The 72,089-nt window shown below is 35.0% G+C and overlaps 2 protein-coding genes across 2 annotated transcripts in view; one reads left to right on the top strand and one right to left on the bottom strand.

Annotated features, from left to right (window-relative positions):
• Nucleotides 1-11,642, bottom strand: part of LOC129234267 (catalase-like) — a 123,409-nt gene extending 111,767 nt beyond the window's left edge. The window contains 1 exon segment of the mRNA XM_054868262.1: nt 11,543-11,642. Coding sequence (XP_054724237.1) covers nt 11,543-11,594 — 52 coding nt within the window. The 5' untranslated portion in view covers nt 11,595-11,642.
• Nucleotides 11,643-40,121: 28,479 nt separating this feature from the next.
• LOC129227543 (protein phosphatase 1 regulatory subunit 14B-like) lies at nt 40,122-58,719 on the top strand. Its single transcript, XM_054862126.1, has 4 exons — nt 40,122-40,370; nt 47,264-47,353; nt 50,948-50,989; nt 58,678-58,719. Exons 1-4 carry the CDS (start codon nt 40,122-40,124, stop codon nt 58,717-58,719), a joined length of 423 nt encoding a protein of 140 aa, XP_054718101.1.
• The last annotated feature ends 13,370 nt before the right edge of the window (nt 58,720-72,089 follow it).

The raw sequence follows: 72,089 nt of genomic DNA, 5'->3' as shown, positions 1-72,089 counted from the left end.
TGCAATTCCACTTTGGATGCCGGCCCCCAGACGGGTGACACCCGGGGCGGGACCCCTTCCCCGTAGTGACGCCACTGTTTAAATCTCACAAAATGTTAATCAGAATTACTGAGCCTGGTCGACCCGCTCGTGACGATGGAATGACAGACGAGAGTTCTGTTTCGACCATGGAGCTATGAGTAATAAGGAGAAGACATCACCACTGAAACTCCGCAGTGGAAGTGAAGCAACCGCGAAGATTCGCGGTCATCTTGTGGCTTTCATCGTACGCTTTCGACTCGATGCGCTGGTTGACTCAATGCCTTTGCTTTTGAATAATAATAGATAATTTATGGTTTTCTGAAGAGCAATAATCCAGGGTTTTTTCTCGTCAGTTTAATGAAAAGAAATGGTGGAAAATCGTTGCTCTAAGAATAAGAGCTCTTCAATTAATTCAAGAATTAAAATGCTGTTACTGTGCATATATTCTGTTTTGGTATAGGGTGTGTGTGTGTTTTTTTTTTTCAGAGCGAAGGAGGTTTTATCAAAAATAATGCTAAAAGCAGGGTATAAAATTTATTTCCAACCGTCTAGTAATAATTTCAAGGCTCTTATATAAAGAACGGTGACTTTTTTTCGAACAAATCCTTTACGTATCGTGTTTGAAATAAATTTAAACCACTGGATATTTGAATACTTCATTCATCAAGTATTATGTAAAGTAAAATTAACTAAAACCAACGAAATAATTTGCATTAAGTAAATGTTCTCAAAAAGAGCTTTAAACATAATTGAAAGATGGGAATAAGAAAATGAATAGAGCCTTTTCCACTTGATTTGAATTACTTATTCCCAATTTATTTTTTGAAAAGGGAAGATGCAAATCAAAATGAATATTACAAATATTTATTTACTGAATACTTTAGGATTACATAACAAAAATACTACCTGAGTGTCAATGATTTAAATCATTTTTTAACTTAAACCCTGGAAATCTCCCTGAATTTTTTTAATTTTATTAGTTCTGAATTTTTTTAGTCTAACCCTCTTTCATTATATTGATTTTGTCCTAGGTGTTTTTCCTCACTTGACCATTTTTATTTAAATTATCTCTCTTTTACCACATTTTTTTTTTCTTTTTTTTTGTGTCTGCACAATATTTTTTTCAATAAGTAGTCACTGGATTAAGGAACTTTTTTATGAAAACACTGAGGGATTTTGTTGCACATAGATATAAAATGGGTGTGCAGAAAAATTCCATACTTTGTTGCTATATTGTGTGCATTTTTGTACACATTGGAAAAGATAAACTTATTAATACTGCTCCAAGCATAAATTGTTGTTAAAAAATTTAGAGTATGCTCATAAATTTATTTTTGAGAAATCATCAATCGAAGAGATTGAAGTTTATACATTTTTTGTTAACTATAATTGTAGATGGTCTCGGGACCAGTTTTCGAAATACTTTACCAGAAAGTGGGCAAATAAAATTGCCAGCTCTTTCCTATTGTAAAATATAATTTTTATACAAAAAAAAAAATAACAAAGCTAGTGAAGATTAGAAAAAGGCATATGCTATAAGGCCAATTTGTTTATTTTCCTCTTTTTTTACCAATTTAAAGTGCACTAATATGTCATTTAAATTAAATTTGACAAGAATCATATGCTTTGTATTAAACAGATTTTTCATCATGTCATGAAAGCTTTTTACTGAAATACTCAAAATATAATAGTGGTAAATTTAGAAAAATATCAATATTAAATTTAATTATATTTTACAAATGTTCTAATTTTTTTTCTATCGAATCAAAAAAATCGGATTTAAATCAAATAAATCCGAATTTTTTTTATTATTTTCCAAAAAAAAAACAGGAATTTTTACTCTGGATATTACTTGTATCAATATAAAATATATTTTTCAGTTTTGAAAAGCACATTCCAGAGCAACAAAATGTGTTTTTGAATATTTATTCCAAAAAATAAAGGGAGTACAATATTTTACAATGTTTGAATCAAGGACAACATTACTTTTTGAAAACGTACAGGAAATAAAACCCTTATATTATTCCACTTCGACATAAAAAGGACTTGCGTAAAAGCATTGTACCACAGAAGTATAAATAAAAGGATTCAGAACAATAACAAAAACTGAACAATTGCTGTGAAATGAGTTTAAATATATTATAAACAAAAATAGTTTTATTTACACTTTTCACACAAAAACAGTAAGGTCAGATACTTCTTGGACAGCACTTGTACTTTAGGATTAAAGAAAATACTGTCAGCCTGCTTAATTAGGTAAAGGATAAACGAATGCTCCGCTTATACGAACAAAAAATCCTAGAACCAAATTTTTACCCATAGATAACGTTAAGAAGCCCTCGGATAATAGAATAATATTGATCAGCTTTCAGAAGTATTTTTGCTGAGAAAAATTTTAAATATACAAAAAATAAATTAAGGGCAATTACATTGACATAAAATAAAAAATGATAGATTGCGCCTACAACGGGTGAGAAAAACATTCATTCCATCAAAACATTTTTATCATTCTAATTTCTACTGTCACTGTTGCTGCCATTACAAAAAAAATAATAATTGAATAAATGTCGGTTAATTATAAATTAAATAACGCAAAAGAATATAAACATTACAGACGAGAAGGTTAAAAAAATGGTAATAAAAGAGCTCCCAAAAGACCTTGAGCAAGTAATCCACTACCGTATATACTCGCGAATACGTCGAGAAATTTATTACAAAAAATGATGTTTAAAGTTGGAAGTCGACTTATACGCGGGTCAGAATTTCCGAAAAATTTTACCGATTTTTTTCTTTGAAAAAAACACTCAAAAACGTGATCATTTTCCAGATTTTGGTCCATCCCTTTTAAGCAGATGCTAAAGAAGTGAATACTTAAACATTCTGCTATGATTTTACATGGTCTGACTGGGAATAAAGAATAAATAATTACCGTAACTACGCAAAAAGTGCGGGGATCGCTGTTTTCGCGAATTTTCCCAATAGTCGCGAATTATTGCTCATTTTTTTTTAAAAAATAATATATAATATGGCTACAGCATAAAATTTTGTCGATATAAAATCAAAATAAAAGCATCAAGTAAAAAAATCGTAACAGCTGAACAACTTGTCATGTTCAACTCCTGAACATCAGAAACACACCATGTTATGAAATGCAGTCTTTCAATGTTTTGAACACCACAAGATGGCTGCCAGTCAAAAGAACAGTTAACTAAGCTTCCGAAACGGCTTCAGCGTATCTCGCTCATGTCGTCTCCTTATTACTCATAGCTCCATGGTTTCGACCCCCCGATAATAAACGCCACGAAACAAACCGGCAGCCTTTTCCCGCCACTTACTGGTGATCGAGAATCGAGTGACGACCCGACTCCTCTTCCCGATCCCGTCGAAGACCTTGGCCTTGCTGAATCGGGTGATGTCGTCGGTGACCTCGAAGTAGCCGTAAGCCCCGTTTCCTTTGGCGTGCACGACTCGCTCTGGAATCCTCTCCCTGTTGGCAAGAAAATACAGAGAAAACGAGCTGATGTGTGCATCACATGACTTCCTTTTACTCCAATTTAATGTCATTTTCTCATTATTGGCAGTTTTAATGTGATTCCATAGTTTACTCTCTAAATATAACCAACAGTGGTCAAATTGGAGTCAGATTTAAAAATTAAAAAAAATCGCCACATTTGTCGCCAAGTTGCCGACCAAAAGACTGGCAATATATCGCCAAGTTTCCGCCAAATTATAACAGCTTGAGTTTAAGTGGAAATTAACAATGATTCCCCCCTCCCCCCCCAAGGGGCAAAAGATCCCCTTTGGAGCATCCGAATGCAACCAAAAAGGGAGGTGCAAAACTAGACCACGCTAGGAGTCTAAGTACCAAATTTCAACTTTCTAGGACTTCCCGTTCTTGAGTTATGCGATATAAATACACACATACGTATATACAAACTTCATGAGAAAACTCGTTGTAATTAAATCGGGGATCGTGAAAATGGATATTTCGTGTGTCTGTACGTTCCTAGGCATATATCCACGTGTGGTCGGGTTGAAAAATAAATTCAACATTCATTCACCGGTGAGCAAAGTGGAAATTAAGGCCGATTTTTGAGTGAAATTTTTTTCGCGAATACAATACTTCCTTTTTTGTAAAAGGAAGTATAAAGACGAGGCCTTCATTTTTTCCCACTACAGGCGTCCCTCGGATAACACGGTGTCGATATAACACGGTACGGAACTTGAATTTAATACTTCATTGTTTTGATATAACTCGAATGTTATATTTTAAAAAATAATAGTTTAAAACACTAAAAAAACACGCTTTCGTAGCAAAATGAACTAAAAAGTGGAAAATAATGTTTGGATGATAGTAGTTGACCAATCACTTAATTTTAATATAATACAAAAAAAAGCGTTGGGGTGCTGTCTATTTACATTTTTGTATGGACAACAAATGGAAGAAATTCAAGACAACTGATAAGAACCCCCCCCCCCCCACGCTTTTTTGTATTACATTAAAATTAAGTGATTGGTCAACTACTATCATCCAAACATTATTTTCCAATTTTTAGTTCATTTTGCTACGAAAGCGTGTTTTTCGAGTCTTTTAAACTATTATTTTATTTTCTTCTTTTTAGTTTAACTTGTTTTACGAAAAAAAACATTCATTTCAACATTGTTCAAAATATTTTATATTCATGAAATTTGGCCAAAAAAAGCTAATCCATCTCAGTCATCGATGTATATGTGCGGAAATACACTTACATTACTTTGAAAATTTGGATGCATTTGAATAAAAGTTTTGTTCAACAATGGTCTAATCAGCAATGAATTTCCAATTGAAGGCTCACCTAAATTTTGGCATGAAATTAGTTAAAAACGATTATATTTTATATTCTAATTACCTTGGAACATTGGAACAAATTTTGTCTGATGCAGAAAAATTAAAAGTTTTTGTAGATATTTTTAAATAATTTTTGCGAGCATTTTTGAATGTATTTTTTAAAATTTTTCCTTTTTCACATTGTTGGATTTATACTAAAATATTGATTAAAATTGAAAGAAACTAACAATTAAAAGAGTTAATTAATTAATTTGATTACAGAATATTGCATTGTCATCGGGTCTGAGGTCGCGTGCCAAATTTCAAAAGAATCCGATCGCAGGAAGAGGACGAAATTTGAGATGCAAGATTCCGTTACAAGATACATACATACATACATACAGGTGAAGATAATAAAAGCATGTTAATAAAAAGATGGAATTTCACTTTTGTTTACCTTGATTTACATTATTTCTATGTCTCGTTTAACACGGTTTCGATATAACACGATACATCTTATAACATGATTTTTCTCATACACATAAATAATTAGTATTAAAAATAAGTAAAAATGTTATTTTAAATAAAAGTCTCGTATAACAGGGTTTCGATACTACACGGAGCGAAATAACCGAGTTATACGAGAGACACCTGTACTGTAAACTCTCGATAACTCGAAGCTTTAATAACCGGAAAATAACTTTTTCTTCAAGTTTTCATTGGGTCATAAACTCTTGAGAAAACAGAGTTTCCCAAAATTCGAGCCCCCTTTGACACCATTGAGAAGAGACAAAATGGAGGCAGTGAAGACTTTCATTCATGAAACCAAGACCCCAAGTCACGTGAAAGATTTTAAAGCGAAGCATTGGAAGAAGTCAGGTTTCTTTCGCTTGTTTCACGCAAAACGTGTCAACCATTCGTCGTTGTTGAGTCACGTGATTTGGGGGTCTTTGACCAAGCTTTTTCTTAGACAATGAGTGGACTTGCTCCTTCCATTTACTAATTTCTGCTCTAAGATTGACACCGGTTACCGAGAGTTTACTAACCAGCTACCAACATACACAAGATTCGCTCCCCAGTTCTATTTTTCTTCTTTTTTACTTTGTATTCGCGAAAAAGTTTTCACTTAAAAATCGACCTTAATTTCCATTTTGCTCACCCAAGAATGAATGTTGGGTGTTTTTTTCGACTCGACCACACGTAGATAAGGGCCTAAGAACGTAACGACACGGGAACTATCCATTTTGACGATTCCCGAGTTAATTACAACGAGTTTTCTCGTGACGTCTGTATGTCGCATAATTCAAGAACGGTATGTCCTAGAAAGTTGAAATTTAGTAGGTGATATATCGCCGGTCCTTCGGTCGCCAAGTTTTGGCGAGAAATTTGATTTTTTTTTTAAATCTGGTTTCAATCTGGCCACTGTTGGTGATATTTAGAGAGTAAACAATTGAATCAGACTAAAATTGCCAATAATTGGAAAATGACATTAAATTGGAGCAAAAGGAAATCATGTGATGCACACACACATCAGCTCGTTTTTCAAATTAATTACTTTTACATGACTCGATGCGGAATAGATTTCTACATACAATGCTTGTTGTACACCGCTTACATGGAGTCTGAGAAGTTATAAACATCTGCAGAACACCATCCATGTCCTAAAATGACTGAATTCTCCGTCATGTTCTCGCAGATGTATTGCGGCAAAATGCTAGAAAAATATCGGCTAGATCATGACGCTGATTTCAGAAGTCATACGACATGAATGGTGCTCTACCGAATTTGATTATTTTAAGACTTCAAGGTATATAACAAATATCCACACTAACTAACGTTATGTCGGAAGTAGAATGAGCTTACTTTCGGGTCACTCAGTATTAAATATTAAAAGCAAAAACAGTCACCTAGTAAAGTGGGATATTTCTTCCAAGAACACTATATCTTGCAACAGCTGTGGACCCCTTGGCCCTGCAGTAATAATGTTCCATTTATCTCCGATAGGTCTACCAGATTCAGTCGTCAGAATCCCGGAATCGGCCTTAAAGAAAAAGTCAAGTTCATGATATTTGTTTCATACCATCGCCTCATTTTCTTACGCACATCTTTGGTTCCATACCAGCTAATTATCAAGCCTTCGAATTTGCCCATTGGCTTTCATTTATTCCATTTCTGGTTGTATTTTTTGACTTAACCCCTTCAGACCTGGTGTCCGGTATACCGGACACACACTTTAAACAGCTGCTAATCATTTAATAATTGATTTAATTAGTTGATTTTTTTTTTTTTGCAATTGACTCTTTACATTCTACTTATTATAATCTGTGAAATAATTTTTCGTTTTGGGACTGACAACACTGACATATAAGGATCGAGAGACAGAGTGGCTCATTTTTCCAACCATGGATTTTCACCTGAAAAGCGAAGTTTTTTTCCTGATTTTTAAAAAAATATATATATTTTAATTAATCGTTTTAAACGCTTATATTATGTTTTATAATTGTTTGCAGAACATTTTATAATGAAGTTTGTCTCATATTTTATCTTTTTTTATATGAAATATGTATTTCAAAAATATAAGTTTGGAATATTGGACGTGCCATAACTCTTTTAATTTTTCTCCTACAAACTCAAAATTTTGTCTATAAGATACCAATACCATAGTACACTGTGTACCAAATATCAGCATTTTTGGTCCAATATTTCATGATTCCGACTGAAGGGATTAAAGAGATCAATAAATCGATTGAAAAAAAATTAATAAAACCAGAAAAAGTGCAAAAAAAGTTTTAAAATGAAAAGCCGTAAAGTGAAGTTGTACATTGAAAGAAGATACTTACGGCATATTCTTCATATTTAATATTGTCTGTGTATTGACCTAGAAGAGCAACAAAAAAAAGTCATAAGCAATTGAAATAATAAAAGCAATAATTAAAATAATTCACGTAGCATAAAACAAATTTATCACTATCATCATTATTTTTCATTTTACTTCCCTTCATTAGGTGCTGCATTTAAGATTGCTTGAAAGAATATAAATTTTTTGAAGCAGAATTCACAGAACAATCGACAATTGTTAATTGTAGTAAACTACAATTAACAATTAATTAATTGTTAACTGTGGTAAACTACAACTAGCAATTAATTCATTGTTCACTGTAGTAAACTATAATTAACAATCAATTGTTAATTGCAATTTTCCACAATTACAATTGATCAATTGTTAGTTGTTGTGGTTAAGTTTACCAATTAATCAATTGTTAATCTTTAATTGTCAATGCAATTAAAATTTGCCCAACTCTCCTTATATCGACTGTCATGCATAACAAGCATAAAAAAACGTAAATTAATTTCGTGTTCTGTTTATGAAGAGGAGCTGGCTATGATTAAGTCATTAAGAATTTTTCTCCGTGATTCTTTGCAGAGCATTAACGCATTCATGATCACTTGCGCCATTTCCATGATAAAATCTTCCTTCACTAAACAAATCAGGAAGATCATTTCTATTGTCTAGGAATGGCTCAAAATTTTGAATGTGAACGTTTTTGGTTGTGTGTGAAAAATATAAATTTTTTGAAGCAGACATAATAGTTAAGAAGTTTCGGTTGGGTAAAAACTGTCAGTTTGGCCTGCTTGAGTGGGGTTGTTAACCTTCAGTCAAAAGTACTACTTTTAGTCACTGTAATAGATAGAATTAAAATAAAAAATAAAAAAACTACAACATGAAATCGGAAAAAACTTTTATTTTTCCAATAGTTATTTTCATTTTTTTATCATGTCCGATTTTGGAAATAAGCGAGGTTTTAATGACGTCACAAGTGATGTACTTTGACGCTCTACTTCATTGAAACGCTGAATGTTTACGCATTATTAAAATAAAAGGTTGCCATTAGACAGTATTAAACGGTGTGCTGGTGACTATATATCATATACAGGCGTCCCTCGGAAATCACGGTAACTCGTACAACACGGTTTCGATATGACACGGTACAAAACTTTAACTGATAACTACACGGCTTCCATGTAACACGAATTTTAAAAGAAAGAATTGAATTTTTCTTCAATTAACTGTTAAAAAATTTTAACTTTTAAATACATACTTGATTTTTCTCATCAGAGTTCTAAAAGGGAAAAGGTGAATAGAAACTATTTCATCCAAAAAAAATAGTTTATATTTCACTATGCCTCCCCCCCCCCCAAAAAAAAATGAAAATTTCCCACCTTTTTAAGGTACAAATTTGCTGCCAAGGAGAAAAAAAATAATGTTTCAAAGCCAGTTTTATTTCAAAATACAAGTTTTATTCTTTACTAGTGGCACCCGCACGGCTCCGCCCGTAGTAGAAAATTACAAGGTTTTTTGTTTCGCCTGTATATTTGCAAATAATGTATGATGAATTTCTCGCCAATTGGCTTGCCCATGTTACTGTTGCATATTATGATAACTTGGTCATTTACTCGTCCATCTTAAGATAATTTTGCTCGGGAAAATGTTCTTAAAATTGGAATATAAAAAAAACAAAATCAAATTTTCGAAAAATCGCTTCAAGGGGCTTCCACCAATGCTAAGAACTAACTTTGTGCCAAATTTCATGAAAATCGGCCGAACCGTCTAGGCGCTATGCGCGTCACAAAGATCCGGACAGATATCCAGACAGAGAGACTTTCAGCTTTATTATTAGTAAAGAAGATGTACTGCTATTTTTAAAGCTAATTTCCGATTGGTTTATTGTGAAAAAGTTAAATAAAGTTAACTCTATTTCACTTCACCCTACATTCCTCTACTATAGTGATGCTATGGTTTAACAGTTCGGCAAATCAAGGTGATATTGATAAATTATGCTGGACCCATGGGGGCGCTAAAAGGCTACGACTGAGTTAGTGAGGTATCGTCTCGTATCGTCTTGGCCATTTCCTAAAATAATCCAAAGCAATTTTAGACGCCTGTAACAATTTACAACTAAAATATACAGTGTGTTCCGTTTTAACCTGCAAGACCTTTATTTTCGCAACCGTTAGGCCTAGATGAATACTTCCAGTTGCAAAAATGTTCAAAATCAGATGCAGAGTTAAGATATTAAAAGTTTGAAGCAAAAATGAAAATGAGCCAAAAAATACAAATTTTAATTTTTTATACTAGACCCAGGTCCCCTAACTAATATTTAGAGAAATAATCTCCATTGAAAACTATTACTGACACAAAAAACTTGACATTTGTGCGACCAAAACTCATGGAGATATTCGAGTTTAAAGTTTTAAGGGACCATGTAGAAGAAGAGAATGGAACTTATCGCCCTTTCAGAGAAATGTCAGGTCGTCAAAGTAAATAAAATAAGTATTTATATTTTTCATTGTTATTCCAAAATAAATGCAAATGTTATGCCATGATACGCAAAAGCACAGTACAAAACCTCGAACAATTTGAAAAATCACACTATATATGCACACATATAATTTTAAACTCTTGTTAACAGCTATATTTCCCCCCGAAAGGTGTTATTGATGGAGAGTGTAAAGTGGTGTAAGTCACAAAACGCTGCGTTTCATAGCTCGGTGAATATGGGTCGTACTGATGTCAAACTTTTTCTGTTGGAATGATTTTTCAATGGTAAAAATTTCCCCTAAATATAAGTAAGGGGACCTGGGGCCCGTATAGAAAGTAAAATTTTGTATTTTTGACTAATTTTTAAATTTACTTCAAACTTTTAATATTTTAAGGGATCACAGTACCTTTCAAGCAATTTCTCTTAATTTATATAAATTTTATATTTTTTTGAAACCATAACATGCATACTTATTTCGTAATCAATTTATTTTCAAAATTTGAAAATATTGCCTACTTTTTTTGAAAATTAAAAAAAAAATGAGGAAAATTTCAACTTTTTAAAATCCCTAAGGCTTTTTTATTTTTGCCCTAATTTAAAAAACGTTTTTTGCAAAACGATCACTATAATCATCTCTAAAAATCTGTGCATTCATTTGCTTATGAGTTCATTAGAAAATTTTCTGTGATTAATTATGTAAAAAATCAAAGTTTTTTTTAAAACAATTTGGTTTTTAAAGGTTTAACATGCTCTAAACATTTGAGTAATTTATAAAATGCTTATCCAATGCACAGTTTTGTCAAATCTCTTATCCTAATTGCAAACAGTATTACTTTAAAGCTGTATCTTTAATAGAAAAAAATCCTTAGGGATTCTAATGAAATGAAAACACAAAAAAAATCATCATCAAAAGAGAGCAGAGAAAAAGCAATTTGAAGTTTTTCTTTTGAATAAGAACACATAGGGAGCAAGGCCTAAAACCACTCATAATTTTTTAAATATTTGAACTAAAGCATTGAAATTTTTCCCCTGTGTTCAGAATAGGTTTTTGTTTTGAAAAAAGCAATAAAATTTTTTTTGATCGTTTCATCATTTTTGAGGTAATGTAACCCCTTCTCTGCATCCGGTTTTGAACATTTTTGCAATTGGAAGTATGCATCTAGGACCAAAACTCAAGGAGATATTCGATTTTAAAGTTTCAAGGGACCATATAGAAAATGAGAAAATATCTAATGAATTGTAATAATCGAATGAATGGTTGCGAAAATAGAAGTTTTGCAGGTTAAAACGGATAATTTACTCAAAAACAGCAAAATTTCTCCCTGGTACCAGAACAGTTTTCAATAAAATTAATTATTTGTTATGGGAAAAAGAATTCATTATTTGCACTTGCCTGTTGTAATCAATAAGAGACCACAGGAGAAGAGCAGGTCAAAGAAGAACATATCGCGATGGATTTTGTAACACGAATTATGAAATACATTTCTAGCATTCGAAAGCTCTCCGTTTCTGTATCTGGATCAATATTTAAATTTTTTAACGGCATTTTCTTCGCTTATACACCTGCTCATAACGCCGTAAAAGTCTTTTTTATTGCCAAATCAACAGACTTTATTTATTCTTAAACATTTAACAGTAAAGTAGAAAGTTATAAAACGACAAGGTGGTCTTTATTTTCGTAATCAAAATTGTGCTAAAGATCACAGAAGCAAACAAAAAAAAGGCTCTTTTGAGGTTCGCGATTGAATGATTTTAACTTTCCTTTTTTCGAGGAACTTATTACAAGACTTACGCAACAGGCCTATTAACCAGCAAAACCAACATTATAAACCCGAACGTTTAATAGCGCATTGAGCAACATAAAATTGACACCATAACTACGAGACCTTAAGTAAACATAAGGAGCAAATATAAAACTGAAGCACAAATCAAATCAACAAGCGTAAGAGAATTCGCGCAGAACATCTGCTCAGTAGTGATTGAACTTCGGGATTGAACATTTTTTTTTTTGCTGCAGAACAAGCAACTATTTTAAGTACAGTCGAGTCCCGACTTACGCGAGGGATACGTTCCAAGACCCCTCGCGTAAGTCGAAATTTCGCGTTGTAGAAAAGGGTATGGTGTAAAAACTTTTATAAACATGACCAATTATTTTATACACTCGTAAATGCCACCTCAAACTATTAAAAACTATGTCTTAACTACACATTACTGTTTCTTACATAAAAAAACTGAATTTTTATTCATATTTTAAATTAAAAAAAACTGTTTTATTCAACATAAAATACTGCTACGATGCAAAAAAAAAAAAAAAAAATAAGATCAATGGGAAAGAAAGACATAAAATAAACCAGTACAGTACGTACGGTATGTGGTAAGAAAACCAAATACTCGATGGTTTTACTGTATAGAAGATCCAGTAATGATATTTGTAACTTAAAAAGATGATGATGATGATTTATGCTTCGTTATCTAGAACCGTGTCCTGTTTATGAAGAGGAGCTGGCTATGATAGTCCTTTGGTAGTCATGAAGACTTTTTCACTGTAATTCTTTGCAGAGCATTAACGCATCCATGATTACTTGCGTCATTTCCATGATAGAATCTTCCTTTACTAACAAATCAGAAAGATCATTTCCATTGTCTAGGAATGGCTCAAATTTTTCAATGTGAACGCTTTTGGTTGTGCGTCACCGACGTCGGTATCCTCGTTTGTTTTGGCCTTTTTTGTCACTCTTAAAAGTTCTAATGAGTTCTCAACTGTATCAGTTGAATAACTTTACTTCTAGAAAAAGCTCTGGAACCAATCGTAAAAATGTCTCCAGTGACCCAAGCTCGATTATTAGAACGCCAAAATGCAGTTGATTACGCGTCATCTGCAATCTTTAGGAGTTCGGATTTTGAGAGAGGGAAAAATTTCATCTGTTTGCATTGTCGCATCCGCGTAAAACCGAAACATTCGCCTAAAATAAAATAAAGGTGTCAAATCTTAAACCGCGTATGATCGAAACCGCGTAAAATAAACCCGCGTAAAACGAGTGTCTACTGTAGTTGACAATTTTCTACCAGTTAACTTGTAATTGACGCTTACAAGACTTTTGAAGGATTATCAATTTTGCCACTTAATTAATTTTTTATCCTGTATATTTTTTGATTTGGATAAAATATTTTACATTCTGTTTTTGGCGACCAGCAAAACTAAGTAGTTGTGATTATCTTCCCTTTTTTCTGCGGTTTCCCGTTCAGTCTAAAAACAAAAATACTAATGTGTATTTAAACTTCATATGATTTGACTCCACGAGATTCTGCTTAATATGAGGTCGGCCGTCACTAGTGATTGCAATACCGGTATACCGAATGCCGGTATTTCGAGCAATTTTTCAATTTCAAAACATCGGTATTTGCCGAGGTAAAATACCGGTATTTTCGGCATTAGCTGAAGATAATAGTTTTAATTAGTTTTCAATTTAACTTACTAAAAATCTACTTTCATTCAAAATGTACTTTTCTTTTCTATGATACAGAACGAAAATCAATCTATTCATGTAGAAATTTCCAGAAGTACGAACTAACACAATTAAATTAAATAAAATTTTCGGATAGATTGCAAAATGACATTTTCGTTACTAGATAGTGAGACGAAATCGCATTTTTGTGCGCCTATGTGTACAAAGTTTTAATTTTTTTTTCACTCCCCTGACCACTTACTATCTCTTTTGTGGAAGTTAATTTCAAGTGCCAATTTAATGTCATTTTCCCATCATTGGTAATTTTAATGTGATTCAATAGTTTGCTCTCTAAATATCACCAACAGTGGCCAAATTGAAACCAAATTTAAAAAAAAAATTGCCAAATTTGTCGCCAAGTTGGCGACCAAAAGACTGGCGATATGTCGCCAAGTTACCGCCAAATTGTAACACCACTAGAGTTTACACTGAAATTAACAATCATTTCCCCCAAAAAAGAGGCAAAAGACCCCCCTTAGGAACATCCGAATGGAACCAAAAGGGAAGGTGCACAACTAGACGCCACTACGAGTCTACGTACCAAATTTCAACTTTTTAGGACTTACCGTTCTTGAGTTATGCGACATACATACGCACATCCACAGATACGCACATACATACATACGTGCGTACATACAGACGTCACAAGAAAACGCGTTGTAACTAAGTCGAGAATCGTCAAAATGGATATTTCGCGTGTCTATACGTTCTTAGGCACTTATCCACGTGTGGTCGAGTCGAAAAAAAAACTCAACATTCATTCGGGGGTGAGCAAAATGGAAAATGAAGGTCGATTTTTGAGTGAAAATTTTTTCGCGAATACAATACTTCCTTTTTACTTTCTTCTATATCTAATATATAGAAGAAAGTATTGGATTCGTGCAAATTTTCGAATTTCGAATTTTGACGGATTCGAACGTTTTGAGGTGTGCTGAGTCCATTTCGACCATTTTTGGAACATGTCTGTCTGTCTGTGTGTGTGTGTGTGTGTGTGTATGTATGTATGTGTGTGTGTATGTATGTGTGTCACGTCTGTGTGTGACCAGTTTTTTGTGGCCGCTCTACAACAAAAACTACCGCATGAAATCGAACGAAATTTAGTACACATATGTGCCGCTATGTGAACTTGTGCCCATTAGTTTTTGGCGCGAATTCCTCCAAGGGGGGTGGAGCAATGGGACGTTTTTCGAGTTACGCGTGCTTGCTATTCCTCAGGAAGTTACTGGCGGAATCAAACAAAATTCGGTCCATATGTTGGTATTAACAGGAACAGGTGCTGATTCAATTTTGGTGTCAATAACTCAAACGGGGGTTGAGCTATAGAACGTTTTTTGTCGTCAATTGTGACTGCTGTATCTCAAGAAATAATGAACGGAATGAAAGAAAAATTTATCGGCAAGTAGCCCTTAGTGGGTATAAGAACTGATTTTATTTTTGTGTCAACAGCTAAAAAGGGGGTAGCGCAATCACCCGTTCTTTTTTTCCATTTTGAGTGCCCTATCTCAAGAAGTAATGCTACGTTCTGGTTGAAATTTGGAATATATGTGAATCCATATGTAAACAGGCTTTGGTTCTATTTTGACGCCGATCGCTCCAAGAGGTGTTGATTTTTTTTTTTTTTTTTTTTTTTTTTGCGAATAAAAAATATTTTTATTAATGCAACAATAAGAAAGATAAATCGTAATAGATTGTCGTCTGCGTATTTCTCGTGATTTTAATTGTATGGAAATGATAGGAAATATTATCTCAATGATTTAAAATTTTGAACTGTTGCCATCTTATGTTTGTTAACAAATAAAATATTTGTAATTAATTCAAGCAAGGCTTTTAAAATAACTTTCAATTTTCGCTCTTTGCTTTGCTTTTGCAATAATTCAGACATTGGGATAGTCGTCAAGTTTTTGCATGTGTCATTTTGTTTTTGTTGGGAATATTGCTTCCTCGTCAAGCATGGGGAGGGATCAGAAAAAAAAAAAAAAAAGAAAAATATAGAAGAAAGTTTCGTGATGGCCACAACATACTAGTTTCTAAAAGGAAGTAAAAAAATGTCTCAACTACTGAATTTTGGCAAAAATTTTCGTGTTAGTGTGGGAAAGTTTAATTGCTAGTCACCGGGGTATTGGTTTGTTGTCTTGTCGTGCTATTTAGCTTTATAGTTGGAAAGGTAATGTATATAAATTAGATAGTGCCTTAAAAATTTGCTAAGAGGTAGTACGGCATAATCAACTGGAACTTATTTTCAAATATTTGCATACTTATATTTGTAAAGAATTATGAAAAAGACAACGAAACCGAATTAAAGAAACCAAGAAGATCAAATTTAGTTCAGTTCATTGCAAATTTCTAACCAAAGGGCTATTAACAACTGTATACTGATCAGTTGAGGATGTTAATATTTGAAAATTATCGTCTCTCGATGAGAAAATACAACTGACTATACATTTCAAAAAATGAATAAATAATAATTTCACAGAGTACAAAAAGGAAAAAAAACACACACACACAAACACACAAAAAAGGATTTATCTATAAGTAACATGCAAGAGAACAAATTATTTGAAGATGAAGGACTTCGAGGAAAGAAGAGGAGGTGCATCGCACGTGGTTAACAGTACCACCGACCGGCGTGAATTCAGAAAGAGTAATTTCAACTGCAGGAAAGTGCACTAGCATGAGTTTCATATTTGACGATAATTCAATAGATGCATTATGTTTCTCACCATTTTTGATTTTTTATTATGCAATTTGTTCCATCATTTTATATTTATTCACAATATGTTGTCACACAAGATTATGAAATATGGCAACGAAACAATATGTTTTCGACAATTTTTTGAGGAATAGCTGATACCGGTATTCCGGTATCACCTTTTAAAAATACCGAATACCGGTTTTGAATTTTTGGTCCGATATTGCAATCCCTAGCCGCCACCAACCTGTGATTTATTACGACAGTGCTCGTTTTTGTTTCTTTTTTAAAAAAAGCAAAAGCAGATGAAAATTTGTTGTTTACCTCCAAAATGGTTTTTTACTTTCTTTTACAAAAAAGGAAGTATTGTATTAGCGAAAATATTTTCACTCCAAAATCATCCTTAATTTCCATTTTGCTTACCCCCGAATGAATGTGGAGTTTTTTTCGACGGGACCACACGTGGATATATGCCTAGGAACGTACAGATACCCGAAATACCCATTTTGACTATCCCCGAGTTAATTAAAACGAGTTTTCTCGTGACGTCCGTATGTACGTGTGTATGTGTGTATGTACCTCGCATAACTCACAAGAACGGTATGCCCTAGAAAGTTGAAATTTGGTACGTAGGTTACTGCAGTTTCGTTCTTCTTGTGAATTCATCAATCTAGAATAGACAATAACCAAGATGGAGGTAGATGTCATCACAATGAAGCCTAAAATGTAAAATCATATTCCGTCCCAGGGGCAGAAGCGGTTTTTGAAACATTTCAAAGTTTTGTCTATCGCTACGTATTGGTCCTAAATTAAAAAAATATGTAAATAAACAAAGACCGTTAGAAGGTTTTGACAAGAAAGGAAAATTAAATGCAGAAAAAGATGTTGGAAAATTGTGATCGCAGAAAAGAAATCTATTTGGTAGTGCTGCCATCTGCCATCATAAAAAAAAAACTACAAACTAATAAACTATTAATTTTCTCAAAAACTGCGATGGACACAAAGAAAGAAAAAAAGTTTATGATACAGTACTTAAAAGTTTACTCTGTACATAAAAGTTTACTCTGAATGATTCAGAAAAAGAAAAGAAAAGTAGAAAATGGATAAGAAAAATAGGATCTCTCCAGCGAAAGAACTATAATTGCAATGCTGCCTCTCTAACTTTTAAACTAACTAGAAAATCAATGGCAACAACTTTTCCTTTTTTGAATTTGTGAGCCTTATTTATTTATGTGGTTATTTTATGCGGAGACAAAAGTTAAGAAAAAAACTATATGGGTCATTCTCCACAAAATGTAACTTTTGAACGCAAATATTTTTCAATTTCGAAACCTTTTGTGTCCTTTTTTTCATTCTTACATGAAAGTGTTACCTACTAGAAGTAACCATAAACCATGGCCCAGCTAAGTTCCAATTATTTTGCTCATAAATAGAAAAAATTAAATATTAAAAAAATGCTGTTTTACAGAAAAAAAACTTTTAATGTTTAAAAATCGAGGCCAATTTAATATCAGAGTAGTAATTTGATAAATATGCAATCAATGCGCTATTTATACAAATACAAATACAAAAGTGACGACCAGCAACGGGCTCTGGGCCCAGCTAGACTGGTCCAAGTCCATTTACAATCCCCAGTGAAGATCAATGGCCCTCTTAAAACTGTCTACTCCCTTGCTCATGACCACCTCTTCCGGTAAGCTGTTCCAAGGTTCCACTACCCTGCTCTAATAATGATTTTTCCTAACATCCATGTTAGCCTGAGATTTAAATAGCTTAAAACAATGACCCCTTGTCCTGTTTTCAGTGCTAAACTTCAGCCTCATAACATCTTTCATTTTAATGATTAGTGGGAATCTAATATTAAGCTCTCTTAATTAAAGTACGGCTTAATGTTTAGTTATTCTTTTAGTTCAAATGTGTGTTTAAAAATAGTTTTTGGTACATTTGAGAATATACTGGCAATATATAATTTTGATAGAATGCCTATTATTGATTTATTTCCCCTCCATCGTTTATTTTCACCTCAGAAATAATGACATAGATAAGGTCTGTCACGGAGGTGAGATTCACGGAAGTGAGGAATTTTGCATTAATATAGACACTAACAGATACATTTTTCAGGGAAATATTTTTTTTTTCATCGTTGCTATAATCTGCAAATGTTTTAAACATATGAAAACATGTCCACTTCTTCTTTTACATTAATTTACATCCCTGAAATTGAAGTTGACTTAGGTGAGAGTTCACAATAACCACAGTTAGTTTTTCAAACAAAATCTATCTTCTTGTTTTTCGACAAAAATATCACAACTTCTTTATGGCTGAAAATAAACAAGGGGGCTCCATTGCATCATGGAAAATGAAATTTGATGTCATTACTGCCACGTGTTAATGAGAAATGGCGTTTTGTGTTTAGGTAACGGAGGTGAGCATTTATTGTGTGACATGATTCCTTGTTCCTCTATAACGAACTAAAACACAATATTAAAATATTAAATGCAGTATACTCCCAATTATCCGTGAGCGGATTCTCCGATTTCCGGATTATCCGTGCATCATTTCGGAATCACACTTTTCTAAAGCTTCGATGATGTTATCGATAACATCATTGAGGAAGTTAAAGAAATCGAAGGTTTCGAATCAGTTGACGCTGAAAATGTCGAAGAGTGGTTTAATAGCGACGAATGTGAATCAGGATTTCATTGTCTAACTGACGAAAATATCATTGAACTTGTTACTGAGTCAAACGCAAGTGATGATACCGAAAATGAAGATGAAGAACATGAAAAAAATACAATTTCACATTCTACTGCTCTACAATCTGCGGAACATTTACTGGATTACATGAGTGAAAGAGATTACGATTACGGAGGAATAATTGCAGTAAGAAAAATGCGTACGGACATACGCAACAATTTAAACAAACAAAGAAAACAAAAATGTATCACCGATTTTTTTTAAGCAATAAATTTCGAAGAAAAGTTCCTGGTTTGTGTGAGCATTTAGTTTTTTCTAATTTCCCCTTAAAGAGTTACAGTGCATATTCCTTAAATGATTTTTCGGATTATCCGTGCTACGCCACCCGGTGATTAGCACGGATAATCGGGAGTATACTGTATACTTAAACAATTAGTATTTGAGACACTTGTGAAAGGAATAATAAATAAATAAGTATAAACTTTTAATAAACAAGTTATTAAGCAACATAAACAGTCAAACCAGGTGTGTGGTAGCGGGAGGGACTTTTGAGATAATATCCCTCTCATTTAGCGCTAATTACGGAGGAAAAATCAACAGTCCTTAATTTTTTACGACAGAAACCTTTCATTGATTGGTGTAAGAAGAAAGTTTCTAGAACATTAGCAAGTTGGTGCTCGCCGTCTTGTCGCGCGTTCTATACGCAGAATCCCAAACTGCTACGAAAAAATCATAGTTTCTACGAATTACAGCTTTAAACTACGACGCTACGAAAGTGGTTCCAAAAATTACGATTTTCTGGGGGTTTTTTTGAGCAATCACGATTGCTTATTGCTTTCATTTGATTGTTTTTATGTGCTATCATTTTATTTTCCTGCCAGCACCCTCTGCACCATCACTGTCGACCAGCTTCTCTCGATGCTGCTCCTCTAGCGAAAGCCGTCTCCAGGCTGCATCCATATGCTAAACACACGCGCATACATACACAACTACACACACACGCGCGCACACACACACAAATATATACACCTACACACATACACAAACACATACACACACTCAAACACATACATACACGCATGCATACATACAGACACCTACACGTACACACACACAACTACCCACACACGCGCGCGCACACACACAAATATATACAACTACACACATACACAAACACATACACACACTTAAACACATACATACACGCATGCATACATACAGACACCTACACATACATACACAACTACCCACACACTCATCACACTCATGCCTGCACACAGACACAAACACATATGCCTACACACACAGACACATTACCCACCACACACAAACACTCATACACACATACCACCCCACACACATAAACACACATGCCAACATACACACATACACTCGTGATTGCAAAAAACATAATTTAAATTCAAGAGGTCAAAATTCAAATTTATATATATATATATATATATATATATATATATATATATATATATATATATATATATATATATATATATTAAATTTTAAATTTATAAACCCAAAAACACAAAAAGAAAAAACAGCATGAAAACTAAACCGGTCTCTCCGCAACAAGCATCGCTCTTCGAAAGTTGCATGGTGTAAAGATGGATCGGTTTTTAGATCGCGAAGCTGATCCAATCATTGAATCTTCGGCAAAACTGCCAAAAACTCCGTGAAGAATAATATTTTTTTAAATTTCGTATTAATATTTTCTGTATCATATTTGAAATTTATTAAGTATTATTGTTTTAGTTCTTTATTCTGTTGACAATTCATCACTGTGTTTAAATCTAAGGTAGCTGCCACGCCCCCTCTCCCCGCACTGCAAAATGCTGCTACGATTTTGGATTTTCAAAAGTTGGCAGCTCTGTCTACAGTCGAGTCCCGACTTAAGCGAGGGATGCGTTCCAAGACCTCTCGCGTAAGTTGAAATTTCGCGTTGTGGAAAAGGGTATGTGTAAAAACTTTTATAAACATACCCAATCATTTTAGAGACTTGTAAACACCACTTCAAATTGTTGAAAACCATTTCTGAACTACACATTACTGTTTCTTACATAAAAAACTGAATTTTTATTTGTATTTAAAAAATGTTTTATTACACAGGAAATACTGCTACGATGCACAAAATCAGTGATCAGTGGGAAAGAAAGATATTAAACAAACCAGTACGGTAAGTACAGTGAGTAGTAAAGAAAAATAAATGCACTACAGTTATGTACAGCAGCTTCAGTAATGATATTTGTAACTTAAAAAAGTGCAGATTTATGGGGCGAGGGATTTAAGGATGATTTATGCGGCGTGATCAAACCGTTATTCTTATATATTGTTAAACACACAATACAGTTGCTTCATCCTTTCTTTTATAACGTTTCCATCTACAGAAACACTCCCCTTCCTAGTTTCTTAAATTCACAATACAAGAGCAGCATCTATTTTCATAATTTTTGCATTTTGCTTAGATAGTACTCTGCGAACTTTTACGGATTTCCTTTTTTTTTTTAAATTTTAATAGTACATATGGAAGATTCACTCATACCTAATTGTCATGCTATCTTTTAAGCATTTTATAGTTGTTCAAGCACATTATCTTTAGCTTTTCTTTAATTGCCGGAATTTTTCTCTTTTTCATTCTATGTTCACAAACTTTAGATGAAACAGCGCTCTTAGGTGTCATTATCTATCACGAATTCTCTTATTTAGACTGAAAAAAATAAATAGAAAATGAGGAGTAGTTATTTGTATAAGCGATGTTCACACTAGAACGGTATGGGAACTACCGCTCTCAGTGATGATAAAGGAATGAAGGTCCGTTCACGAAAAAAAAAAAAAGTAGCCAATAACAAAGCCGATATTTACACACGAAAAAAAAAGTAGCCAATAACAAAGCCGATATTTACACAACACGATTCCCTTTCGAAAATTTTCGTGTTGAGGGCGAGGAATTCGCGTTAGGTCTAAAATTTTTACTGGGGAAAAAATCGCGTTATAGCCATTTCGCGTAAGTCGGATTGCGTTGTAGCGGGAGTCGATTGTATACGTAAAGTTGACTGTATAATTTTATATATCGCTCGTTTGGAAGAAGAGTGTCACAATGCAAAATTTTTAATTTTCTTTTTTTTTTTTTTTTTTTTTTTCGCTTAAAGGCCTTCAAATGACGTTATCTTCTTTGGAAAATAATAACAGATTTTTTGTTCGAATATCAACCACTGGAGAGCACAGAAAACTTGCTTTTCTTAATGCCAATTGCCTGAAGAGTTCAACTTCAAGCGCTTCTCCTGTAAAATTTCATTCATTCGTATTGTGGTACTTTTCTTCCAAATGAGCGATTTGCAGGACCGTAACCAGAAAATAATTTCGGGGAGGGTTAAAAAACTTTCATGCGGAGCTTACGAACTATAAAGAAAGTTGTGATAATGTTCAAGTCGTCGGGTTGTCTTTTATGAAAGTGCTTTATGCAATTAATATACATATGAAAGAATTAGAGTTTTGGAACAATATTTTTTGGAAATTTTTAAATATAAATGAACATTAAAATGTCAAACCGAACTTTTCTGGAGGGGGCGGGGGGATCGAGGATTTTTGAACCCTAAGAACCCCCCCCCCCCCCCCCTTGTATACGGCCCTGGCAATTTGTATATATCTTTGGAAAGCTTAGAATCTGCTCTGAAGACTATGCTGCAAACTTTTTTCAAACATTGAGTATTGAACGTGAGAAGCCTTCAAGATTGCATCAATGAAAACGAAAAATGAAGAAAAAGGACGTAATTGCTCGAATTACCAAAAAATTTTTCATTGCATGGAAAATTTAAATTTAATTTCTCATTTATTATCATGATAAAGATTAAAAACATATCAAGTTTAAAATATTTGAATAATATTTAACGGATATATGAGCGTTTGTTTAAAAACCTCTAATTTTATACTTAAGGGGGGCTAGGGGGAAAGCTCAAGGGGGAAGGGAGCCGACTTTTGGGAAAATGCTCCCCTCCTAAGGTGCTAACAACTGGAAAAAATTCAGCTTGTCCTTAATTTGTTCCGACATATATCCTATATTGACTGGGGTATCATTGACGCTGCGAAATGTGGGGGGGGAGGGGGGTTTTAAACATTCCATAGAGTTCTTGGTTTTAATGCTGTTGCCAATCATAAGCGAGTAGTTAACACACGTGTAAGATCTGTTGTGACAAAAAAAAAAAAAAAAAAAACCTTCCAGAAGGAATTTTCGGCTGCGGTAGTGCGGAACGTGTAGGGTGTCCCAAAATTAACGCAAGATTTGAATTTGCCACCATTTTTTCCATAAATTGTTGGCAGCCATGAAAAAAGAACAATTTGACAGTTGAGAGTTTAGGGTTAGTAAAAATGGGGTGTTATTGTACCATACAGCTAGAGAGAGTGAAACATTTCAATGACTGCATAAGGCATTTCCTAGTCGCGTACTCTCTCATTTCGGTACTCAGAATTGGCACCCTAGATCGCGTGGTTTAACATTTTTAAATTTCTTCTTATGGGGTTATTTGAATTCAAAGGTCTATGTCAACAAGCCCACAACCACCCGTGCATTACCGTGTTGCGATACCGAGCGCCAATAACAGTAACTGCTTGACCAGCCTCAAATTTCATTATTTTTGAAACAATGGTTTAATAATGAAAGCGCGTTATTGTATCGTATAACGCTCCATTTTTGATTACCCTAAACTCTCAGCTGTCAAATTGTTCTTTTTTCAGGGTTGCCAACCATTTATTGCAAAAATGGCGGCAAATTCAAATCTTGCATTAATTTTGGGACACCCTTTATTAATACGTTAAAAAAACTTGGACAGTTTATCTTTATTTTTATGTATCATTTACAGTTAAAAGTGTATTAGTTTATGAAATATTAATTTTTAAAAACCAGTCAGTTATTTTATGCTAACCCAGTATGTTTATACTTTTACGATAGAAACTAGAAATTTATCTTAATTATCCATAAACAAAATCGAGTTAATTATGTAGCGGGTCAAATGAGTGTCTGACGTATTTGCTACTTCCGAAGTAGAATAATGTAAATTAGTATTGACACGAACAGACGAATATTATGTAACAATTATTAATAACTTTTCGAGAAATATTGAAAAAAAGAAATTCATTCAATATTCTCATTTGTTTCATCGCGAACATACGTCCAGAGAAAAAATACTGCCTCCCATGGGCGCCCATATGCAACATTGTAAGGGGGGGGGGGGCTCAGATATTTTAACCATGGTTTAGCAGGATATTTTCCCCATGAAAACCAATTTCAGAACAGATTAGAGTCATTAAAACTGGACATTTTTAATTACTTATTCATTAATGGCTGGAGAAGAAATATTTTTACATTTTTGCAAAGAAAATAGTACTAAAAGCAAGGAAGTTCTAATTTCTAAGGGGGGGGAGGCTTGAGCCCCCCTTGCCCCTCTATATAGGCGCCCTTGCTGCCTCCATCTGCGTCTCACAAACGGATCACAATTTACCTCGACAGTCTTCAACTTAACCTAGAAGACTGGTGCGTTACTATTGGAGAAGAAATAAAATGGAGGGAGTGAAGATTTTCTTACGTGAACCGAAGACCCCCAAGCCACGTGATAGATTTTAAAGCAATACATTGGAAGAAATCAGGTTTCTTTCGCTAGTTTCATGCCAAACGTGTCAACCATTCGTCGTTCTTGAGTCACGTGACTTAGAGTCATAGCCTCAGTTTTTGCTAAGCCAATGATTGGACTAGCTCCCTCCAATTATATTCCTGCTCTAAGTGCGTTACTTACCTTTTACGTTTCAGAGGGTGAGAGAAAGCGACGGTAATTTCACTCGCCCCAATGCTTAAGCTCCGCTTAATTTTATTTCAAAAGAAAATACATATTTAGCACATATTCAAGTAGAATACGATTATGCAATAATTTCCCTCGATCTTGGACACAATTTTAAGTAATACAATTTTTGATTTCTTGGCAGTCAATACCAAACAGCAGTTCGTGTTCACGCAGAGTAAATTTTGCACTCTTTCTAACATGGAGACGGCACGACCGTGGGGTCGGAGATTTGCGTTAATTTTGTTTTTTGGTGAAAGATGAACTCCTAGTACTTTACGTGGTTAAAGTAATACGACGCAATACTCAGAAAATTATGAGAACAATCGATTTAAAGTCGCCTTATGGAGTCTCTCAAGCGCCTTATGAAATTAAAATGTCAGTCTTAGGACGAGGGAGATTTTTCGTTTCTCTTCTTTTACTTCCTTTTACAAAAAAGGAAGTATTGTATTCGCGAAAAAATTTTCACTCAAAAATTGACCTTATAATTTCCATTTTACTCACTCCCGAATTAATGTTGAGTTTTTTTTCGACTCGGCCCACCATGGATAAGTGCCTAAGAACGTATAAAAACCCGAAGTATCCATTTTGACATTCCCCGAGTTAATACAACGACTTTTCTCGTGATATCCGTATGTACGTATGTGCGTATGTATGTCGCATAACTCAAGAACGGTAAGTCCTAGAAAGTTGAAATTTGCTACGTAGACTCCTAGTGGGGTCTCGTTGTGCACCTCCTCTTTTCGTTGCATTCGTGTGTTTCTAAAGGGGTCTTTTGCCCTTTTTGGAGGGAAAGCATTGCTAATTTCGATGTAAACTCAAGTGGTGTTACAATTTGGCGGACACTTGGCGATACATCGCCAGTCTTTTGGTCGCCAAGTTTTGTCGCCAACTTGGCTACAAATTTGGCGATTTTTTTTTCTTTCTTTTTTTACAATCTGGTTTCAATTTGGCCACTGTTGGTGATCTTTAGAGACTAAACTATTGAATCACATTAAAAATGCCAATAATGGGGAAATGACATTAAATATGAGTAAATGGAAATCATGTGATGCACACATCAGTTTTTTTTTTTTTTTTTTGAAAAAAGAGAAAAACTAATCTTGAAAAAGAAACAAACAATCAACACTTCCAGCCAAGTCCTTTCGGGTAAAAATTGCTCCTTGGAGGTACAGTGAACAGGCAAGTATTGTTCTTCGCAAAAGTAGCGAAGGACGTGCCATCGCGAAGGAAAAAAAACCTCTCTTTCGCTGAATGGGACGTGCCCACAGACCCAGAGAGCGCCTGTTTTCTTCCCGTTGTTTTCTTCTGACCACCTTCCGCACGAGGCCCGAGTTCACGTCGTCACGAGGTCAGGTTGTCCGAGAGGAACTCCCGCCGGAAGGTCGTTCAACCCGACCAGAGCGATCCGCTCCTCATTCGAACGGCGTAAGGCTCCGCGAAGAGGTGAGACTCCTTCCTTCCTTTTTTTTAATCCTCTTTTTATCAATCACACTGCTTCTTCCAATCCCTTCTTTGGGATTTTTGTAACATTTCTGCACGTCAGTAAATTGATCAAATTCTCTCTCTCTTTTTTTTTAGTAAAAAAAATACTTTAAATTTCAGATTAAATCACAGATTAACGTAAAAATCTTATATGATTAAAAACTGAGGGTATGTACCTATGTATGTAACTATGTATCTTCCTATGTATGCAACTATGCTGCCATGCTAAGTGCAAAAGTGGTATCTGCAGCTGAGTTCAGAAGGAGAAATTCCCGTTCAAGGTTGTGTACCTCCATGTAACTGATTGAGATGAAATTTTTTCATAATTTTTTAAAACATATTTTACACTAGCGGTACCCGTAATAGAAAAATTAAAAGGTCTTTTGGTTCGCCTGTATATTTACAAATGCATGGTGAATTTTCTCGCCAATTGGCTTGTGCCCATGTTACGGTTCCACGTTATGATAATTTCGTAAATTACTCGTCCATTTTATAATATTTTTGTTCTTAAAATTGGAATAAAAAAAGAACCACATCGAATTTTCGAAAAATCGCTTCGAGGTGCACACCCCCATGCTACAAACTAACTTTGTGCCAAATAGCATGAAAATCGGCCGAACGGTCTAGGCGCTATGCGCGTCACAGATATCCTACATACATCCTACAGACATCCTCCGGACAGAGACTTTCAGCTTTATTATTAGTAAAGATTGACAAATGACCATAAAACATTGTATTTAGGTGAAATGTGTGACAAAGAACAACCTGGTGACAATAACTCAATTTTGATAAAAAGTTTAGATACGACTTTTGTGCTTAGCACAGCAGTATGTATGTATGTATGTCCAAGTTACTTCTCCCGAACGCCAATTAACTGACCATCGAACCAGGAATCGATAGATTTCTAATTTTCCCGTCCTCATGTTTGGCTGTTTAACATATTCGTCTGATAATAATTAGTGGAGATATCAATTAAAAACTATTAATTAGGACACTTAGATTTCGACATAAAATCCCTCTTTTTCGAGGGCTTTCCTCCATTCAAATTATTATTCAGTGCCTCACCTCAACTTTCCGTAACAATGCTTTTATTAAAATTTGTAGCGTGAAGAAAACAAGAAAATCATTGAGAAGAAAGATCTATTGCCATTTTTGTTTCTCGAATATGAACAAATAAAATGTATGCTTTCGTTTTAAATGCTTTTCCTGTAATCGGGGGATTTAAAATGTTTACTTTTTGGTTTTTGTTCCGCAATCTGCCGCAAAATTTTGTTGATTTTTTTTTCAAGGCTGTTTGTTAAACAGGCGTCACTAGACATAACTTTTATTTTCGAGGTGCACCGGGCAAAGCCGGGCAACGCAGCGAGTATGAATTATATTTTCCGTCAGGGAAAGAGCTAGAAAAACTGCATTCACATTGCATCAACACATTTCCGCTATTCCATCTCATTTCTTATGTCTTCGGAGGAAATCAGATTAACCGATCATCAAATTAAACCCTACGATGAATTATAAAACAGGCCAGGTTAAATAAAGTGATCAATGAAATCAGCAGTAACTAACATGGATGTATGTAGTATAACTAGATGCACAACTACTTAGTGACAGCCCTGGTCGCCATTTTTTCCCTGTTGCCAAAAAATAATTAAAAAAATGAATGAATGAAACTTCAAAAATAAATACTAACAATAAAATGTCAGCTAAAGAAATTATTTTCATTGTCGAAAAAAGAATCGTCTGCGCTTATCTTCAAGTAGAAACCATAGACTAATAATAAGAGTAGACCGAGCTTCACCAGACTTGCTGATGAAAAAATTGGTTCATGGATATATCATGTGACTGGTGGAAGGCTCGGCGAAAACTTTGGCGGCATGGTTCCCAGCTGGCAGGATTATCTATAGTTTGGCACTCGGCAGGTATTTTAAGACGTAATGTGTTTTTATTATAATTTTTTCCCCAGGTGCAGAGATGATTGACCTGTTTTTATTTTAGTTATGCATTATTTTGACATTAGTAATTAGTTTTTGATCTCAATTTTCAGTAACTTTAATTTCATTCGGAACAACTACATCAGCGTTGGCGTAAACGTAATGGCGTAAACGTTTTGCGTTAACGCAAAAATGTACTAATCGGTATCTTAAATTGAAATTGTAGGTAAAAATCTTACCGGTTGCCGATTCTTTTTCGGCGCTTGCATCTTTAATTGCTTAGAGAGGTTTTAAAATTGAATAAAGAAAATGCACAATACTATCTAAACGAAAAACTCGCTATATTAACAAAATATTTACAACTTAGAATAACAAATTTACAAATCAGACTCCATAAAAGATCATTCTTCCGTGTTCCATCAATTCTATTTATTTTATTTCTCGCGGGCGTTGATCGTTTGCTACGATCAACGCCCGCTGTTGCTAGGATATCCACCAGTCACATGGTTTGGTTTATGAGCAGCAAAAGGGTTGCCATAGCTCGGTCTACTCTTATTATTAGTCTATAGTAGAAACATAAAGTACTCCGAATTTCTCCGCTAAAAACTGAATACATAAATTAAAACTTTAGAATGAAAAAACAAATCATATTTACAATAATTATTTCACTGTTAAAACCATGGCTGTGGAGTCGCAGTTGGAGTCAATCTCACTTTGGTACAAAAGAGTCAGATTTGGAATTGGAAGGTTTTTAATTCAAAGACTCGAAGTTGGAATCGGTCATTTTCCCTTAAAGTTCGCAACTCTGCCAATGATTACGGAGTCGGACTTATTTTGAGAAAAACGAGTCGAAGTTGAATTTCCAAGAGTCAGAGTCAGTCATTTTTCCCCCGTTTATAATTTTTTGCCAAAGCTACGAAGTCACAGACGAAGTTGGGGAGTTGGAGTTCGACTAATTTTCGGGCACAGGAGTCGGAGTCAAATATCCGGAAATTCTCTTGGATTTAGAGTCGGGAGTTGGTTGTCAAGAGCTATTTCCTACAAAATTTGTTTGAAGAAAATCCGCCTTTAAGTTCAGAATCAATATTGACTTTCGGTTTCCCCGTAGGCGCTAATGTTCAGTTTTTTTGAACTGTTCAAAATTGAACGGAAAATTGTTCAAATCAAAAAGATATTTTCTATACATGTTTTTCATTAAAAGCTTTTGCTACAAAGTTTGTTTGAAGCAAGCTCGTCTCTATAAGTTCAGGATTTATATTTGCCTTGAATTTCTCCGTAGGCGCTAATGTTCAGTTTTTTTGAACTGTTCAAAATTGAACGATAAATTGTTCAAATCAAAAAATGAAATATGGAATGAGGCGTCCTTGCTGAGATCTTTCGAACAAAAATTGTTCGAATCGGACTATTCACTCAAACGTTAAAAGGGGGAGGAGGGGGACAGACTGACTGACATTTTCTCCCCATCTCAATACCATGCTTTCCTATTTTTAATTTTTCGATACTTATTTAATTACTTAATTTTTTTTTGACCTTTTTTGTTTTTCGCAATATTTTTAAGACGCATAAGGCTTTCTTTCATGCTTTTTTCTTCTTTCTCTGACTTTTACTGGGAAAGTAGGCTAAAAACAGCTCATTTTTTTATTGAATGTTTAAACCGGCGCTATTTATATTCACAATACATGCTTTAAACGTATTGTACCATTATATTTTTTATTAAAATTCAAAATGCAGACATAAAAGCGTGTTCAGATTTGATAAGGAATTTTCGCTCTTCAATAATTTATGGAAATTATATCCCTCATAACTTTTAAATGGTACGTGTTACAGGGATTTAGTTTGTATATTTGCTTTTTACAGGACAAATTGAACATGAAAGAGCTATTAGTATAGTTCAATGTCGTAAAACAAAAATTAAATTTCGTCGCACAGTGTAATGTTACCGCATCCATTGGCATGAATGTGTATAATCCTTGATTTAAACGCGTTGAAGTTAAGATATCTTTTAGATATGGGAACGGGAAATGAGCATGGGTGTAGCCGGGATTCCCTTTAGGGACCGGGAAGCGCAACAAGATGGCATCTTTTAGTCCCCCCCCCCCTCCCTCTCACACGCACTAGTTCTAGTGACCCATCTTCGATTTTTCGGACGTGGTCTAAGGACTTGCTCTTATTCATCTTCCTTCAAATTTCCATACAATTTAATTATTTTTTTTTTTTATTTATTTATTTTTTAAAGAAGAATTAAGACAAGTTAAAATATTGAGAAATTCTTTATTTGTAATTCATTGCTTTGAGAGAAATGACAGACTGCGATATCTCTGTTAATATTGGTCCAATAGAGCCAGTTATTCAATGTCCTAATGTATAAAATTCATGTACAATCGTTCGAAAAATGACAAGCAATTCGATAAATTTTGAAAAAAATCTTAAAATGCGTACTTCTTCTTTCATTTACCCTACATGGGCGTAGCAAAATTGTATCAACCCCATCAGTGGCGCACACAGGAATTTTCCAAGGTCGAAAGCCTCATTCTTATATCAAACCCCAATACGGCGTTAAACATATTAACTTGATTTTATTTATTCCCGAGAAAGAAAAACAAAAAATAAATAAATAAATAAACTGCTGAATAAATAAATAGCATTATTTAATGAAATATATTTAAATAAATAACCAGAAAGCAAAATAATTTACGCTTTTACTTTTCTTATAATTAAAAAATTGATTCAGTTTCATAAATTCTCATTTTAATCTGTAATTGAAAAAACTAAAAACATGGTTATTACAGTGTATTCCTTTATAATCACCATTTTGCTCCTTATAGAAAATTCGTTATAGGAAAAGTGCATAACATTTAAAAAAAACTTGCTTTTAACATGAGGATTTCAACTTTCACTAATAGAACTGAAATTATTGGTGCTTTTGTTTGAAATTATTCTACGTACAAAATGAATTGAATCGTAATCAATCGGGGAAAACTCAAGATCTGTGGGAGGGGTCCGGACCCCCTGGACCCCTTGTGTACGCCATCGAGCCCTATCTCTGTTCTTCATGCAGAAAATACTCATCAAAAATTTTACTCAATCCTTACTTTTACCGATTTTTTAAATGAATAATTTGAATTAAAAGAAGGTATGCAAATTAGACAGAGCCGTGAGTGACATCAATGGAACTTCGCAGTAAAAATTGCCGTTTTTCAACAGTCTCGGCCAATGATGGACAAAATGTTTTATAAACTGATATTTGGGGATTTCCCCAACGTAAAATTTAGCTGTAGTTTTTTCAGGAAAAAAAATACCACCATGACACATCTCATTGGCCATTTTAGCCCAGTTTAAGGGGTTTCAAAGCATAACAGCTAATCCCATGCTTAATTAATAGTTACTTGAATAAAACTAATAACTTAACATTGCGCAGGGTAAATTTTTTCGAGAATCGCCCAGATATTATTTAAAAACCTCTAAAAGGTTATTTAGCGATTTTTGCAGTAAAAACATATTTAAAAATTTAAAAATTTAGTACCAAAATAAAGAGTAATTTTTTCTGTGTCTGATAGAATAAGTTTAGAACTTCCATGTTGTATAGAATTCGAATTAAAACGCTTTTTTTTTTTTTTAATCAGATTTTAAATATGGCTAAGCACTATAGATAACTGAATTCATTGTTGACCGTCAAGGGAATTAAACGTAATGATTGAAAAATTTTATCTGCTGCCAGTTTCTATTCATCAACAAATAAAATACGTGTAATAGATTTTTAATACTACAAGGCTTTTAATAGGATTTTAAATTTTTCCTCTTAATTCTATATTTGAGAACACAGGCGGGTTTTTTTTTAATTTTCAATTTTCAAAATTGTATTTGTTTAATTTTGTAAAAGAAGCAAAAAAATGGTCGATTTTTTGCACTTTTTTTTTGTAAAGAGGGGGGGGGGGATTTTGGAACCAAAATATTTTTTTCCTCGAGGGCTTAAATTTTAACGTGGATCTATGAATGCTACAAGGGAACTTTTAAAACCTCAGGCTTTTTAAAAGATCTAATTTTTTTTTCACTCCACTCTAATTATATCCGTGACCAAAACGTTCTCATACAGCATCTTGAATCCCGTTAAAAATAAGGTGTGTTACAGTAGCCTCATTCTTTTCATGCAATTCTGTCTAAGCTATACAGTTGTAGGAGAAGACAGGGTGCAGTGAGACACGAAAATTCAATTACAATTTTTAATATTAAAAAACACAGAAATTAAATTCTTTCAAATGGTACAATATTTACCAATGTCTACTAATAATAAAGCTGAATGTCTCTCTGTCTGGATCTTTAACCGGATCTCCGTCTGGATCTCTGTGACGCGCATAGCGCCTAAACCGTTCGGCCGATTTTCATGAAATTTGGCACATTAACACACAAACTAATTCGTTTGGCACATAATTTTTTTAATTTATCACACAAACTAATTCGTTTGTAACATGGGGATGTGCACCTCGAAGCGATTTTTCGAGAATTCGATTTTGTTCTTTTTCTATTACAATTTTTAGAACATTTTACCGAGCAAATTATCATAACGTGGAACATAGGCGAGCAAATGAGCATAGCAAATTGGCGAGAAATTCATCATCCATTATTTGTAAATATAGAGGCGAACCAAATGACCTTTTAATTTTCTACTACGGGCAAAGCCGTGCGGGTGCCACTAGTAGATATTATAAAAGGGGAGCCAGAAAAAACTACGAATCCACACAAATGAGAAAAAAATATTAACGAAGAGCAAATTATTTCTTACTGTTCCCCTGTTGAGTGGGAACAGTAAAACACGTATTTTTGGACTTACCGAACTTAGACAGAAACTAGGTTTGCCTTTGAAAATGTGAATGATTGTTGCCGTTTGGTTTTGATACGAGCTATTGCCGCTGCCATGGTAAATTTCATGTCCTGGCACACAGTAGTGACATTTACCACGTAATTGTTTGAGACCGAGATCGAATGATTTAGATGATTCTGGGTTGGTAAAAGGACTTAAAGGGTCATCTTGTGATATAACATTAGATAAGAATGGAATTACAAGTTTCTTTTCTGTCTGCGTCAGGCAGGGACGGATACAAGGGAGGGGCGATCGCCTCTTCCTTGAGGGACTCTCTACCGGTAATTTTTCGAAAATGAAGTTCAAAAAACGCAAATTTTGACAAGTTTCATTGATGTTGGGAAAAGGAAGGTTTGGATGTGAGACCCTATCCCGGAACTGTTTAAGAATTAAAGTTCAAACCCTCTGTGTTGAATTCTTTTGAATCAGTACACATAGTAAAAAGTAAATAACAAAAATAAATCGCCCCTCTCCTGAAAATGTTCTGGATCCGCCCTTGGCGTCAGGAAATCTCCAAAAGAGCTGACAAAAGAGTTTCTCTTTTTTGGCAGATCAACTACTCCTTTTACAGCAAAGTCTTAGCCCCAAAAACAATACATATATAAGGTGGTTCAAAAAAACTTTTTTTTTTCAGCTAGAGCATAGGACACCCCTATTTTTTTACACTTACTAATAGTATTATGCTGTAAAAGTTTAAGCTTCTTACTCAAATTTTAAGAGGATGCTCAGTGACCCCTCCATTTAATATTAACCGTGGCATAGAAAATGCCAAACATTTAGAAAAATTTAATTTCCCCAGCTGTTCTTTTGTAAATGATTATTTTATTGCAATGTATATGCATATTATTAGTGTATAATATAATATGTAGCATTTTTTTTTCAGTTCAATATATTTTTTCAACCCCCCTCCCCATACGTTGGAAGTTTGGGGGAGGGCGTTGAGGACCCTCTTTCCGTTGAAATAGGAAGCTAAAAATTCCTCCAACATATTACTTTCCACAAGTGTAAAAATATTGAGGGATGTCCTGGTATCTAGGAGAAACTTTTTTCTTCATGCATTTTTGAACCACCTTACTCTATACTACACCCAAACCTGTTTTTGAGCGGTGGGTAGGGAGCGCATAAAAAAATCGCTCGAAACTTCACGAATAGCTATAAAAAAGTTTTTGCAACACAGATTTTTTTTTTTTTTTTGCTGTGGATACTGCATAAAAAAGTCTCACGTAGAAAACAACCCCCAAAAAAAAGAACTTACAAATACCTAGGAATTGCTTCTTTAATGAAAGTCAAAATTAACCAAGTGATGATAATTTTACCGAACCATCAGGCAAAATTTCCCGAAAAAAAACTTTTTTGGGAGGTCACAGAGACTTTCTATCGGGGTGCCCCTGTGGTCACTTTAAGATACTACCTCGCACTCGTTTGATAAATAATTTCTTCAAATTGAATCCCAATCTGGTTGAAATTTTCATATACCGCACAAAAAATAAATAAATAAATAAATGAAAATAATTTGAATTTTGACTTCTTTAATTCAAATTATGTTTTTCGCAATCGCGAGTGAGCGTGTGTGTATGTAGGTATGTGTGTTTATGTGTGTGTGGGGGGGGGGTATGTGTGTTTGTGTGGTGGGGAATGTGTATGTGTGTGTAGGCATGAGTGTGTGGGTAGTTGTGTGTAGGTGTGTGTGTATGTGTAGGTGTCTGTGTGTATGTGTAGGTGTCTGTATGTATGCGTGTATGTATGTGTTTGAGTGTGTGGGTAGTTGTGTGTAGGTGTGTGTGTATGTGTAGGTGTCTGTGTGTATGTGTAGGTGTCTGTATGTATGCGTGTATGTATGTGTTTGAGTGTGTGTATGTGTTTGTGTGTGTAGGTGTACGTATTTGTGTGTGTAGTTGTGTATGTATGCGCGTGTGTGTAGCATATGGATGCAACTTGGAGACGGCTTTCGCTAGAGGAGCAGCATCGTGAGCAGCCGGTCGACGGTGATGCTGCAGAGGGTGCTGGCGGGAAAATAAAATGATAGCACATCAAAACAGTCAAGTGAGAACAATAAGCAATCGTGATTGCTCAAAAAAAAAAAACACACACACACACAAAAAAAAAAAAAAAGTCGCACAAAAACAAAAAGACCGCACAGTTACAGGTTTGGGTGTAATATTGAAAAGGGAGTAAAAATTAATGTTCAGTGCTATAAAACTAAGATTATAGTCTGATATATCCAAAATATGAATGGGACGGAATACTGCTGCTTCCAATAGGAAAGGTGCAGCAAAAATTTTGCTGACTTTTCCCTGAAGAATGGATACTTCCTGTTACCTCTGCCCCAAATCCTCCAATCTGTATATCAATTGTCCCACAGTTTTCTTTCTGACACAGTTGGAAAAAGCGATATTTTTTACTACAGATCTATCTCGATTTGGTTGTTTCATCTCTATATAGTATGAAATGAAGTCTCCAAAAAGCGTCTGTGTGTTTTAACTCGCAAAACTCGAGAAGTAATCGGCCGATTTTGCTGAAATTTTCACAGTTTGTTCCTTTAAGTCCTGAAAGGGTTTGCAGACCAGTTCGAAAAAAGTTGATGAGTAGTTCTTTTTTTATTCCAATTTAGGTCCAATTTTCACATACATTCCCGAATATAGGGGTGAAAAATTGCTTGCACAATTAATATTATATATTGTTGGAAAGAGTAGAATTTTCCGCGTTCTACGCGATTTGTTCCAATGTTCTAACTTAATTACGACGGGAATTATTTACGTTTTTACCTTGAATGTGTTTAGGCTTAGCTGAAATTTAGGCACTACTTTCTTCATTAAATCTATCAATAAAAAGTGGAGGAATTGTCCCACAGTTTTCTTTCTGACACCGTTGGAAAAAGCGACCTTTTTTACTACAGATCTATTTCGACCCATGGTCGCTAAATTAAGCTTCTATCTCGAAAGGAAAAAAAGTTACAAGCCTTTTTAAATCAATTTCAAAAAATCTCATTTCCACTCAAACTGTTAACAAGTTTCTTTTGCATTTTAATTCTTCAAGCTTACTTTATTTTGTGTTTCCAAGGTTACGTGTTTTAAATCCATATTTCCCGATTTAATTTCTTAAAAGTATTTTAATATCTGTCGTCATTGATAGGGAGGGAAATTTTGCATGATGTTTTTTTTTATTTATTTATTTAAGCTTGATTGTTGAATAGACGTCACTTGACACAATTTTCATTTTGAAGATAAACCGGGCAAAGCCGGGCAACGCAGCTAGTCATTACTATAAAATCCCCGTTTTGAGCAAATCCAAAAATGTCATTCAGGAGATGTAGCAGGAAATGTCAATAGAAGCGCATGCGCCGTACTATGTGGTGGATCTGGAAAGAGTCCTAAGCTCGTTTAGAAAGAAAAATTCTGATATTTCCAAATCATTAATTGCATAAAAACTTAATGAACGATACTTTATTTCCAGGTTTGAAAAAATATTGTATGCTTTATTTTATACTAGTGGTACCCGCACGGCTTTGCCCGCAGTAGAAAATTAAAAGATCATTTGGTTTGCCTGTACATTTACAAATAATGGATGATGAATTTCTCGCCAATTGGCTATGTTCATTTGCTCGTCCATGTTACGGTTACACGTGAGGACAACTTGGCAGTTTAATCGTCCACGTTATGATAATTTGCTCGGTGCAATGTTCTTAAAATTAGAATATAAAAAGAACCAAATCGAATTTTTGAAAAATCGCTTCGAGTTGCACACCCCCATGCTAAAAACTAATTTTGTGCCGAATTTCATGAAAATCGGCCGAACGGTTTAGGCGCTGCGCACGCACAGAGATCCAGACAGAGAGACTTTGAGCTTTATTATTTTTACTAATAATACAGCTGAAAGTCTGGATGTCTCTCTCTGTCCGTCGGGATCTCTGTGACGCGCATAGCGCCTAGACCGTTCGGCCGATTTTCGCGATATTTGGCACAAAGTTAGTCTGTAGCATGCGGGCGTGCACCTCGAAGCGATTTTTCAAAAATTCGATGTGGTTATTTTTCTAATCCAATTTTAAGAAAATTTTCCAGAACAAAATTATTATAAAATGGACGAGTAAATTACGAAATTATCATTACGTGGAACCGTAACATGGGCACAAGCCAGTTGGCGAGAAAATCCACCATACAGTATTTGTAAACATACAGGCGAACCAAAAGACCTTTTAATTTTCTATTACGTGCAAAGTCGTGCGGGTACACCACTAGTTAGTAAATATAACTGTGATAACAATTTGTAAGACTAAAAGGTATTGTACGAGACAAATGTAGAAACTTCATACTTTTTATGAAACTTTTTACCTTCATGGGGTAAGGGGGGGGGGGGGTACAGGGGCGGATTCAGGGGAGGGTCAAAGGGTCAGCTGACCCCCCCCTGTGACAAGATTTTTTTTAATGATTGTTATTGAAATTTCAAACTTTTAGATCCGAAAAAAATAGTATCTGGAATAATGTTTTCCCTCTTTTGCTTCGTTCCGTGAGGTTTTTCTTCCCAATACTACGTAATCCAATACGTTCGTTTACTGGGCTACTGCTATTATGAGTTTTTTGTTTTCGCTTTCAAAAGAACAATCACCTCTAATGAGCTTAAAGTTTTTTCAGATCACTCTTCTACTTCAAACCACAACGTTTTGTGTGCTATAAAATATTTATGTAAATTTATCCAATAATTAATATGGTAACATGACCAGCTTGTCTGCCAAAGAAAAATGATGGTTAGGGAAAATTTGGGAGAATATGATCCATGGCACAGGTTACGCCATTGAAAACTTTAGGAGCAGGAGGTAATTTGAAAGGGTTTTGACGGGGTGGGGGGTCGTAACCTATGAAGGGGTATGCCATCACCCTTGGGGGGATTGGCACCCTTGTTTAACTTATTTTTTTTTATGGTATACCACGCTGACCATTGAAACTTGACCCCCGTTTCAAAATATTCTGGATCCGCCCCTGGGGATATTATAACCCCCCTCCTTCTTTGATTTAACCATTCCGGTCGCAGCTCTTTTTGTTGCGACGTTTCCAGCTCGAACGTAACGGAAAGCGCTTTGTTGTCGAAAGAAAGGAGTCATCACTGGACACGGTGACCCGACAGTCAGCGCCGCGGGTTCTCAGGTCATCCTGTCAAACGCGCAGCTGACGCAATCCGTTAACCGCGAGCAAGGTCAGCCTCTCTCACCCGCGGCTTCGCCTCTCCACGCTCCTCGGCGCTCCGAGGTTCGGAGGTTTTATGTTCGGCTACAGTCCCTGTGGCCAATTTATTAGACGCACCGTTGTTTTTCAATAAAAACGAGCTAATGTGTGCATCACATGACTTCCTTTTGCTCCTGTTTAATGCCATTTCCCCACTATTGGCATTTTTCATGTGATTCAATAGTTTACGCTCTAAATATCACCAACAGTGGCCAAATTAAAACCAGATTAAAGAGTTTTTTTTAAATCGCCAAATTTGGTTGCCAAGTTGGCGACAAAACTTGGCGACCAAAAGACTGGCGATATGTCGCCAAGTGTCCGCCAAATTATAACACCACTTGAGTTTAGATCGAAGTTAATAAAGATTTCCCACCAAAAAGGGGCAAAAGACTCCTTTAGAAACTCCCGAGTGCTTAAAAAAGCCCAAAACCTTTGCAGAATAACTAATACTGGACCGTCAAAGACTAAAAATTGAGCTCTTATGAATCGTAAATCGTAAAAAGTTGTTCACTTTGGAAAAGAATTGTGCAAACACCTCCGTTTTAGACTTGACAAATAAAAAATAAAAAGAAACTTTTAATCGAAACAAGCTGATCTGCGCATCAAATGACTTCCTTTTACTCAAAAAAAAAAAAAAAAACGAGCTGATCTGCGCATCACATGACTTCCTTTTACTCCAATTTAATGTCATTTTCTCATTATTGGCAGTTTTAATGTCATTCAATAGTTTATTTTCTAAATATCACCAACAGTGGCCAAATTGAAACCAGATTTAAAAATTAAAAATATATTAAAAAAAACGCCAAATTTGTCGCCAATTTAGCGACAGAACTTGGCGACTAAAAGACTGGCGATATATCGCCAAGTGTCCGCCAAATTATAACACCATTTGAGTTTACATCGAAATTAACAATGATTTCTCCCCAAAAAGGGGCAAATGTCCCCTTTAGAAACACCCGAATGCAACCAGAAAGGGAGGTGCAAAATTAGACCACACTAGGAGTCTACGTCCCAAATTTCAACTTTCTAGGACATACCGTTCTTGAGTTATGCGACATGCATACGCACATACGTACGAAGTCTCTTTCCCCGAACGACAGACAGTGAACTGACCATCGAACCAGGTATCGATGGATTCGTCATCTTATCGTCTTTATGATTGGCTATTTAACATAATCGTCGGATAATAATTAGAAGATATATCAATTAAAAGCTATTCATTATGACACTTAGATTTCGACATAAAATCTCTATTTTTCGAAGGTTTTCCTCCATTCAAATTATTATTCGGTGCTTCATCTCAACTTTCCGCAATAATGCTTTTATTAAAATTTGTGGCGGTGAAGAAAGTCATATTGAAACGAAAGATCTGTTGCTATTTTTTGTCTCGAATATGAGCAAATAAAATTCTGGGCTTTGTTTTAAAGACTTCTCCTATAATTGGGGGATTAAAAATGTTTACTTTTTGGTTATTTTTCCGAAATCTGGCGCACAATTTTACTGATTTTTTTTTTTTTTTTTGTTCAAGCCTGATTGTTGAACACGCGTCACTTGACGTAACTTTTATTTTCGAAGTGAACCGTGCAAAGCCGGGCGACCGACGTAGCTAATAGAATCAATAAATCTTGCCCATAAAAAAAGCAGGAAGTGTTCAGCAGGTCGGCTTTATTTATTTATTCTTTCGGTATTTTCTGAAGCGGTTTGGCTTTTCCCAAATTTTCACAAAGCGTATAATACAAGCTATCTTTTCAGCATGGACTTTGCCCTGAGTTCATTCCGGCAGGGCCCAGTGGGGCGCTTGCCCTTCCTGAAGGCAGACGAGCAGCCGTCGAAGGCGGCGTTGCGTGTCAACTTCCAGCCGGCCAAGGGCGAAGCGCCCCAGGAGCGGAAGAAGAAGTACCTGACGGCCAAGTACGGCCAGCACCAAATGAGCCTGATCCGGAAGCGGCTGAGGGTGGAAATGTGGATCTTCGACCAGCTGCAAGCCCTCTACGGCCAGCGGGTATGTGTTTCTTCCCCCTATTCGTCTTCCTTGGAATTTTAATATAAATGAGCTTCTGCTCTTAAGAAAATAAAATGAAACCCTCCAGTTTTAATACGAAATAAAATAACATTGTCTGCCAGCAGCATTCACATTCCAACAAAACCTTTTACTATTCCACCAATTTTTTCTAACCGTTGCCGTTACAAAGTTCAATAAAGAGCGCAAACGATACGCGGTTGTTTTACGCGGGTTTGTTTTACGCGGTTTCGATTATGCGCGGTTTAAGATTTGACACCTTTATTTTATTTTACGCGGATGAGTTTCGATTTCACGCGGATGCGGCATTGCAAACAGATAAAATTTTACCCTCTTTTAAAATTCAAACTACAAAAGATTGCAGATTACGCGTAATCAACTGCATTTTGGAGAGCTAATAATCGCGCTTGGGCCACTGGAGACATTTTACGCGATTGGTTCCAGAGCTCTTTCCAGAAGTGAAGTTATTAAACTCACACAGTTCAGAGCTCACTGGAAGAAGAGCTTTTAGGAGTGACAAAGGAGGCCAAAACCAACGAGGATATTGACGTCGGTGACGCACAACCAAAAACGTTCACATTGAAAATGTTGAGCCATTCCTAGACAATAGAAATGAGCTTTCTGATTTGTTAGAGAAGGAAGATTCTATCATGGAAATGACGCAAGTGATCATGGATGCGTTAATGCTCTGCAAAGAATTATTGAGAATAATTCATACTGACTGCCAACCTATTGCATTCTTAATTAAGACTATCATAGCCAGCTCCTCTTTGTATACAGAACACGAAATTAATTTATGTTTTCACTATGCATGTTGTGCATAAAAGTCACTATAAGTGCACATTAAACTTATTATACAATGAGTCATCACTAGAATGAAGTAGTTTGTTACCTACGGAACTAAATCTCTATTTTAACACCAGTATTATGTCTCAATTTACGCGGTTCCGATTTTAGCGGCATTTCCGTGGAACGTTAAAACGGGGGTCTACTATAATGCAAAGAAATATAATGCGCATCAGACGGTAAAAAATTGATGAATCTTTATCTTCTTTACTAATAATAAAGCTGAAAGTCTGTATGTCTGGACCTCTGGATATCTACACTATATGACCAAAAATATTGGGACACTTTTAAAAATTCACATTTTAAAGGGTTTCTCGAGAAATAAAAGACCAATTGCTTTGTAACTTTTGTCACATAAGAGGTATGTTCTAGGTGTCATTTTCCTTTGAAAGTTATATTACCCATGAATTTAGGGGACCAGCAACAAAGTGAGGAAAACAAAAATATTTTTTGATCATTGTTCATCGTAAACAGCTGAGAATAAGCTCTAAATTTAAGAAATTAGTTACCTTACTATGTACAATTATTTTACGTACTTTCAAGAAAATATTCCTGATATTCAGTAAGATATAAACATTTCTCCAGAACTCCGAATTTTATTTGAAGGTTTTAGGCTAATAACACGCAAAGTTTTCCATCAAAGCAAATCAAACTTTCAGAAAACTTGACAGTACACAGGATAAGAATAGTATTAAAATTTGAAATTAAAATGTCGAAAATTTGATGACATATGAACGTTTAAAGCAATTAATTTTTCCCTGCTAATGCCCGAAAGATAGCAAATTATAACTCTCATAATCTAAACCTCAACTAAATTTCCTAACTCATAATAAAATTTCAGTTAAATATCTTAAAAATTCAAAAAGTTATCAGCGTTCAAATAAACTGTGTTTGAATAGCTTTTGGGCAGACTACGAATCGTGAGGGATCGTTCGCAAATATCCCGTTTGTATCATGAATCATACTGAGCGATTGCAAGCAAATGCTGAAAACTTGCGAACGACCCCTTACGAGTCGTCGCCTATCCAAGATCTATTCAAATTCGGCTCATTTTACTGCTGATAACTTTCTGAATTTTTAAGATATTGAACTGCAATTTTATTATGAGTTGGAGAATCTAGTTGGGGTTTGGATTATGAAAGTTATAAATTGCTATATTTCGCGCATGCGCAAAGAAAAATCAATTGCTTTAAATGTCCGTATTTTATCAAGTTTTCAACATTTTACTTTCAAATTTTGATATTATACTTCTCCTGTGTGCTGTCAAGTTTTCGGAAAGCTTGGTAAGCTTTGATGGGAAACTTTACGTGTAATGAGTCAAAAACCTTCAAATAAAATTCGTAGCTCTAAAAGAAACGCTTCTTCATGAATATCAGTGATATTTTCTCGAAAGTACCGTAAAGTGGAGCTACTTGGATCCGAAATTTTATACTTTTTGCGAGTTTTACACCGAATGCTTTGTTAAACTCATAATGTAAACTGATAGCCTTGGTTTTACCACTTTTCAGACGTTCTGCTACCACCTAAAGCCTTTTTTAAACAACTATTTTTAATCCTTATATTCTTTTTCTATTTTTAAAAAATGGGCTCAAGTAGCCCAGCGCTGGGGCTACTTGGTCCCATTCAGCAAATCCATTAGAAAAAGCTATAAAACAGGTGGTAGTATCGAAAAGGATCAATGATTTTGAAAAATAAACTCAAAACGTACATTCTAGTGAGCAAACTATTTATGTAAATTAATATAAAGTCAACGTTTACATAAAAACATATTTTTAGGTAAACATAATTTCTTAAATAGAAACAATCTAACTACAACTAAAATTAATTGAAATGCTCATTATTCAAACATTAGAAAGAATGAAAACCCCTCAATTTAATGGCTTGGGTGGATTTTGTTCTAATATTATTTAATACCTGCTCTTCCAAGCTACTAAATACTACAGGATGCCCAGGCTTGTTTTGTGAACGATCTTTTAATTTCCTTTTAAAAAAAGTACAGTAAACCCTCGTTTTATACGGGGGTTACGTTCCACGAAAATGCCGCGTAAATCGAAACCGCGTAAATTGAGACCTAATAGTAGTGTTAAAATAGGGTTTTGGTTTCGTAGATAAAAAAAAAAATACTTTTATTCTAGTGATGACTAATTGTATAATAAGTTTAATGTGTACTTACATCGACTTTTATGCACAACATGCATAAAGAAAACATAAATTAATTTAGTGTTCATAAAAAGGAGCTGGCTATGATAGTCTTTTGGCAGTCATTAAGAATTTTTCTCTGTAATTCTTTGCAGAGCATTAAACGCATCCATGATCACTTGCGTCATTTCCATGATAGAATCTTCCTTCACTAACAAATCAGAAAGATCATTTCTATTGTCTAGGAAGGATTCAAAATGTTCAATGTGAACGTTTTTGGTTGTGTGTCACCGAAGTCGGTATCCTCGTTGGTTTTGGCCTTCTTTGTCACTCCTAAAAGCTCTTCTTCCAGTGAGTTCTGAACTATGTGAGTTTAATAATTATATTTCTGGAAAGTGCTCTGAAACCAATCGCATAATAAAATGTCCCCAGTGGCCCAAGCTGGATTATTAGCACGCCAAAATGCAGTTGAGTACGCGTCATTTTCAATTTTTAGGAGTTTGGATTTCGAAAGAAAGGACAATTTTATCTGTTTGCATTGCCGCATCCGCGTAAAATAAAATAAATGTGTCAAATCTTAAACCGCGTAAAATGAGAGTCTACTGCATCTCACCCTATAATTTGGACCATTCTCTTTTAGAAGAAAAATATTTTTGAAAAATGGGAAACTTTCGTTGCGTTTCCACGCTAAATTTTTGTAGTCAACTTTAAACATTAAAAACTTTTCTCACCGAGTTCGAATAATTGAAACAAAGGCATCATTTTTCATGTATTTTTCTGCTGTACATTGTGGAACTAAAAACTAAAATCGTGCAAATAACTCATTAGTTACTTTTAAATTTATGGAAACACTTAAAAGTTACATGGCAAACTCTATAAACAGGGGCTCTCTAAGTGGGTGCCACATTTCCCTGGGGCGCCGTAGGGCTAGACGACTGTGATCGCAAAGTGATCTCGATATCAACTTTTTGATGTTAACACGTAAAATGAGTGGTATCCAGAACCGTGGAGTTGGCGTCGGACTGACTTTGGGTCAAAGGAGTCAGAGTCAGAGTCGTTGGAAAACATGCTGACTCCGACTCAGACCATCTTTTTTTCCATGACAGTCCTTACATCTTTTTTTTAAAGCTGGCGACAAATTGGTTCGAATTTTATATAAAGACCTATACGAATAAGAAAATTTATGACACTGGCAACTAGATGGCTTCTTCTTTTTTTTTTTTAAATCGAACCTTCACTTTTTGTAATAGCTACTTCGGCCGACCCGCTAGTTTGCATGTTTTTATATCTTTCTTTAACTAGTAGCAGCTGTCAGCAAAGGTATTGCTCCCTAATATTTTGTAAATAGGAACAGTTTTTGAATCGAAAGTAATCACTTTCAAATACTAAGAATAATATATTTTTTACTTTGATTTCAGTTAAAAAATAGTAACATAAATGTGTCCCTGGGGCTAGTCGTGGCCCGTAGCCTGGGGGGGGGGACTTCTGAAGGGGCGGCAAATTCAAATAAGTTTTGGAGCGGAAGCGCTAATCCAAAAGATCCAATAAAATATAACGCGTATTTTTTAAATCTAAAGACTATTCTTTAAATTTGGTTCTCATTGAAAGGTATGAAATAAAATCAGTATATGATTTTTTGATTACAATGCTCAATAGAAGTTAATCTTAAAATCTTTATATGAAGGTTAATTCTAAATCAGCCAATAAAATTTAAATTCAAAATTGGGAGACGAAATATAGGTACAGTTTCAAAGTTATTCGTACAAAGCTGTACACCGCCGCATTTTGTGTTAAATTTGCTCCTGACGCATATATGTAACTCATCCTCTCGCAATAATGTATTACCTAGGGATTGCAATATCGGACCAAAATTGCAATGCCGGTATTCGGTATTTTTCAAAACGTGATATTGCGGAATTATTGGAATACCGATATTAGGAAATTCTCAAAAAAAATACCAAAAATACATTGTTTCGTTACCACATTTCATAATTTGTTCAAAAAGTGCAATATTTATGATAACTTATTGTGAAAATATAAAATAAAGGTATAATTTGTTATTGTTATTAAAGAACATAGTTTTTTCTCATTAAAAAAAGGGGGGATCTTCGAGAAATCTCACTTTAAACATCTCAACTATTGGAAAATTTCTTTTACAAATAGAATTTTCAACGCTGTGTGCATTTTAGATTTGCAATAAAATACAACGTGAAAATTTCAAGAAATTACTGATTAGGGTTTTTCCCCCTTCCCATGGGGGGGGGGTGTTAATTAAAAGAAAAAAAAGCAGGAAAAATAGCCGAGTCGAAGTTGGAGTCCGAGTCGGAAATTTCAAACTCCAGGAGTCGAAGTCGGCCATATTACCTCCGACTCCGCAGCCCTGCAAAGAAGAACATGAAAAATCTAAAAAATAGCGTTTTTCTAACTTTCACTACTCTTTTCCTAGACGATCCCGGGGAATGAATTTCAGTATACGCCGTCTGGGGCCACAGGAGATTGAGTGTTCCAAAAAATCAACTCCGGGGTTCTTCTTGGGACTGAGATATAGAGGGGTGTAATCCTTTCAGACGTAGCGTCCGGTATACCGGACATGAACTTTAAACAGCTGCAAATCATTTATTGATTGAGTAAATTACTCGATTTTTTTTCGTAGTTGACTCTTTACAGTCTGCTTATTTTGGGATCTGTACAAGAGTTTTTCATTTCGGGATTGACAACATAGAGAAATAGGGGTTGAGAGAATGGGACTGGCTCATTTTCCCAACCTCGGATTCTCGTCGCAAAAGCGAGTATTTTTTCTGATTTTTTTAAAAATTTTATAATAATCATTTCAAATGCTTATATTATGTTTTATTATTGTTTAGAGAATATTTTTACAAACAAGTTTGTTTGATGTTTCATCGTTTTATTATCTGAAATATGTACTTCTATAACATATGTCCGGATTATTGGAAGTGTCATAACTCTTTTAATTCCTCACCTATAAACATGAAATTTTGTCTATAAGATATGCTTTACCGTAGTACACTGTCTACATAATAAAAACACTTTTGGTTAAGTATTTCAAAATTCCATTTGAAAGGGTTTTAAACCCCAACTTGTTCTGTTGTGCAAACTGTCCTTCATGGCGCATTTCTTTTCTCTCGTTTTCCTTTGCGGTGGACATTTGATTTTCTTGGCGGTGGACGTTTGGTCTTTTTGTTGGTAGACATTTGGCTTTCTTGGAGGGCGGGACGCTTTTGCGTTCCTTGGTATTGACTAGGCTTGCCAGACGTCCCGGTTCGATCGGGACAATACCGGTTTTCAGACAAAATTTCAGTGTCCCGTCCGGTTTACTTCACGTCTTGGAAAAATATAAATTTGATCATAGATGACCAGAAAAGTCGAAAAATAATTAACTGTTAAGGATTATTTAGGATAATTGCTCTGTCATTTGTAACATTAATATTGAATTAGCTTTGGAAGGTTTTTACAACAAAATTAAAACCATAAGAGTTCTAGCCAGTAAAAGGTGCATATGAACATTATTCAAATTTTTTCCTTATTCAAAGTGTTTCTACTTACTTAAGTAACTTGAAAATAGGAACATGTAAGACATAAAATTTTTAAATTTATTTGCTTGGATCATGTTGTATTACTCCTGGTTTTGGTTCATAATTTAGTACCCATTTGTTCGTAGCATTAAGATTGAACTACCCTTTAAAATACTCTAAAAACTAGCTAAGGGTGTGAACCTCTTTGAATATTCGCAACGGGGGAGCGGGGGGAGGGTCCCGGTTGAACATTTCAGGAATCTGGCAAGCCTAGTATTGACAACACATTTCAAATTAAATCTTTTCAAGAGCATTCTAAGTATAGACTATATTCTTAAATTGGTTCTGTTCTTCCAGGAAGAAGATAAAACCCCATACAATGTGGAGATAGACCTTGATGAGCTGCTAGATATTGAAGGTGATTTCAACAGAAAAGCATGGCTAGGAGTAAGTAACTTTACCCATTCTGATGGCAATGTCATTCAAGCGATTTCGATCCATACATTCGAATGTATAACCAAGTGTGAGGTAATGAAATAATTTTAAAAGAATAGATTGTTGAACGTGTTCTCATAAGGGACCAGAGTGTCAAGTGGGAATTATTTTGTTGGAGCAAAGACAAAAACAGGAAATGGCGTCGTTCCATTGCACGCTTAAATTTCATATATAATGAATTTTCGGAAAGGAGCGGCGGAGCATTAAAATGGGCTTCGTTGATACTAAATATTGGTTTCGTAAATGGACTTCCACCCTTTAGCATCACTGAAAGCGGAAGTTCACACACTGTATTAGTCTAAACAACGCTTTGCTGTCTAGTCGACTCCCGCTACAACGCGATCCGACTTACGCGAAATGGCTATAACGCGAATTTTTCACGAGTAACGAATTTTAGAGCTAACACGAATTTTTCGCCCACAACATGAATTATTTTGAAAGGAAGTATCAGCTTCGTTACGGGCTACTAAATATTGATTTCGTGAATGTTATTACGTCCCTTTGAGCATCACTGACAGCCAAAGTTCCCATGCCAAACTAGTCTAATGCATCAAATAACCATAATGGCACCTTAGTGTAAGTTTGAAAATGTGAAGAAAAAGAAAGTTTCTGATAAAATTTTTTAAAAAGGCTAAGATTCTCGATATGTTTGAACAATTACAAAACGTCGAAAGTAGCGCGACAATAAGTATGAGTGAATCTTCCATATGTACAATTAAAAGTCAAAACAAAAAGGTGTCCGTAAAAGTTTAGAACTTAGTTTCAATACTGGAGCTTGCAGAGCAGTCTAGCAAAGTAAAAATTATGAAAATGGAAGCTACGCGCGCTCTTGCATTGTGGATTGATAAAAGGATCAGGTAGAGGAGATGCAGCCACAAATTGAAACGTTTTAAATAAAAGATGAAGCGTATTTAAAAATTTATTAGATAAGAATAACGATCTGATCTTGGAGCATAAATCATCACTAGTATCCTCATTTTTTAACTCGTAAATATTGCTACTGTATCTACTGTACAGTGTACAGTACTATTTTGTGCATCATTTTAATTTAACTGCATGCAGTGCGTACCGTGTAGTTTTATTTTATATCTTTTATTCCCATTGGTCATTCATTTTGTGCATCTTAAGTATTCTATGTTGAATAAAAGTTTTTTATTTTTTAAATACAGAAAAAGTTCAGTTCTTTATGGAAGAAACTGTAATCGTTAAGGAATGCTTTAGAGCAGTTTGAGGGGTGTTTAAAAGTGCCTAAAAGTATTTGGTATGCATTAAAAAATTTGTATTCATATATTTTTCCACAACGCGAGATTTCAACTTACGTGAGGAGTCTTGGAACGCATCCCTCGCGTAAGTCGAAACTCGACTGTAGTTTATACAAATAACCGCTCCGATTCTAAACTTTTTTTTAATTCTTTTCATTTTACATATGAATGTTGATAAAATAGAGCTGCTCCCAAACGCGCTTTTTCATCTAAAGTTGGCGAAAATGGAAAGAGAAAGTTTCAGACCCTTAAAGAAAATGTCAAGATTCTCGATATGCTTGAACAACTGCTTTAATTCGTACTGCTTTAATTCATGCCTCTCATTGATCATTCATTTTGTGCTTCACAACAGTAATTAATGTTAATTGGTAACGCTTTTTTCTAAAATACAGTAAAAAATCAGTTCTTTATAAAAGATACGTCAATATATATAGTTAAGAAATGGTTTGAAACAATTTCAGGTGTGTTAACACATGTCTGAAATAATTGAGTATGCTTATAAAAATATTTTAAACATAAGGTGTTCCACAACGCAATATTTCGACTTGCGCGAGGGGTCTTGGAACGCATCCCTCGCGTAAGTCGGGATCCGACTGTATGTGAATCTTAGTACCATACAACCCATGTAGTTATCCTATAAAGTACAGTTAAAATTGCTCCTCGTCTCTAAAACTACTGGCGAGAAATACTTGAGTATACAGAAAAGTATTTTATTTATAATGTAATTACTTTCACGTTATTGCAGTTTTTTGGGCGAGAGTAATTCATAAAGTAAAGAATATTTCCGTGTCACGCCGCCAGGAGCGCGCCGATCACTTACATTTTGGTGTCTCTGCGTGCTCGGCAGCTCAGCTGGCATCCAACCATCACAACAGGAAACATCTCCGCACTCTACCCGTTTTTTGGATATTCAAACTTAAAATGCGCGCTGCAACTTAAAAACCCGCGAGTTGTGAGGTGCGGGTTGAGATTCGGTTTTTGTTTTCAAAAAACCTAAAAATTATAGAAACTTATCAGCTAATGTAAGGAGTTTAAAAATGACCTTATTGACATTAACAATGAAGGGAGGCTGATGGCCAGAGATTTTCCCCCCTCCGCTCTATAGTTGCGATCTTGCACCTAGTGACTTTCACTTGTTTCCAAGAATGAAAAACTGGCAATCAACACAACGCTTTGACGACAACGAGGAGGAGCTTCGGATGCGCGTCAGTGAGTGGCTGAGATCGCTGGCGGTAGAATTTTACGATGGAGTTTTTTAACGCCATAATAAGTGCCTCAATTTGTATGGTGGCTATCAGAAAATTAGAATTTTATTCACTCTTTCAGATGTATATATATATATATATATATATAAATAAAATAAAAAATTCTTGCGCTTAGTTTTTTTTTTTTTTTAATTCCAAACCGTTCCTTACTTTCTGAATAGCCCTCGTATTTTATGCATTGAAACTTCATCTAGTTTTCAAAATAAAAATTTGATTTAATTCAATATTTCTTTCTTTCTCTTTTTATTTAAATTAAGAAACGACGGTTTTTTTTTTCCTTTGTAAGTTCAAAATAACAATGTTTCTTTTTTTTCTTAAAGAACTTTTAATGTACTTGGTATGTTTGTCACAGAAATTCTGAGGTCTGCTTTTACTTATATCTCAGCAACTAGACCACTTTGAGAGACTTCTGGATTTCATTAACTGATTTGTTTAATCGTTGGGACAACTTAAATCTAAAAAAATAAATTCAAAAGTAAAATTATCATTTCGATTAGGTTAAAAAATAAAATTCACGTAATTTCCCCATTAAGTGATTAAATATAAAACCCATTGTTACAAAAATTTGTTGCCTTACAACAGAAAAATTAAGACATGAAACACACCGCCAGCTCAGTCAATTCCAGCCGAGGACTGCAGTTTCGTGTTTATTAGCACTCATCAGCCCGCCATAGGAGTGACTGAACTGGAGGCGGAAAACCTCTTAAGGAAGCCAAGAGTGCAAAACAAAGTGGTAGCTAATATTAAATTAGCACTGACCAGACGAGTGACCGAAGCAATGGTTCGGTTCAACTCGATAACTCCTTTGTGATGGTGTAATTTAAGCATGATTTCTTTATCTTTTTTTAAACTCTAAGTGCCATTTCTTTTTTCTTTTTTTTTCTGTTTGTAATTTTGATTTTTTTTTGTTTGTGTAATAAAAAAATTACTCTTTTTTTCTTGTTCTTTAGAAATGACGATTGTGATTTTCTTGTTGCATCTCGTTACCTTCTCTCACGCAAGTTTTTCTTTTTCTCTAGGGAAAAGTAATAGGAACCAAAAAGTCGGAAGAAAACGTTGAAGTGAGTGTGAATTTGATTTAATAAATTATTACTTTGAGTAAAGTTTCAGACGCTCGGTAGTGTGTCATCCAAGCTCGGAAATCAGGAAATAGGCGGGGTGGGTCTTACACGAACCATTTCAAGCTACTTTCGATCCCCTCATTTCTCAGAAATTATTAGATCTACAGGTAGTTATCAAAATAATGGAAATACTTGGAAAAATTTTTTGGGGAATCGCTACTCTGCCGTAAATGTTCTGTTTATAAAGGTGCTCTTCTAACTTTAATCGCTCAACACTGGTGACTCTATATGGTGATTGAGTTCTGTGGTCACTTTTGTTGCTGTTGTTCGCTTTTTAGACATTACAATCCACTTCAATACCTGTCGGTTTCTTTCACTGAGCTTCTCTTTCCGCCCACTATTTTGCTTTGCCGAGCTCGTCTTACCGCGCTGTGTGTATGCTGTCATGACTTTAGATACTGTACTTTTAGATGCACCAAAAAGTTGAAATGTTTCAGTTACACTTGCTTCAGCTAGACGCGCTCCAACGATTTGGCCTCTTTAAAAATTTGAGAGGTCCGACATTTCACGCGTGCTTGAAAAAAAAATCCAAGACTTCCAGAACTTCCGTTAAACCACCAAATAGTACTAGAATATGTACATTGCTATTTATATTATATAAAAACAAAATTAAAAAGAAGAAAAATTAATTTGAATTTTGACATTTTGAATTCAAATTATGTTTTTCGCAATCACGAGTGTGTGTATGTAGGCGTGTGTGTTTGTGTGGGGGGGGCATGTGTGTAGGTGTGTAGGGGGTATGTGTGTGTAGGCATGTGTGTTTGTGTGCTAGCATAAGTGTGTGGGTAGTTGTGTGTGTGAATATGTGTGTGTTGGGGGGGGGGTATGTGTATGTGTGTGTAGGCATATGTGTTTGTGTCTGTGTGCAGGCATGAATGTGTGGGTAGTTGTATGTGTGCGTGTATCTGTAGGTGTCTGTACGTGTTCGTGCGTGTATGTATGTGTGTATGTGTTTGTAGTTGTGTGTAGGTGTATGTATGTGTTTGTGTGTGTGTGTGTGTGCGTGTGTAGTTGTGTGTGCATGCACGTGTGTGTAGGACATGGATGCAACCTGGAGACGGCTTTCGCTAGAGGAGCAGCATCGTGAGGAGCCGGTTGACGGTGATGGTGCGGAGGGAAAATAAAATGATAGGACGCCAAAAACAGTCAAGTGAGAACAATAAGCAATCGTTATTGCTCAAAAAAAAACCCAGATATCTAATTTTATTCTTTATTACTTACAAAGCGCATTCAAAAATGTCACTTTTATTCTCAGGTGTTTCCATTATTTTGGTAACTACCTGTACATTCTTGAAATTTTGTGTGTTTTAAAGAGCTCCATAGTGCACCCATAATCTCAATTTCGGGAAAATACCTCTTATAGTTATGAATTTTTAAGGTCTGAAAAGGGGCATTTTTTACACTGACTCACTCACTCACTCATCAATATGCTTTCGCACTTCCAAGTGACTCACATAATTTGAAATTCGGCATCAAAATTGATTTTCATACATATATGAAAGTAAGAATCTAAAAAGTAAGAGAATTGAATTAATTTAGCAGAATTTTACACTATTTTTGATTATGAGCATTACACTTTACGGCAGCGGTCGGCAACCTAAATTGACTGAAAATCTACTTTCCAAGTTTAATGTGAACACAAAATCGATTTGTGCAAAGGGGGGGGGCATGGTGCATGCATACGCTATAAACTAAAACGGATGCTTTACATACAATATTAAGTTGAGACTATGATGACTTTAAGTTGTTGGCCAACCTTTATTAAAAATACTTTGAAACAAATTTAGTAGTTTTAAATTACTGAAATTACGTTTTGTTAACCAATAAAAGAATATTTCCAGACAAAAGAATAGTGCTTGCTACAAAATTGATAAAATAGCGAGTAAAAAAGCTCCAGTGATTACAAAAAGTTTGTAAAATTTTCAAATACTTTTCGTTTAGACGTTAAGCTAAACTTTGTTCCAGTAATTAATGTTTAATTATTCTACTCAGACAAAAAGCAAGACTCAAAATATTGCCGCGATCGACTCAAAATGGGCTCTAGATCGACCGGTCGATCGCGATCGACGAGTTACCTACCGCTGAACTAAAAAGTAAAAAGATAAACTTTGGATGGTAAGTATGTAAAGTAATTGATCAAACACTTAATTTTAATGTAATGAAAAAAACCGTGGGGTGCTATTGATTTACATTTTTGCATGGACAACAAATGAAAGAAATTGAAGACGATACGAAGCTCCCCACGCTTTTTTTGTATTACACTAAAATTAAGTGTTTGGTCAATTAATTTATATACTTATCATTCAAAGATTATTTTTTACTTTTTAGTTCATTTAGCTACATAAGGGTGTTTTTCTTATGTTTTAAAACTATAATTTCCTTTTTTTTTTTTTTCATTCTCTTCCTTTTTTGCTTAGTTTAGCTTGTTTTAGCAAAAATATTCACTTCAACATAATTAAAATTCTTTTAGATTTATGAAATTTGCCCCCCCCCCCCCCCCAAAAAAAAAAGAAGCTACTAAGGTCTTGGGCAGCATTCGAAACGCGGTCTCGCGAACTCCAATTTGAGATGCATTTTAATAAAAGTTTTGTTCAGCAATGACCTGATCAACAATGAATTGCCAATTGAAGGCTCACCTAAGTTTTCGCATGAAATTAATTGAAAACAATTATATTTCATGTTCTAATTACCTTGGAACATTGGAACAAATTTTGTCTGATGCAGAATAATCAAAAGTATATATTTTTTTTTTTAAATAATTTTTGCAAGTATTTTTTAATATAAATTTTTTTTTCTTCTTCACATTGTTCGATTTATGCTAAAATGTTGATTAAAATTGAAGAAAAATGCTTTGAGTTTTTCTTCCATTTTATGGCAGTAGACACAGTAAAAATATTAAACTTTGAGTGGGGCTGTAAAAGCTATTGAAATTGCGAAGCACCGAATGACTAAACACAAAAAAGAAGAAAAGGAAAACTTAATAACGTGCATGAAGATCAAAATATATACATTTTATAAACCTCAGCGGTCATCGCGTTCCACTTCAGCCATGAAAAAAAAAAAAAAGTTACATGCCTTAACCGTTCAAGCATGACAATAATTGAGGAAGATCTGTGTGTCAGCAGCACGAGTTTATTCTTTAGATAGGAAGACAAAGCAAGGCTCAAAAATAGGGTTCGAGTGCATTAGGGCATTTCTTTATAACAATGGACTCACTTTCTCAATCCTTCGCGGATTCACGGAATAATTTTAGTCTTATTTGCAGCCTTCGAATACAAGTTTTCTATAACTTTAAAGTATTTTTGAGCCTAAAAAAGCCCGAAACCTTTGCAGAACAACTAATACTGGACCGTCAAAGAATAAAAATTCAGCTCTGTGAATCGTAAAAAGTTGTTCACTTTGGAAAAAGAATTGTGCAAACACCTCCGTTTTAGACTTGACAAATAAAAAATAACGAGCTGATGTGTGTATCACATGACTTCCTTTCACTCCAATTTAATGTCATTTCCCCATTACTGGCAATTTTTATGTGATTTAATTGTTCACTCTCTAAATATCACCACCAGTGGATAAACTGTAACCAAATTTTAAAAAAATAAAATAAAAAGAATCTCTAAATTTGTCGCCAAGTTGGCGACAAAACTTGGCAACCAAAAGACTGGCGATGTATCGCCAAGTGTCCAACAAATTATAACACAACTTGAGTTTACATCGAAATTAACAATGATTTCACCCCCCACCCCCCAAAAAAGGGGCAAAAGACCCCCTTAGGAACATCCGAATGCAACCAAATTAAAGGTGCACAACTAGACCCCACTAGGAGTCCACGTACCAAATTTCAACTTTCTAGGACATACCGTTTTTGAGTTATGCGAGATACATACACACATACGAAATACATAGGTACATACGGACGTCACGAGAAAACTCGTTGTAATTAACTCGGGGGGTCGTCAAAATGGATATTTCGGGTGTCTGTACGTTCCTAGGCATATATCCACGTGTGTTCGGGTCGGAAAAAAACTCAACATTCATTCGGGAGTGAGAAAAATGGAAATTAAGGCCGATTTTTGATTGAAAATTTTTTCACGAATACAATACTTCCTTTTTTGTAAAAGGAAGTAAAAGTGATCATTTAAGCTTTGTGCTACAATATGATTAAAGTGAAAATCCAACGTAAATAAGGCACAAATTTTAAAGAAAATACAGCACAAATTTCTCTTTAAAATTTGTGCTTTATTTATGTTGGATTTTCACTTTAATCAATCAGAGTGATATCGTTTGAAACGAGTTGTCTCGGTGTTGCTGTTATTACAAGAGTAGCACAATAACTTTGTGGTATTTTGTAAGTGGATCGTACTCAAATCAACAAGGAACTGAAGAAAAAAAACTTTCCTTTAAAGTCCGAAGTCTTTTCATACGCATGCAACTATGAATGTCTTACGTCTATTTTTGTGGGGCAAAAAACAATAGCCGAGAAGTAATAATTGACTCTGCCACACCCAATAAATAATCGAAATATCCACAGCTCGCAATTTTCCCTTCCACAAGGAGTCTCATATCGGTGTGTTCTTTCTGCTGGAAACGCATAGGAGCATATTCAATAGTGATGTGCCGGATCGTTCAAAAAGCAGATCCGCGGATATGGATACGGATCATTAGTGTCAAGATCCGCGGATACGGATACGGATCTCATTTTTTTCTTACCCAATTCAACTATCCAAGTGTAAAATTTGTTACGGAAGGTATTCCCGTCAGAATAAGGGCAGTTTCTTCAAAAAATTTCAACTGCGGCAAAAATATAATCTGTAACTTAATGGCCAATTTGTAACTTAATAAAAAAAAATGGATTGAACTGAAAATAACATATTTTTCTAAAGAAATATTTTTTGTGGATTCTTAAAAATATGTGTCATCTAATGAATGAATAAATAAACGAAAATAAATTAAAAAACAAAAAAACATTGAACGAATAATTTAATAAATTTTGTTAATCTATGATAAAAAAAATGAAAGAAAGAGTGAATGAATAAGAAATTAAGTGAGTGAAGGAATGTAAATGAATTAGTGATGTGCCGGATCGTTAAAAAAGTAGATCCGCGGATACGGATACGGATCGTTGGTGTCAAGATATACGGATACGGATCGTTGGTGTCAAGATCCGCGGATACGGATACGGATCTCATTTTTTTTTATTTTTTACCCAATTCAACTATCCAAGTGTAAAATTTGTTACGGAATGTATTACCGTCAGAATAATGGCAGTTTCTTCAAAAAATGTCAACTGCGGCAAAAATATAATCAAGACTATGATTTACTCTTTAAAGAATCCTCCGTTAAAATTGAGGGAGAGTTGGAAGGAATGGGCCAGCGCTGCGTTAATGCTTAGCTGGAATGTGAAAAATTATTTCTAGCTTACTCGGTAGATGTAGGATAAAGGAGCAAGAGTGTAAAGCTGTTACTGGACAGGCTAGAAATGATTTTTCGCATTTTATTTCAGCATAAATGCAGCGCTGACCTTTGAACGAAAAATGAACTGTCAAAATCAGTTCATCTGTTTAGGTGCTACGATGCCACAAAAAGACACACTGATACACACTTTTAAAACTTATTTCCCCTTTCTTTTTGCAACGGGGGGAGAGGGTACAAATTGGCTTCTGAAATGATACCTTATAATTCAAATAGGGAATAAAACTTAAATGGTATTTAAGAGTCTTTTATTCAAGTATTTAAAACTTTTTAGAATAGAAATGATCCGTTTAAGATCCGTCAAAAAAGTAACGGATACAAATCTTTATTTTCCCTCGGTTATCCGAAACATCACTAATATTCAACTATACTGTATCCGATTCGATCGAATTCTATCCACCAGTAAGCGTAACGAGAAATTTCTTTCCGGGTGGGGAAAGAAAATTTCTAGCTGCATTTTTTTTTTTTTTTTTTTTTTTTTTTTGGTAGATAGGGGAGACAATTGTACTTTGGACCATTTCTAAAACTTTTTGGTTTTCAAAAAAAGAGTGTGTGATTTTAATGGTTTTTAGTCATTAAAACTTAACTTCAAGCCTTTTCGCACAAGTACAAAAATATTTCGGATTATAAAAAATATTTTTCTATTTTTGTATATTTTTCACAAATTTTATGTAATTAGGTCCATGGTACATGATGCTCGTGTACCTTGAGACAGACCTCTTGTATTTGCCTAACTGCAGAACTTACGTTGTATTTAAGTTGATTGGACCCACTTTCATTCAACTTTCTCAAATGCCTAGTAATGGTTGACCTGCTCACTTTGAATACTTTTTCGGCCTCTCTAAAAGTCTTTTTTTTTTGTCAGAATCATTACTTCTTACTGCTTCAATAGCGTTTTGCAATGCCCCAACATCTACTGGATCCCTCTTGATTCCAGTTTTACTTCGAGGCATGATAAAATCCTACCTTAATAAAAAAAATAAAATAAATAATAAAAAAAATTAATTTGAATTTTGACTTGGATTCAAATTATGTTTTTCGCAATCACGAGTGTGTGTATGTAGACGTGTGTGTTTGTGTGTGGGGGATATGTGTGTTTGTGTGTAGGGGTATGTATGTGTGTGTAGGCATGTGTTTGTGTCTGTGTGCTGGCATAAGTGTGTGGGTAGTTGTGTGTATGAATGTGTGTGTGTGGGGGGTATGTGCATGTATGTGTAGGCATGTGTGTTTATGTCTGTGTGCAGGCATGAATGTGTGGGTAGTTGTGTGTATGTAGGCATATGTGTTAGTGTCTGTGTGCAGGCATGAATGTGTGTATGTGTAGGTGTCTGTATGTATGCGTAGTTGTGTGTATGTGTGTGTATGTATTTGTGTGTGTAGTTGTGTATGTATGCGCGTATGTGTAGGACATGGATGCAACCTGGAGACGGCTTTCGCTAGAGGAGCAGCATCGTGAGGAGCCGGTCGACGGTGACGGTGCGGAGGGTGGCGGTGGGAAAATAAAATGATAGTACGCCAAAAAGAGTCAAGTAAAAACAATAAGCAATCGTGATTGCTCAAAAAAAAAAAAAAAACAATCACTACAACCTATTGTGCCTATTGTACCTTGATCCAGTAGTTCAAGATACAAGATGGAGCTTGGTTTCAAGGTACACGAGGGTGCATGTTTATACAAAAGTGGCTACTCTAACCTAACAGCTACGTAAAATGTAAAGACTAAATGTTGAATACACTTACCGAGAGATAGGCAATAGATATAATGGTTAATCAGTTGGGTAACACTAGTCTTTAAAAGTCCAATTTCATTTAAGGGACGCTGGAATGATTTACTTTTGTTTGCACAAAACAATCACTGTCCACATAAAAGCTGGATTTTCAACCTACAACTCACTCTGTCAGGTGGAGAGACTGTCATGGCTGACATACCGTGATTACTCACTAGGTAAAAGCGCTAGCTGATTGGAGGGCATGGTGCAAGGTACAATAGTCTCCCCTATAATTGATCGTCTTCAATTCGGTGCTCAAAAATTCGATCGAATTCTGTCAAGAGTTGAATATGCTCTTTATTCTCTTTGTATATTTTCATTCGTGTTATATTCAATTTTCATTTACCATTTAACAAAATAACTCTGTATATCATCTCCCTTTTTTTCTTTCAGAAATTCATCAGTGAGTTGCTCCTAAGAGCAAAAACATTGTGAAGCAGTATTCCACTTCGTCATGAAACTTCGTACATCGTTAGCGTTATTCAAGCCTACGTATGGACTGAAGATATTCGTGATACAAAGCGTTTTGTTTGTAATATTTTAAGTGTAGACAGCTTATTAAGTATAGAAGAATCTTAAGTGTAGACAGCTAAGGGGCCATTCATTAATTACGTAAGGATGATTTTGACAATTTTTGACCGCCCCCTCCCCCCATGTAAGGGCACGCAAGATTTTTCGAACCCCTCCTCCCTATTCTCCATTTCATTTTTCAAAATACATAAAATGCTGCTAGAAAAGGATCAGTTATACTAAAGCTCCCAGTTTAACGTAAATCGAAGATTTTTTTTTTTTTTTCAAATATATTTTCGATTTTCGATTTCGAGTCACAACTGACTAAAACTGTATTTACGTCGAGGACTGCATACTAAGTGCCTTGCCTCCATTATTTTTTATACCGATAGATGGCAGCACCATCACCGGATCGAACAGTTAATGAGAATGTAGAACTAGTCCAGGAGCTAATAGCTACCTAGTGCTAGCACCCCCAGAGGTATCGTTTCACTTGGAGGACATTGAGACCACGAGCATATTTAACGTCGCCCACTCCCCTTTAATAACGACGGTGGGTCTTCGACCATCGAGGTTCGAACTCAGGACCCTCCGGCCCCGAATCCGACACTCTACCGATCGTTATACCACGACCCCATTCAAATATATATTACATGATGTGATACTAATTAAAAATAAAAGATGCCATGAAAAAGGCGATTCTTTTATATTTTACACTATTCATTCTTTTTAAACAAGTAAAAAAAAGTTACCCCAGATACGTTTTTTACCTTCCAGAAGAAAATGAAATGTGATCAATTACTTGATCGCACGATTCCTAAAGTAAAATATCGGCTTGGAAAATATTACGTAAGAATGGGTTTGACCCCTCCCCCTTCAAGTAAGGGTATGTAGAGATTTTTGTAACCCCTCTCCCCCTCGGGACCCCCCTAATTAATGAATGGCTCCTAAATCTATTGCTTAATTTCATTTTGTTTGTAAAATCTCTACCTATTGTATAATTAAGAATGATTGTTACGTTTATTTAAATCTCTATTCATTAGTCAAATGTGCATTCGGGTAATCCCCCCCCCCTTTTTTGTATATCATAGTTCAACCCGATACACCTTTTGAACTAAATCGCTAATTCGCTCTTGGCCAATGGGGTCGTTTCCAAAATTTAAAAAGTATTTTTTTCTGATAGAGCATGCTTTAAAACATAGGATCTGACCATTTTTTAAAATAATTTGTTTAAGTTTAATATTAAAAAAAAAAAACTTTAATCGATGCGCTTTCATTGTTTACGCTTCTGCCGATGACATCACAAATGATAAAATGCCGTTCACTGTTGCCATTTACAGAGCAAAATATTTAATTCGCATCTTTACTCACGTATATTGGCAACCATAGGGTTGATAGCAAGCGTAGAGCGCACTGTTTAATTCGCTTCTTGATTATCATCACGTGGAAACGCGGTAGAAAGAAGTGGCAAAGTGCATCATTTGTGACGTCATAAAGACCACGCCTTGTTTGAAAAATCGGACACTTAAAAAAATTAATTAAAAAATAACTGTTGGGAAAGTATTTTCTGGGTCCAAGTTTTTTTTTTTTTTTTTTGCTTTTTCTATCAATTTTAGTAACTAAAAGTAGTACTTTTGACTGAAGTAAACAACCCCATTGCGTAACTCAAAACACTAAGCACTGAGGGATCGCCTTCTTGCTGAGTAGTGTTGCACTGTAAAAAACAACAGAGCAATGCTCGTGCATGCGCCTACCGCCTAAAGCAGTTTTAATGATTACTGCAACACGTGCAAATGATTTTATAACATGCACAACCTTTTGTAAACGCCCTATGTATTTTTACACTATACAAGCGCACAAACTACAGGGCACTTATAAAGTCTTGCACTAAAAAAGAAAAATTATTTAAAAGAAACTATTTAAGATTCATATATGATATTTTTAAATTCTGATCCTCATCTCATAAGTGTTTTTCACCATTGTTGCTCTCATAGACTAAAGGCACGTAAGGGGGCGCTAACAGTGAAAACTCAAAATGGCGTCTTTGAAAAAGGCCGCGAGGGTGGTTTTGAAGGTCAACCCTCAGGGCCCTTGAGTTTTCCCATGCACCTCCCCCCCCCCCCCCCAGAAGATTAATTCTGGCTGCGTTAGTGACTGCTGGCGCGAAGTTAAACGTTGTCAAATAAATATTTTTACAACTGCGAAATTTTTTCATGTAGAAGCGTATTAACGTTGTGAAAAGAAAAAACTTTTTGACTTAAGGATCATTTTTTTAACAAATATGTTTAAATCTGAGGTAGTTTTTAGTTAAAAGAGATTTTTTTTTAAATCAGCAAAACTTTATAAACACCCTGTAAATATTTTTAACATTAAGACAATTACGTTAATTAGAAACAAAATGCGTTTTTTCGAAAATTTTTGAAACTTTTAAAGTTTACAAAATTTGTATTAAAGTGTAACGTTGAAGAAAAATATTGAAGAACGTTACGTATAGTTTTTTATTTTAATTAGCTTTTCTCTTGACGAGTAATTTAAATTTAGTTTAGCAAACTATTCATAAATCAACATTTCATTGAATTTCAAGGTATTTAATGCATTGTCATATCATTATATTTTTGTACTTTTTCAAATACAAACTGCATGTGAATGTATTTTGTATGCATTGCGTGCGTTGCACAATGTAGATTTATGAATAAAAGGTCTTTCACATGAGGCTATCTTTTGTTTTTATTACGATACTAGTGGTACTCGCACGGCTTTGCCCGTAATAGAAAAACTAAAAGGTCTTTTGGTTCGCCTGTATATTTACAAATAATGTATGGTGAATTTTCTCGCCAATTGGCTTGTACCCATGTTACGGTTCCACGTTATGACAAGTTCGTATCTCGCCCATTGGCTTGTGCCCGATGTTACGGTTCCACGTTATGACAATTTCGTATCTCGCCAATTGGCTTGTGCCCATGTTACGGTTCCACGTTATGACAAGTTCGTATCTCGCCCATTGGCTTGTGCCCATGTTACGGTTCCACGTTATGATAATTTCGTAATTTACCTCGTCCATCTTATGATAATTTTGTTCTTGAAATTGGAATAGGAAAAGAACCACATCGAATTTTCGAAAAATCGCTTCGTGGTGCACACTCCCATGCAACAAAATAACTTTGTGCCAAATTTCATGAAAATCGGCCAAACGGTCTAGGCGCTATGCGCGTCACAGAGATCCAGACATCCTACAGACATCCAGACAGAGAGACTTTCAGCTTTATTATTAGTAAAGATGAAACATAATCTAGAAACAGCAATAAAATATATTTATTTATATTCGAATTTTACCAGAGGCAGGAAAAGCACAAGGCTGTAATGCAGCGATTTCGATTTTTTTTTTTCATCCGCCCCCCACACCCCTTTTTTCATTAATAAATTGTTTTTTCTCTACAGTTTTCGTAATAACCCAGTTTCATAAAAGCTATCTTGACGCTACATTTAACAACGCATACAAATTGCAGAAAAATATTTACAGTTGAACTCGGTTAATACGAAATGTCAAAAATTCACGAATTTGTTCGTATTAGCCGTTATTCGTAACAACCGTGAATATGTGATACTGTGAAAAAACGAAGAAAGGCTTACCTATATTTAGAAAACATTACTACTAATTATAATATTCAGAAAATTGATCACTCATTTCTTATAAACGAATGTTTTTCGAAAATCTTGAAAAATGAAAATGATAATCGACAATCGCGGAATAGACTGTCTACATGTAAACAAATGTTCGGGCTTATATTTCCCATATAAAATATTTAATATTTTATTCTCTTTGCAAAATGAGACTTCTACTACCTAATAAAATGATGAATAATTTCTGAAAAAGAAAATTACAGTATTCAACCACGAAAATTTTAAGTAAAGAGGTCAGAAATTTTTGTTCGTCTTAGCCGAGACTTTCAATTTAATGTAAGTATTATATGCGAAAATTTCAACGTATTTAGATAGCAAACCAAACTTAACGAACAAAATGTTCTCTTTAGCAGTGATTTCGTATTAAACGTGATCGTATTAAGAGAGTTAGCGAAGCAAAATCTTATTTTTGATACCGATTCTTCTTTTTTTTTTCTTTTTCTGTGAGTGTTTTGAAAATGACTTGTTGGAAACAGCTGCTTAACCACCTTGAAATTATTCCATACCTCACCCAGAGAGGCTTGGCCCACAGATTGGAACCACATTTTTTGGCTGTTTTTCGAAGGCATTGTAAAATATCTCAGTGTTACTAATTAGTAAAATGGTGTTTTCAGTATTGGTGAAACATCCCTACAATCGCGATGTTAAACCTTTTATTTAACAAATTAATGTAAACAAATGGCAAAATATTGGTTAAAACGAGCTGATGTGTGCATCACATGACTTCCTTTTACTCCAATTTTAATGTCATTTTCTCATTATTGGCAGTTTTAATGTGATTCAATTGTTTACACTCTACATATCACCAACAGTGGCCAAATTGAAACCAGATTTTAAAAAAAAAAAAAAAAAAATTAAAAAAAAATCACCAAATTTGTCGCCGTTGGCGACAAAACTTGGCGACCGAAAGACTTACGATAGATCGCCAAGTGTCCGCCAAGTTATAACACCACTTGAGTTTACATCGAAATTAACAATGATTTCCTCCCTAAAAGGGGCAAAAGACCCCCTTAGGAGGATCCGAATGCAACCAAAAAAGGAGGTGCACAACTAGACCCCACTAGGAGTCTAAGTACAAAATTTCAACTTTCTTGGACATACCGTTCATGAGTTATGCGACATACATTGCCAAGTGTTTGACAAATTATAGCACCGCTTGAGTTTAAATTGAAATTAACAATGGTTTTACCCTAAAAGGTGCAAAAGACCCCCTTTGGAACATTCGAATGCAATCAAAAGAGAAGGTGCACAACTAGACCCCACTTGGAGTCTATGTGCCAAATTTCATCTTTCTAGGACATACCATTCTTGTGTGTGAATTATGCGAGATACATACACACATACGCACATACATACGTATATACAGACGTCACGAGAAAATTCGTCGTAATTAACTCGGGGATCTTCAAAATGGATATTTCGGGTGTCTGTACGTTTCTAGGCATATATCCACGTGTGGTCGGGGTGAAAAAATAAACTCTACGTTGATTCGGGATTGAGTAAAATGGAAATTAAGGTCGAATTTTGAGTGAAATTTTTTTCCGCGAATACAATACTTCCTTTTTTTGTAAAAGGAAGTAAAAATAGTTTCCGCATGGAATTTTAAGTTTGAATTATGTTTCTCAGCCATTTGAGCAAAGATAGACGATTTGGCTTCATTAGTCTCCAATAAGGCTTCCCTGGAAAAACGCCATATTATATCTTAAATCTTAATATTAGATCTTAAATCTTAATAAATCTGTGTATGTGCGCGTGCGTGCGTATTTGTGTGAGTTAGTGTGTGCAGAATTTCAAGTCATTCTGAAGTTGGCTTTAAATAAGAAAATTGAATTGTAATTATACTCCCCCCGTACTTTTCAAAAGGCTATTGAAATTCAACCTCCAGCAATAATACAGTCAGACCTCGATATAAGGTCACTCGCTTATAAGGTCAACTCGCATTTAAGGTCACTTTTCCAAAGTCCCGGCTCAGTGAATAGGAATCCTATGCTGTGTCTTATCGGATATGTGATCAGGTCATAATACATTAATCGCTTATAAGGTCACTTCTTTCTGATTTCTTTAAATAATTTCAGTGCTTAATAGATTCACTTGCAATAATTTTTCGTGATATACGATCCTAAAAAAGTGAAAAGTCGTATTCCTATTACGTAGCATGTAATGCACCATCTGCAGTAGAAAGTGAGTATTACGACAGTGGCGCTAAAATATGAAGCTGTACGTGAAATACTGAACGTACTACGTAACTTACTGAATGTACCTGCCTTGCCTTCAAAATTCGAGTTGAACCGAACCATTGCTTCGGTCATTCGTCTGGTTAGTGCTGATTCTGTATTAGCTACCAGTTCGTTTGGCACTCTTGGCTTCCTTGAGAGGTTTTCTATCTCCAGCTCAGTCACTTTCCTATGCCGGGCTGATGAGTGCTAATAAGCACGAAACTGCAGTCCTCGACTGGAAATGACTGAGCTGGCGGTGTATTTCACGTATTTTCTGCCTTAACCCTGGCTATAGAGCGGTAACTTACTGAATGAAGCTGTAGTTATAAGGGCACTCAGCGTGTACATATCGCACTTTTTTACCAGTCATGAGAAGCCGAAGAAAATTTTCAGAAAACAGCTAGAAACCATTGTGCTTAAAACGAAAGAAAAAACCTATCAGTCCCGTATTAATGATAATTTTAAGTTAGGCAAGTTGCTCATCCGTTCTCTGCTTGGGCATATTTGTATGCAGCTTTATTCTAAATGAAAGTTCTAAAAAATCCTTTCAAAATGTGCTTTTGCTTCCAAAAGTTTTAATTGGTTCAAATCTATTTAACTATTATAACCTAACTAGTGGCACCCGCACGGCTTCACCCCGTAATAGAAAAATCAAAAGGTCTTTTGGTTCGCCTGTATATTTACAAATAATGTATAGTGAATTTTCTCGCCAGTTGGCTTGTACCGACATTACGGTTTCCACGTTATGATCATTTCGTATCTCGCCAATTGGCTTGTGCCCATGTTACGGTTCCACGTTACGATAATTTCGTAATTTATGATACTTTTTTTCTTAAAATTGGAATAAAAAAAGAATCACATCGAATTTTCGAAAAATCGCTTCGAGGTGCACACCCCCCATGCTACATACTAACTTTGTGCCAAATTTCATGAAAATCGGCCGAACGGTCTAGGCGCTATGCGCGTCACAGACATCCTACAGACATCCTACAGACATCCAGACATCTAGACATCCTCCGGACAGAGAGACTTTCTGCTTTGTTATTAGTAACTAGTGGTACCCCGCACGGCTTCGCCCGTAATAGAAAAATTAAAGGTCTTTTGGTTCGCTTGTATATTTACAAATAATGTATGGTGAATTTTTCTCGCCAATTGGCTTGTACCGACGTTACAGTTCCACGTTGTGATAATTTCGTATCTCGCCAATTGGCTTGTGCCCATGTTACGGTTCCACGTTATGATAATTTCGTAATTTATGATAGTTTTTTTTTTTTTCTTAAAATTGGAATAGAAAAAGAACCACATCGAATTTTCGAAAAATCGCTTCCGAGGTGCACACCCCCATGCTACATACTAACTTTGTGCCAAATTTCATGAAAATCGGCCGAACGGTCTAGGCGCTATGCGCGTCACAGACATCCAGACATCCAGAAATCCAGACAGAGAGACTTTCAGCTTTATTATTAGTAAAGAAGAAGATAAAGATGAAAGTTCTAAAAAATCATTTCAAAATGTCTTATTGTTTCCAAAAGTTTTAATTGGTTCAAATCTATTCAACTATTATAACCTAATTACTGATATTTTTGAATGTATTAAATTTTTAAAATAATTAATGTATATACATGTTTATTTATCAATTAATATACATGCATCGGTTATATGGTCACCCCCACTTATAAGGTCAGTTTCGTGAAGTCCCGAGGGACGATCTTATATCGAGGTCCGACTGTATTTGGATTCTAAAGATAATCATTTTTAACAAATGATTAATTCGAAATTTTTCCGCTGTTTTATCTCACAACCCCTTTCTTTTAATTATGCACACGTTCAGTTGCCATATAAAAAACGAGATAGCTTATCAGTTTCTTTCAATCTTTAGTTTCGTTCCTGTCAACGATAACAATAATTGACTTTCAACTATTACTGGAGCGGTTTTGAATTTAATAAGTTCTCAAAACTCGGTTTTTCATATTCTTTTATTATCTCTTTGTTTTAAAATACCTGGACTCTTAAGCAGTATTATTTGCAATTGTTTAAATGGAAATCAAGTTGAAAGGAGACGTTTCGTAATTACGTCAAATTTGCATTGGTTCCAAATGGTAAGTGGCACTTTTCCAGCTCTAATTGTACTGATTTGATTTTCCACCCCCTTTTAAACCTATTTTTCCGTAAAAGTTAAAAATACTTTTAAAAAAAATGCCAAAAATAGAGTTGAATTTCCGACGAACTTTGAAACACAAAGAAAGATTTCGTGGTTACTTTTATAGGAAAAATTCTGTAGGTTGTATTTGTCGCAATGGGGTCGTTCCCAAAATGTTAAAAGTATTTTTTTCTGAAAGAGCATGCTTAAAAACATAGGCTCTGATCATTTTTTAAATAATTTGTTTAAGTTTATTTTTTAAAAGAATTACTTAAATCGGTGCGCTTTCATTGTTTATGCTTCTGCCGATGACATCACAAATGATGAAATGCCATTCAGTGTTGCCATTCACAGAACAAAATATTTAATTCGCATCTTTACTCACGTATGGTTGGCAACGATAGGGTTGATAGCAAGCGTAGAGCGCTATTTTAATTATCATAACGGGGAAACGCGATAGAAAGATCGCCAAAGTGCATCATTTGTGACGTCATCAAGACCACGCCTTGTTTGAAAAATCGCACATTTTAAAAAATTAATTAAAAAATAACTGTTGGGAAAATAAAAGTATTTTCTGGGTTCATGTTATTTATTTATTTTTTTTTTCTTTTTTTTTTTTTTTTTGCTCATTCTATCAATTTCAGGGACAAAAAGTACTACTTTTGACTGAAGGAAACAACCCCATTTATCACGTGACTCGTACCAACCTATCGCAAAGACAATAGATTAAACGACAAGCCCCGAAACCGGGTGAAATGAAAGTGATAGCAGTCTTGATTATTATTTTTTTTTAAACAAATGCACGAGAGAAGGCTGAATATATTGCAAATTACTATTAACAAGAAAGTAAAAAAAAAGATAAATTAATTTGAATTTTGGCTTCTTGAATTCAAATTATTTTTTTCACAATCACGAGTGTGTGTATGTAGGGGTGTGTGTTTGTGCCCAGGCATGAGTGTGTGGGTATGTGTGTGTGCGTATAGGAATTTGTATGTATGCGTGTGTGTTTGTGCCTGTATGCAGGCATGAGTGTGTGCGTATGTATGCGTGTGTGTTTGTGTGTGTGAAGCCATGAGTGTGTGTGTGGGTATGTGTGTGTGTGCGTATAGGAATTCGTATGTATGCGTGAGTGTGTGCCTGTATGCAGACATGAGTGTGTGTGCATGTGTGTGTATGTATGCGTGTGTGTTTGTGTCTGTGTGCAGTGTGTGCAGCCATGAGTGTGTGTAGGTGTGTGTATGTGTGTGTGTTTGTGTGCGTTCATGTGTGTAGGTGTGTGCGTATGTGTTGTGTGTGTGTGTGTGTGCAGGCATGAGTTTGTTTGTGTGTGTGTGTGTGTGCAGGCATGAGTGTGTTTGTGTGTGTGTATGTGTGCGTGTGTGTAGTTGTGTATGTGTGCGTGTGTGTAGTTGTGTATGTATGCGTTTGTGTGTAGGATATGGACGCAACCTGGAGAAGGTTTTTGCTATAGGAGCAGCATCGTGAGGAGCCGGTCGACGGTGATACTGCAGAGGGTGCTGTCGGGAAAATAAAATGATAGGACGCCAAAACAGTCAAATGAAAGCAATAAGCAATCGTGATTGCTCAAAAAAAAGCAAATCTCTGCGCTTACCTACCGTATTATCCAGCATCAGGCAGCAAAATTCGAGGTTTCGCTAGGATTCCAATAACCTTTTCCTAGTTCTTTTCGGCATGCTGGAAAAACGAGGTTACAAAAATATGTATAAGTTAGCTGAATTAATATATGTTTAGAAAAAAAGTAATGTGAGTTCTAGATATCATATTACCGATAAATGATATAATTTTGTTATAATACTAATCAACAATTATTCTTATTTTTCTGATAAGAAAAATCTAATTGATTTGCGAATGATTTCATTAAAATTTAAAAAAAACCGAAGCTAGCATCTGTAATCCTGAAATTGAAATATTCTACCGTCACATACAGAATTTAATACAGTAGTTCAATGAATTTTAAAAAACTCATAAGATTTATAAATGATTCAAGATCAATTACTTCTGAGTCAATCATTTTATTGGCATACAACTAAATAAATAATAAATGACCTATATTGACAACAAACACATACCAATTCTACCTCCATTCAAATATAACTTCGAATATTTATGTTCTTGACCAAACAAACAAATTTTTTCAGTTTTTTGTTTTTTTTTTGTTTGTTTTTTTTTTTTTTTTTTTTTTTTTTTTGTAAAATAAACCCGAAATATTCAGATTGCAAAAAAATTCTGATTTTAAGTCACGTTGGTCAACCTTACCCCACTAGAAAGGATTTCAAAAAAAACTTTTAAAAAAAAGTTGAGAAAATCTGAAGGTATTTGGCTCACTTTTAAACCTAAATCTTAAGAAAATCTACAGACTTAAGATCTGTAGATTTTCTGTAGATTCTGTTTCAAATTTTTATTCTCAAGGTTTTCTTAGAATATATAGGCTTAAAGTAGGCCAAATAACTTGAGATTTTCTGAAAGTGGGCGTTTCTGAAGATTTTCTTTAAAAATTAATTTAATTTTATTTATTTATTTATTTTGAAAAATGCAGTAATTAAGAAAATCTTAGAACTCTTTCGGGTAAAACATAGCTCCAAATGATTTGATGATAATGTATTTAATCTAGATTTGATTATGTGCGTAGATCATCTAAATAAAAGCTTAAGAAGCATTTGAAATTTCAATCTACATACATGAGATGCTGTCATAACAAAAATTTCCTACCAGAAATAACTTTGAATGTAGTACTTAAAATTAGTTCAGAAAAATAAACCTAGTTGTTTTTTTTTTCATTGTGCTTGGCAAAAACAGATACCTTGAAATAAGATTTTTTAATTTAGACTAAAATGTGTTCACCGTACTGATGTAGGACAACGTATACAATGTGTTTTTAATTCATTGGTGTTATGAATAGGATACACTTTTTTTTATTTCTTGTAGATGGTACTAATTTTTTTAGGATAATGGTCATAAGTCAAGTATTTCAAATATAAATTGACAACAGAAATCCCTTCTACTTCAAGAACAGTTAGTTATATTGTTGAAAATTTTGTCGTGAAAAGACTTATTTCCGGGCAGGTCGGCTGACGCGGGGTGGTAGCACGGTATAAATGGATGTAAGTAGATTTGTATGATATATGCTTCTTACACAAATCCACAGGTTATCGCGAGTTAGGTAGAAAAGAATCTTGATGGCCAGGTACTCATAGAGAAATTTTGAAAGCATTAAAAAAATCCAAAGGGTTTTAAATTTTAATTTGGAGTCATAAAATTGTAAACGGTGCGCTTTTCAACTCGAATTTCAGTATTAAATCGAACGATATGCCATATTAAATCCATAGAGTAACAATAGAGCCACAGCGCACACGCCTTATTTTTTAGCTGTAAGCATTAATACCCCCCCCCCTTTTTTTTCAATGAATGTTGGCGATAATATTACAACGTTTTAAACACGAGAACCCTTGGTTTTCGAAAGATTCTAGATAGTGGCGCACCCACAGGTGGGGTTTTGTAGTTCTCCCTCACAGAACTGCAATACATCCCCCTCACCAAATAAAAGAAAAAAAAATCGATAACAATTTCTGATTATGGTTTGCCTAACTTTGTTTGGTTTATTTTATAACATGTACTGGCAACAAATACTTTTGTACCACCTTTTTTCAGAGCATAGATAGGAAAAAAATCAATTTTCAAAAATTCGATGCCTGTATTTTCAAAAAGTTTTTTTTATGAAAATGTAAGCATGAATGAGAACAAAATTTGAACATGAAACAAGAATTAGATAAAAATGGAATAAGGTTTTTGCATTGGGAGGCATTGGATAATCCTCACAACAGTCCCGACCCCGCACCAAGTGACTTCCATCTTTTTGGACATTTATAAAAACTCTTAGAAGTCTTCCATGTAAGAAATCATCGTAAAGAATGTGAAACCGCATCCAGATGACTTGCTGAACCGCGGCATCATTTCTGAACTGCTGACTTCCCAATTGTTCCTTTTAAGGTCCAAAGAGAAGGAAATAAGGAAATCACTTGGTGTGAGGTCGGAACTGCAAGGAGGGTGGTCTAATACCTCCCAACGCAAAAACCTTATCACACTTCGTGTTTCATGGTGGGACATGTATCAGTCAAAGCAATTATCTTTCAACTGACATTTTCTCCTGTTAGTAGGCAGGCACCTATCTCCATTTACCGGTACCGTTTGAAAGCTCTGGTCATCTTCGTTATTTCCAGTGTGAGTTTTAACCTGGTAAAGATAATAAATACTCTTAGGTAGGCTTGCCAGATTTATGAAATGTCCAACCGGGACACAGGAATCCCCCCCCCCAACCCGTCGCGAGTATTCAAAAGGAAACCAGAGTGTGATAGTGGACTCAAGTAGAATTTTCTAAAGACAGTGTGGAATTTTCAGAAACTATAAGGAACTCGACCCCCCCCCCCCTCTCCCCATAAAATATTTTGCAACATGCAAACAGAAATTATTGAAAAGAAACATTTTAAAAGTTTCCTTTTAATTTTTAAACAATTTTTCAGCTTCAAAATGTGTTGTCAGCCCAAAATATTTGGAAATTTCGGATCACAAACACCCCTTAAGGGATTACACCCCTGGCTGGTTTTTAGCGTATTTTAGAGGGTAGTTCATTCTCAATGCTATGAATAAATACTGTAATTATGAGCCTAAACCAGGGGTAATAATAAATGACACAAGCAGATAAATTAAACATTTTATTTTTTACGTGTTAATATTTATTAGTTACTTTAGTAAGAAGAAATACTTTGAATGAGGAACAATATTTACATGTATTTTTCATTAGCAAGGACTTTTTTTTTAAAGTCTTTTTTGGTTTTAATGTTGTTGTAAAAATCCTTACAAGCTGATTCGATGTTAATTTCATAAGTCTAGTTGTCTATTTCAAATGACAAAGTAATTATCCAAAATAATCCTTCACAGTTAATATTTTTTAGACTTTTTTGGTCATCTAATCAAATTTATCTTTTTCCGGGACCTGAAGTGAACCGGCCGGGATACCGGGATTTTCCCTGAAAACCGGGACTGTCCGTCACACCGGGACGTCTGGCAAGCCTACTCTTAATCTTTGATGACCTGAGATTATTTTCACACTGGTAAAAAAAAAATAGCTATAAGTGTGGAAGTAATATCAGCTTTACTGAGAGGATAACTGCCTCCAGCTTGCTCACAGCCGTCCAAGATCGATGATCTCTAAAAAGCCCGAAACTGCAGTATTTGGGTGC

This window comes from Uloborus diversus, chromosome 1 (assembly GCF_026930045.1).
Source record: "Uloborus diversus isolate 005 chromosome 1, Udiv.v.3.1, whole genome shotgun sequence".
Classification (NCBI taxonomy): Eukaryota; Metazoa; Arthropoda; class Arachnida; order Araneae; family Uloboridae; genus Uloborus; species Uloborus diversus.
The sequence above is the reverse complement of the archived record's forward strand: the minus strand, read 5'-3'. Positions and strand labels throughout refer to the sequence as shown.

What these genes read in the sequence shown, in the direction of transcription:
- LOC129227543 (XM_054862126.1), top strand. Translation starts at nt 40,122, where the DNA reads ATGGACTTTGCCCTGAGTTCATTCCGGCAGGGCCCAGTGGGGCGCTTG. An exon ending in AAGCCCTCTACGGCCAGCGG is followed by an intron (nt 40,371 to 47,263) that starts GTATGTGTTTCT and finishes CTGTTCTTCCAG; the next exon opens with GAAGAAGATAAAACCCCATA. An exon ending in AGTCGGAAGAAAACGTTGAA is followed by an intron (nt 50,990 to 58,677) that starts GTGAGTGTGAAT and finishes TTTTTCTTTCAG; the next exon opens with AAATTCATCAGTGAGTTGCT.